Source organism: Somniosus microcephalus, chromosome 4 (assembly GCF_052327205.1).
Source record: "Somniosus microcephalus isolate GS21.2 chromosome 4, FLI_Smic_1.0, whole genome shotgun sequence".
Lineage (NCBI taxonomy): Eukaryota > Metazoa > Chordata > Chondrichthyes > Squaliformes > Somniosidae > Somniosus > Somniosus microcephalus.
In genome coordinates, this window is record NC_140990.1 from 311,955,875 (window position 1) to 312,027,963 (window position 72,089).

At 49.5% G+C, this 72,089-nt stretch overlaps 1 pseudogene; it reads right to left on the reverse strand.

Moving 5' to 3' along the window:
* Positions 1-22,058: 22,058 nt before the first annotated feature.
* On the reverse strand, positions 22,059-52,528 carry LOC147120600 (sterol 26-hydroxylase, mitochondrial-like; annotated as a pseudogene).
* Between the last annotated feature and the right edge of the window lie 19,561 nt (positions 52,529-72,089).

Sequence of the window (72,089 nt, forward strand, 5' to 3'; positions counted from 1 at the left end):
GTGTGATAGCCTGATCTGTGTTCACACTGCGGTGTGTGGGATAGTCTAATCTGTGTTCACACTGCGGTGTGTGGGATAGTCTGATCTGTGTTCACTGTGGTGTGTGTGATAGTTTGATCCGTGTTCACACTGCGGTGTGTGGGATAGTCTGATCTGTGTTCACTGCGGTGTGTGGTATAGTCTGATCTGTGTTCACACTGCGGTGTGTGGGATTGTCTGATCTGTGTTCACTGTGGTGTGTGGGATAGTCTGATCTGTGTTCACTGCGGTGTGTGGGATAGTCTGATCTATGTTCACACTGGGGTGTGTGGGATAGTCTGATCTGTGTTCACACTGGGATGTGTGGGATAATCTCATCTGTGTTCACTGCGGTGTGTGGGATAGTCTGATCTGTGTTCACACTGGGGTGTGTGGGATAATCTGATCTGTGTTCACACTGGGGTGTGTGGGATAGTCTGATCTGTGTTCACACTGCGGCGTGTGGGACAGTCTGATTTGTGTTCACTGTGGTCTGTGGGGTAGCCTGATCTGTGTTCACACTGCAGTTTGTGGGATCGTCTGATCTGTGTTCACTGCGGTGTGTGGGATAGTCTGATCTGATTTCACACTGCGGTGTTTGGGATCGTCTGATCTGTGTTCACACTGCGGTGTGTGGGATAGTCTGATATGTGTTCACACTGCAGTTTCTGGGATGGTCTGATTTGTGTTCACTGCGGTCTGTGCGGGATAGCCTGATCTGTGGTCACACTGCGATGTGTGTGATAGTCTGATCTGTGTTCACACTGCGGTGTGTGGGATAGTCTGATCTGTGTTCACACTGCGGTGTGGGATAGTCTGATCTGTGTTCACACTGCGGTGTTTAGGATAGTCTGATCTGTGCTCACACTGCGGTGTGTGGGATAATCTGACCTGTGTTCACACTGCGGTGTGTGGGATAGTCTGATCTGTGTTCACTGCGGTGTGTGGGATAGTCTGATCTGTGTTCACACTGCGGTGTTTAGGATAGTCTGATCTGTGCTCACACTGCGGTGTGTGGGATAATCTGACCTGTGTTCACACTGCGGTGTGTGGTATAGTCTGATCTGTGTTCACACTGCGGTGTGTGGGTTTGTCTGATCTGTGTTCACTGCGGTGTGTGGGATAGTCTGATCTGTGTTCACTGCGGTGTGTGGGATAGTCTGATCTGTGTTCACTGCGGTGTGTGGGATAGTCTGATCTGTGTTCACGCTGCGGTGTGTGGGATAGTCTGATCTGTGTTCACACTACAGTGTGTGGGATAGTCTGATCTGTGTTCACTGCGGTGTGTGGGATAGTCTGATCTGTGTTCACGCTGCGGTGTGTGGGTTTGTCTGATCTGTGTTCACTGCGGTGTGTGGGATAGTCTGATCTGTGTTCACGCTGTGTGGGATAGTCTGATCTGTGTTCACACTGCGGTGTGTGGGATTGTCTCATCTGTGTTCACTGCAGTGTGAGGGATAGTCTGATCTGTGCTCACTGCGGTGTGTGAGATAGTTTGATCTCTGTTCACACTGCGGTGTCTGGGATAATCTGATCTGTGTTCTCTGCGCTTTGTGGGCTAGTCTGATCTGTGTTCACACTGCGGTGTGTGGGCTAGTCTGATCTGTGTTCACACTGCGGTGTGTGGGATAGTCTGATCTGTGTTCACTGCAGTGTGTGGGATAGTCTGATTTGTGCTCACACTGCGGTGTGTGGGATAGTCTGATCTGTGTTCACACTGCGGTGTGTGGGATACTCTGATCTGTGTTCACACTGCGGTGTGTGGGATAGTCTGAACTGTGTTCACACTGCGGTGTGTGGGATAGTCTGATCTGTGTTCACACTGCGGTGTGTGGGATAGTTGATCTGTGTTCACTGCGGTGTGTGGGATAGTCTGATCTGTGTTCACACTGCAGTGTGTGGGATTATCTGATCTGTTTTCACTCTGCGGTGTGTGGGTTTGTCTGATTTGTGTTCACACTGCGGTGTGTGGGATAGTCTGATCTGTGTTCACACTGCGGTGTGTGGGATAGTCTGATCTGTGTTCACTGCGCTTTGTGGGATAGTGTGATCTGTGTTCACACTGCGGTGTGTGGGATAGTCTGATCTGTGTTCACACTGCGATGTGCGCGATAGCCTGATCTGTGGTCACACTGCGGTGTGTGGGATGGTCTGATTTGTGTTCACTGCGGTCTGTGCGGGATAGCCTGATCTGTGGTCACACTGCGCTTTGTGGGATAGTCTGATCTGTGTTCACACTGCGGTGTGTGTGATAGTCTGATCTGTGTTCACACTGCGGTGTGTGGGATAGTCTGATCTGTGTTCACACTGCGGTGTGTGGGATAGTCTGATCTGTGTTCACTGTGGTGTGTGTGATAGTCTGATCTGTGTTCACACTGCGGTGTGTGGGATAGTCTGATCTGTGTTCACTGTGGTCTGTGGGGTAGCCTGATCTGTGTTCACACTGCAGTTTGTGGGATAGCCTGATCTGTGTTCACTGCGGTGTGTGGGATAGTCTGATCTGTGTTCACTGCAGTGTGTGGGATAGTCTGATCTGTGTTCACTGCGGTGCGTGGGATAGTCTGATCTGTGTTCACTGCGGTGTGTGGGATAGTCTGATCTATGTTCACACTGGGGTGTGTGGGATAGTCTGATCTGTGTTCACACTGGGATGTGTGGGATAATCTCATCTGTGTTCACTGCGGTGTGTGGGATAGTCTGATCTGTGTTCACACTGGGGTGTGTGGGATAATCTCATCTGTGTTCACTGCAGTGTGAGGGATAGTCTGATCTGTGCTCACTGCGGTGTGTGTGATAGCCTGATCTGTGTTCACACTGCGGTGTGTGGGATAGTCTAATCTGTGTTCACACTGCGGTGTGTGGGATAGTCTGATCTGTGTTCACTGTGGTGTGTGTGATAGTTTGATCCGTGTTCACACTGCGGTGTGTGGGATAGTCTGATCTGTGTTCACTGCGGTGTGTGGTATAGTCTGATCTGTGTTCACACTGCGGTGTGTGGGATTGTCTGATCTGTGTTCACTGTGGTGTGTGGGATAGTCTGATCTGTGTTCACTGCGGTGTGTGGGATAGTCTGATCTATGTTCACACTGGGGTGTGTGGGATAGTCTGATCTGTGTTCACACTGGGATGTGTGGGATAATCTCATCTGTGTTCACTGCGGTGTGTGGGATAGTCTGATCTGTGTTCACACTGGGGTGTGTGGGATAATCTGATCTGTGTTCACACTGGGGTGTGTGGGATAGTCTGATCTGTGTTCACACTGTGATGTGTGGGATAGTCTGATCTGTGTTCACACTGCGGCGTGTGGGACAGTCTGATTTGTGTTCACTGTGGTCTGTGGGGTAGCCTGATCTGTGTTCACACTGCAGTTTGTGGGATCGTCTGATCTGTGTTCACTGCGGTGTGTGGGATAGTCTGATCTGATTTCACACTGCGGTGTTTGGGATCGTCTGATCTGTGTTCACACTGCGGTGTGTGGGATAGTCTGATATGTGTTCACACTGCAGTTTCTGGGATGGTCTGATTTGTGTTCACTGCGGTCTGTGCGGGATAGCCTGATCTGTGGTCACACTGCGATGTGTGTGATAGTCTGATCTGTGTTCACACTGCGGTGTGTGGGATAGTCTGATCTGTGTTCACACTGCGGTGTGGGATAGTCTGATCTGTGTTCACACTGCGGTGTTTAGGATAGTCTGATCTGTGCTCACACTGCGGTGTGTGGGATAATCTGACCTGTGTTCACACTGCGGTGTGTGGGATAGTCTGATCTGTGTTCACGCTGCGGTGTGTGGGTTTGTCTGATCTGTGTTCACTGCGGTGTGTGGGATAGTCTGATCTGTGTTCACACTGCGCTGTGTGGGATAGTCTGATCTGTGTTCACACTGCGGTGTGTGGGATTGTCTCATCTGTGTTCACTGCAGTGTGAGGGATAGTCTGATCTGTGCTCACTGCGGTGTGTGAGATAGTTTGATCTCTGTTCACACTGCGGTGTCTGGGATAATCTGATCTGTGTTCTCTGCGCTTTGTGGGCTAGTCTGATCTGTGTTCACACTGCGGTGTGTGGGCTAGTCTGATCTGTGTTCACACTGCGGTGTGTGGGATAGTCTGATCTGTGTTCACTGCAGTGTGTGGGATAGTCTGATCTGTGTTCACACTGCGGTGTGTGGGATAGTCTGATCTGTGTTCACACTGCGGTGTGTGGGATAGTCTGATCTGTGTTCACTGTGGTGTGTGTGATAGTCTGATCTGTGTTCACACTGCGTTGTGTGGGATAGTCTGATCTGTGTTCACTGTGGTCTGTGGGGTAGCCTGATCTGTGTTCACACTGCAGTTTGTGGGATAGCCTGATCTGTGTTCACTGCGGTGTGTGGGATAGTCTGATCTGTGTTCACTGCAGTGTGTGGGATAGTCTGATCTGTGTTCACTGCGGTGCGTGGGATAGTCTGATCTGTGTTCACTGCGGTGTGTGGGATAGTCTGATCTATGTTCACACTGGGGTGTGTGGGATAGTCTGATCTGTGTTCACACTGGGATGTGTGGGATAATCTCATCTGTGTTCACTGCGGTGTGTGGGATAGTCTGATCTGTGTTCACACTGGGGTGTGTGGGATAGTCTGATCTGTGTTCACACTGGGGTGTGTGGGATAGTCTGATCTGTGTTCACACTGTGGTGTGTGGGATAGTCTGATCTGTGTTCACACTGCGGTGTGTGGGATAGTCTGATCTGTGTTCACTGTGGTCTGTGGGGTAGCCTGATTTGTGTTCACACTGCAGTTTGTGGGATAGCCTGATCTGTGTTCACTGCGGTGTGTGGGATAGTCTGATCTGTGTTCACTGCAGTGTGTGGGATAGTCTGATCTGTGTTCACTGCGGTGCGTGGTATAGTCTGATCTGTGTTCACTGCGGTGTTTGGGATCGTCTGATCTGTGTTCACACTGCGCTGTGTGGGATAGTCTGATCTGTGTTCACACTGCGGTGTGGGATAGTCTGATCTGTGTTCACACTGCGGTGTTTAGGATAGTCTGATCTGTGCTCACACTGCGGTGTGTGGGATAATCTGACCTGTGTTCACACTGCGGTGTGTGGGATAGTCTGATCTGTGTTCACACTGCGGTGTGTGGTATAGTCTGATCTGTGTTCACGCTGCGGTGTGTGGGTTTGTCTGATCTGTGTTCACTGCGGTGTGTGGGATAGTCTGATCTGTGTTCACGCTGCGGTGTGTGGGTTTGTCTGATCTGTGTTCACTGCGGTGTGTGGGATAGTCTGATCTGTGTTCACACTGCGCTGTGTGGGATAGTCTGATCTGTGTTCACTGCGCCTTGTGGGATAGTGTGATCTGTGTTCACACTGCGGTGTGTGGGATAGTCTGATCTGTGTTCACACTGCTGTGTGTGGGATGGTCTGATTTGTGGTCACTGCGGCCTGTGCGGGATAGCCTGATCTGTGCTCACACTGCAGTGTGTGGGATAGTCTGATGTGTGCTCACTGCGGTGTGTTAGATAGTCTGATCTGTGTGTGATGAAATATTTCCATTCATCACTGCCTGTGACTGAGATCGGTTTCAGTGTCATTTCCCTTCCCCCAGACCTCATTGTATTGTGTACTGGAATGTGCTGTATTGTATACTGGAATGTGCTGTGTGTAGGGCTCCGCCCATACCTGGCCCCGTTTGTAAGCTAGCTTCAGTCTAGCCCCAATCTCCAGAAGGACGACATCTCTCTCGCCTACGTGTTTCGTTCTAAGTTAATAAAAGCCTTGTTTTGTTCTGCTACCTTCGAGTCTCGGAATTATTGAGGCACATCACTGTGCTCACACTGCGGTGTGTGGGATGGTCTGCTCTGTGTTCACACTGCGGTGTGTGGAAACGACTGATCTGTGCTCACTGCGGTGTGTGGGATAGTCTGATCTGTGTTCACTGCGGTGTGTGGGTTTGTCTGATCTGTGTTCACACTGCGGTGTCTGGGATAGTCTGATCTGTGTTCACACTGCGGTGTGTGGGATATTCTGACCTGTGTTTACACTGCGGTGTGTGGGATATTCTGACCTGTGTTCACACTGCGGTGTGTGGGATAGTCTGATCTGTGTTCACACTGCGGTGTATGGGATTGTCTGATCTGTGTTCACTGCGCTTTGTGGGATAGTGTGATCTGTGTTCACACTGCGGTGTGTGGGATAGTCTGATCTGTGTTCACACTGCGATGTGCGGGATAGCCTGATCTGTGGTCACACTGCGGTGTGTGGGATGGTCTGATTTGTGGTCACTGCAGTCTGTGCGGGATAGCCTGATCTGTGGTCACACTGCGGTGTGTGGGATAGTCTGATCTGTGTTCACACTGTGGAGTGTGGGATTGTCTGATCTGTGTTCACACTGCGGTGTATGGGATTGTCTGATCTGTGTTCACTGCGCTTTGTGGGATAGTGTGATCTGTGTTCACACTGCGGTGTGTGGGATATTCTGACCTGTGTTCACACTGCGGTGTGTGGGATTGTCTCATCTGTGTTCACTGCAGTGTGAGGGATAGTCTGATCTGTGCTCACTGCGGTGTGTGAGATAGTTTGATCTCTGTTCACACTGCGGTGTCTGGGATAATCTGATCTGTGTTCTCTGCGCTTTGTGGGCTAGTCTGATCTGTGTTCACACTGCGGTGTGTGGGCTAGTCTGATCTGTGTTCACACTGCGGTGTGTGGGATTGTCTCATCTGTGTTCACTGCAGTGTGAGGGATAGTCTGATCTGTGCTCACTGCGGTGTGTGTGATAGCCTGATCTGTGTTCACACTGCGGTGTGTGGGATAGTCTAATCTGTGTTCACACTGCGGTGTGTGGGATAGTCTGATCTGTGTTCACTGTGGTGTGTCTGATAGTTTGATCCGTGTTCACACTGCGGTGTGTGGGATAGTCTGATCTGTGTTCACTGCGGTGTGTGGTATAGTCTGATCTGTGTTCACACTGCGGTGTGTGGGATTGTCTGATCTGTGTTCACTGTGGTGTGTGGGATAGTCTGATCTGTGTTCACTGCGGTGTGTGGGATAGTCTGATCTATGTTCACACTGGGGTGTGTGGGATAGTCTGATCTGTGTTCACACTGGGATGTGTGGGATAATCTCATCTGTGTTCACTGCGGTGTGTGGGATAGTCTGACCTGTGTTCACACTGGGGTGTGTGGGATAATCTGATCTGTGTTCACACTGGGGTGTGTGGGATAGTCTGATCTGTGTTCACACTGTGATGTGTGGGATAGTCTGATCTGTGTTCACACTGCGGCGTGTGGGACAGTCTGATTTGTGTTCACTGTGGTCTGTGGGGTAGCCTGATCTGTGTTCACACTGCAGTTTGTGGGATCGTCTGATCTGTGTTCACTGCGGTGTGTGGGATAGTCTGATCTGATTTCACACTGCGGTGTTTGGGATCGTCTGATCTGTGTTCACACTGCGGTGTGTGGGATAGTCTGATATGTGTTCACACTGCAGTTTCTGGGATGGTCTGATTTGTGTTCACTGCGGTCTGTGTGGGATAGCCTGATCTGTGGTCACACTGCGATGTGTGTGATAGTCTGATCTGTGTTCACACTGCGGTGTGTGGGATAGTCTGATCTGTGTTCACACTGCGGTGTGGGATAGTCTGATCTGTGTTCACACTGCGGTGTTTAGGATAGTCTGATCTGTGCTCACACTGCGGTGTGTGGGATAATCTGACCTGTGTTCACACTGCGGTGTGTGGGATAGTCTGATCTGTGTTCACACTGCGGTGTGTGGGATAGTCTGATCTGTGTTCACGCTGCGGTGTGTGGGTTTGTCTGATCTGTGTTCACTGCGGTGTGTGGGATAGTCTGATCTGTGTTCACACTGCGCTGTGTGGGATAGTCTGATCTGTGTTCACACTGCGGTGTGTGGGATTGTCTCATCTGTGTTCACTGCAGTGTGAGGGATAGTCTGATCTGTGCTCACTGCGGTGTGTGAGATAGTTTGATCTCTGTTCACACTGCGGTGTCTGGGATAATCTGATCTGTGTTCTCTGCGCTTTGTGGGCTAGTCTGATCTGTGTTCACACTGCGGTGTGTGGGCTAGTCTGATCTGTGTTCACACTGCGGTGTGTGGGATAGTCTGATCTGTGTTCACTGCAGTGTGTGGGATAGTCTGATTTGTGCTCACACTGCGGTGTGTGGGATAGTCTGATCTGTGTTCACACTGCGGTGTGTGGGATACTCTGATCTGTGTTCACACTGCGGTGTGTGGGATAGTCTGAACTGTGTTCACACTGCGGTGTGTGGGATAGTCTGATCTGTGTTCACACTGCGGTGTGTGGGATAGTTGATCTGTGTTCACTGCGGTGTGTGGGATAGTCTGATCTGTGTTCACACTGCAGTGTGTGGGATAGTCTGATCTGTTTTCACTCTGCGGTGTGTGGGTTTGTCTGATTTGTGTTCACACTGCGGTGTGTGGGATAGTCTGATCTGTGTTCACACTGCGGTGTGTGGGATAGTCTGATCTGTGTTCACTGCGCTTTGTGGGATAGTGTGATCTGTGTTCACACTGCGGTGTGTGGGATAGTCTGATCTGTGTTCACACTGCGATGTGCGCGATAGCCTGATCTGTGGTCACACTGCGGTGTGTGGGATGGTCTGATTTGTGTTCACTGCCGTCTGTGCGGGATAGCCTGATCTGTGGTCACACTGCGCTTTGTGGGATAGTCTGATCTGTGTTCACACTGCGGTGTGTGTGATAGTCTGATCTGTGTTCACACTGCGGTGTGTGGGATAGTCTGATCTGTGTTCACACTGCGGTGTGTGGGATAGTCTGATCTGTGTTCACTGTGGTGTGTGTGATAGTCTGATCTGTGTTCACACTGCGGTGTGTGGGATAGTCTGATCTGTGTTCACTGCGGTGTGTGGGATAGTCTGATCTGTTTTCACTGCAGTGTGTGGGATAGTCTGATCTGTGTTCACTGCGGTGCGTGGGATAGTCTGATCTGTGTTCACTGCGGTGTGTGGGATAGTCTGATCTATGTTCACACTGGGGTGTGTGGGATAGTCTGATCTGTGTTCACACTGGGATGTGTGGGATAATCTCATCTGTGTTCACTGCGGTGTGTGGGATAGTCTGATCTGTGTTCACACTGGGGTGTGTGGGATAGTCTGATCTGTGTTCACACTGGGGTGTGTGGGATAGTCTGATCTGTGTTCACACTGTGGTGTGTGGGATAGTCTGATCTGTGTTCACACTGCGGTGTGTGGGATAGTCTGATCTGTGTTCACTGTGGTCTGTGGGGTAGCCTGATTTGTGTTCACACTGCAGTTTGTGGGATAGCCTGATCTGTGTTCACTGCGGTGTGTGGGATAGTCTGATCTGTGTTCACTGCAGTGTGTGGGATAGTCTGATCTGTGTTCACTGCGGTGCGTGGGATAGTCTGATCTGTGTTCACTGCGGTGTTTGGGATCGTCTGATCTGTGTTCACACTGCGGTGTGTGGGATAGTCTGATCTGTGTTCACACTGCGGTGTGGGATAGTCTGATCTGTGTTCACACTGCGGTGTTTAGGATAGTCTGATCTGTGCTCACACTGCGGTGTGTGGGATAATCTGACCTGTGTTCACACTGCGGTGTGTGGGATAGTCTGATCTGTGTTCACACTGCGGTGTGTGGTATAGTCTGATCTGTGTTCACGCTGCGGTGTGTGGGTTTGTCTGATCTGTGTTCACTGCGGTGTGTGGGATAGTCTGATCTGTGTTCACGCTGCGGTGTGTGGGTTTGTCTGATCTGTGTTCACTGCGGTGTGTGGGATAGTCTGATCTGTGTTCAAACTGCGCTGTGTGGGATAGTCTGATCTGTGTTCACTGCGCCTTGTGGGATAGTGTGATCTGTGTTCACACTGCGGTGTGTGGGATAGTCTGATCTGTGTTCACACTGCGGTGTGTGGGATGGTCTGATTTGTGGTCACTGCGGCCTGTGCGGGATAGCCTGATCTGTGCTCACACTGCAGTGTGTGGGATAGTCTGATGTGTGCTCACTGCGGTGTGTTAGATAGTCTGATCTGTGTGTGATGAAATATTTCCATTCATCACTGCCTGTGACTGAGATCGGTTTCAGTGTCATTTCCCTTCCCCCAGACCTCATTGTATTGTGTACTGGAATGTGCTGTATTGTATACTGGAATGTGCTGTGTGTAGGGCTCCGCCCATACCTGGCCCCGTTTGTAAGCTAGCTTCAGTCTAGCCCCAATCTCCAGAAGGACGACATCTCTCTCGCCTACGTGTTTCGTTCTAAGTTAATAAAAGCCTTGTTTTGTTCTGCTACCTTCGAGTCTCGGAATTATTGAGGCACATCACTGTGCTCACACTGCGGTGTGTGGGATGGTCTGCTCTGTGTTCACACTGCGGTGTGTGGAAACGACTGATCTGTGCTCACTGCGGTGTGTGGGATAGTCTGATCTGTGTTCACTGCGGTGTGTGGGTTTGTCTGATCTGTGTTCACACTGCGGTGTCTGGGATAGTCTGATCTGTGTTCACACTGCGGTGTGTGGGATATTCTGACCTGTGTTTACACTGCGGTGTGTGGGATATTCTGACCTGTGTTCACACTGCGGTGTGTGGGATAGTCTGATCTGTGTTCACACTGCGGTGTATGGGATTGTCTGATCTGTGTTCACTGCGCTTTGTGGGATAGTGTGATCTGTGTTCACACTGCGGTGTGTGGGATAGTCTGATCTGTGTTCACACTGCGATGTGCGGGATAGCCTGATCTGTGGTCACACTGCGGTGTGTGGGATGGTCTGATTTGTGGTCACTGCAGTCTGTGCGGGATAGCCTGATCTGTGGTCACACTGCGGTGTGTGGGATAGTCTGATCTGTGTTCACACTGCGGAGTGTGGGATTGTCTGAACTGTGTTCACACTGCGGTGTGTGGGATATTCTGACCTGTGTTCACACTGCGGTGTGTGGGATTGTCTCATCTGTGTTCACTGCAGTGTGAGGGATAGTCTGATCTGTGCTCACTGCGGTGTGTGAGATAGTTTGATCTCTGTTCACACTGCGGTGTCTGGGATAATCTGATCTGTGTTCTCTGCGCTTTGTGGGCTAGTCTGATCTGTGTTCACACTGCGGTGTGTGGGCTAGTCTGATCTGTGTTCACACTGCGGTGTGTGGGATAGTCTGATCTGTGTTCACTGCAGTGTGTGGGATAGTCTGATTTGTGCTCACTGCGGTGTGTGGGATAGTCTGATCTGTGTTCACACTGCGGTGTGTGGGATAGTCTGAACTGTGTTCACACTGCAGTGTGTGGGATAGTCTGATCTGTGTTCACACTGCGGTGTGTGGGATAGTCTGATCTGTGTTCACTGCGGTGTGTGGGATAGTCTGATCTGTGTTCACACTGCGGTGTGTGGGATAGTCTGATCTGTGTTCACTGCGCTTTGTGGGATAGTGTGATCTGTGTTCACACTGCGGTGTGTGGGATAGTCTGATCTGTGTTCACACTGCGATGTGCGCGATAGCCTGATCTGTGGTCACACTGCGGTGTGTGGGATGGTCTGATTTGTGTTCACTGCGGTCTGTGCGGGATAGCCTGATCTGTGGTCACACTGCGCTTTGTGGGATAGTCTGATCTGTGTTCACACTGCGGTGTGTGTGATAGTCTGATCTGTGTTCACACTGCGGTGTGTGGGATAGTCTGATCTGTGTTCACACTGCGGTGTGTGGGATAGTCTGATCTGTGTTCACTGTGGTGTGTGTGATAGTCTGATCTGTGTTCACACTGCGGTGTGTGGGATAGTCTGATCTGTGTTCACTGTGGTCTGTGGGGTCGCCTGATCTGTGTTCACACTGCAGTTTGTGGGATAGCCTGATCTGTGTTCACTGCGGTGTGTGGGATAGTCTGATCTGTGTTCACTGCAGTGTGTGGGATAGTCTGATCTGTGTTCACTGCGGTGCGTGGGATAGTCTGATCTGTGTTCACTGCGGTGTGTGGGATAGTCTGATCTATGTTCACACTGGGGTGTGTGGGATAGTCTGATCTGTGTTCACACTGGGATGTGTGGGATAATCTCATCTGTGTTCACTGCGGTGTGTGGGATAGTCTGATCTGTGTTCACACTGGGGTGTGTGGGATAGTCTGATCTGTGTTCACACTGGGGTGTGTGGGATAGTCTGATCTGTGTTCACACTGTGGTGTGTGGGATAGTCTGATCTGTGTTCACACTGCGGTGTGTGGGATAGTCTGATCTGTGTTCACTGTGGTCTGTGGGGTAGCCTGATTTGTGTTCACACTGCAGTTTGTGGGATAGCCTGATCTGTGTTCACTGCGGTGTGTGGGATAGTCTGATCTGTGTTCACTGCAGTGTGTGGGATAGTCTGATCTGTGTTCACTGCGGTGCGTGGGATAGTCTGAACTGTGTTCACTGCGGTGTTTGGGATCGTCTGATCTGTGTTCACACTGCGGTGTGTGGGATAGTCTGATCTGTGTTCACACTGCGGTGTGGGATAGTCTGATCTGTGTTCACACTGCGGTGTTTAGGATAGTCTGATCTGTGCTCACACTGCGGTGTGTGGGATAATCTGACCTGTGTTCACACTGCGGTGTGTGAGATAGTCTGATCTGTGTTCACACTGCGGTGTGTGGTATAGTCTGATCTGTGTTCACGCTGCGGTGTGTGGGTTTGTCTGATCTGTGTTCACGCTGCGGTGTGTGGGATAGTCTGATCTGTGTTCACGCTGCGGTGTGTGGGTTTGTCTGATCTGTGTTCACTGCGGTGTGTGGGATAGTCTGATCTGTGTTCACTGCGCCTTGTGGGATAGTGTGATCTGTGTTCACACTGCGGTGTGTGGGATAGTCTGATCTGTGTTCACACTGCGGTGTGTGGGATGGTCTGATTTGTGGTCACTGCGGCCTGTGCGGGATAGCCTGATCTGTGCTCACACTGCAGTGTGTGGGATAGTCTGATGTGTGCTCACTGCGGTGTGTTAGATAGTCTGATCTGTGTGTGATGAAATATTTCCATTCATCACTGCCTGTGACTGAGATCGGTTTCAGTGTCATTTCCCTTCCCCCAGACCTCATTGTATTGTGTACTGGAATGTGCTGTATTGTATACTGGAATGTGCTGTGTGTAGGGCTCCGCCCATACCTGGCCCCGTTTGTAAGCTAGCTTCAGTCTAGCCCCAATCTCCAGAAGGACGACATCTCTCTCGCCTACGTGTTTCGTTCTAAGTTAATAAAAGCCTTGTTTTGTTCTGCTACCTTCGAGTCTCGGAATTATTGAGGCACATCACTGTGCTCACACTGCGGTGTGTGGGATGGTCTGCTCTGTGTTCACACTGCGGTGTGTGGAAACGACTGATCTGTGCTCACTGCGGTGTGTGGGATAGTCTGATCTGTGTTCACTGCGGTGTGTGGGTTTGTCTGATCTGTGTTCACACTGCGGTGTCTGGGATAGTCTGATCTGTGTTCACACTGCGGTGTGTGGGATATTCTGACCTGTGTTTACACTGCGGTGTGTGGGATATTCTGACCTGTGTTCACACTGCGGTGTGTGGGATAGTCTGATCTGTGTTCACACTGCGGTGTATGGGATTGTCTGATCTGTGTTCACTGCGCTTTGTGGGATAGTGTGATCTGTGTTCACACTGCGGTGTGTGGGATAGTCTGATCTGTGTTCACACTGCGATGTGCGGGATAGCCTGATCTGTGGTCACACTGCGGTGTGTGGGATGGTCTGATTTGTGGTCACTGCAGTCTGTGCGGGATAGCCTGATCTGTGGTCACACTGCGGTGTGTGGGATAGTCTGATCTGTGTTCACACTGCGGAGTGTGGGATTGTCTGAACTGTGTTCACACTGCGGTGTGTGGGATATTCTGACCTGTGTTCACACTGCGGTGTGTGGGATTGTCTCATCTGTGTTCACTGCAGTGTGAGGGATAGTCTGATCTGTGCTCACTGCGGTGTGTGAGATAGTTTGATCTCTGTTCACACTGCGGTGTCTGGGATAATCTGATCTGTGTTCTCTGCGCTTTGTGGGCTAGTCTGATCTGTGTTCACACTGCGGTGTGTGGGCTAGTCTGATCTGTGTTCACACTGCGGTGTGTGGGATAGTCTGATCTGTGTTCACTGCAGTGTGTGGGATAGTCTGATTTGTGCTCACACTGCGGTGTGTGGGATAGTCTGATCTGTGTTCACACTGCGGTGTGTGGGATAGTCTGAACTGTGTTCACACTGCGGTGTGTGGGATAGTCTGATCTGTGTTCACACTGCGGTGTGTGGGATAGTCTGATCTGTGTTCACTGCGGTGTGTGGGATAGTCTGATCTGTGTTCACACTGCAGTGTGTGGGATAGTCTGATCTGTGTTCACTCTGCGGTGTGTGGATTTGTCTGATTTGTGTTCACACTGCGGTGTGTGGGATAGTCTGATCTGTGTTCACACTGCGGTGTGTGGGATAGTCTGATCTGTGTTCACTGCGCTTTGTGGGATAGTGTGATCTGTGTTCACACTGCGGTGTGTGGGATAGTCTGATCTGTGTTCACACTGCGATGTGCGCGATAGCCTGATCTGTGGTCACACTGCGGTGTGTGGGATGGTCTGATTTGTGTTCACTGCGGTCTGTGCGGGATAGCCTGATCTGTGGTCACACTGCGCTTTGTGGGATAGTCTGATCTGTGTTCACACTGCGGTGTGTGTGATAGTCTGATCTGTGTTCACACTGCGGTGTGTGGGATAGTCTGATCTGTGTTCACACTGCGGTGTGTGGGATAGTCTGATCTGTGTTCACTGTGGTGTGTGTGATAGTCTGATCTGTGTTCACACTGCGGTGTGTGGGATAGTCTGATCTGTGTTCACTGTGGTCTGTGGGGTCGCCTGATCTGTGTTCACACTGCAGTTTGTGGGATAGCCTGATCTGTGTTCACTGCGGTGTGTGGGATAGTCTGATCTGTGTTCACTGCAGTGTGTGGGATAGTCTGATCTGTGTTCACTGCGGTGTGTGGGATAGTCTGATCTGTGTTCACTGCGGTGTGTGGGATAGTCTGATCTATGTTCACACTTGGGTGTGTGGGATAGTCTGATCTGTGTTCACACTGGGATGTGTGGGATAATCTCATCTGTGTTCACTGCGGTGTGTGGGATAGTCTGATCTGTGTTCACACTGGGGTGTGTGGGATAGTCTGATCTGTGTTCACACTGGGGTGTGTGGGATAGTCTGATCTGTGTTCACACTGTGGTGTGTGGGATAGTCTGATCTGTGTTCACACTGCGGTGTGTGGGATAGTCTGATCTGTGTTCACTGTGGTCTGTGGGGTAGCCTGATCTGTGTTCACACTGCAGTTTGTGGGATAGCCTGATCTGTGTTCACTGCGGTGTGTGGGATAGTCTGATCTGTGTTCACTGCAGTGTGTGGGATAGTCTGATCTGTGTTCACTGCGGTGCGTGGGATAGTCTGATCTGTGTTCACTGCGGTGTTTGGGATCGTCTGATCTGTGTTCACACTGCGGTGTGTGGGATAGTCTGATATGTGTTCACACTGCAGTTTCTGGGATAGTCTGATCTGTGTTCACACTGCGATGTGCGGGATAGCCTGATCTGTGGTCACACTGCGGTGTGTGGGATGGTCCGATTTGTGTTCACTGCGGTCTGTGCGGGATAGCCTGATCTGTGGTCACACTGCGGTGTGTGTGACAGTCTGATCTGTGTTCACACTGCGGTGTGTGGGATAGTCTGATCTGTGTTCACACTGCGGTGTGGGACAGTCTGATCTGTGTTCACACTGCGGTGTTTAGGATAGTCTGATCTGTGCTCACACTGCGGTGTGTGGGATAATCTGACCTGTGTTCACACTGCGGTGTGTGGTATAGTCTGATCTGTGTTCACGCTGCGGTTATGTGGGTTTGTCTGATCTGTGTTCACTGCGCTTTGTGGGATAGTGTGATCTGTGTTCACACTGCGGTGTGTGGGATAGTCTGATCTGTGTTCACACTGCGATGTGCGGGATAGCCTGATCTGTGGTCACACAGCGGTGTGTGGGATGGTCTGATTTGTGGTCACTGCGGCCTGTGCGGGATAGCCTGATCTGTGGTCACACTGCGCTTTGTGGGATAGTCTGATCTGTGTTCACACTGCGGTGTGTGTGATAGTCTGATCTGTGTTCACACTGCGGTGTGTGGGATAGTCTGATCTGTGTTCACACTGCGGTGTGTGGGATAGTCTGATCTGTGTTCACTGTGGTGTGTGTGATCGTCTGATCCGTGTTCACACTGCGGTGTGTGGGATAGTCTGATCTGTGTTCACACTGGGGTCTGTGGGATAGTCTGATCTGTGTTCACACTGGGGTATGTGGGATAGTCTGATCTGTGTTCACTGCGGTGTGTGGGATAGTCTGATCTGTGTTCACAATGCGGTGTGTGGTATAGTCTGATCTGTGTTCACTCTGCGGTGTGTGGGTTTGTCTGATCTGTGTTCACTGCGGCGTGTGGGATAGTCTGATCTGTGTTCACACTGCGCTGTGTGGGATAGTCTGATCTGTGTTCACTGCGCTTTGTGGGATAGTGTGATCTGTGTTCACACTGCGGTGTGTGGGATAGTCTGATTTGTGGTCACTGCGGTCTGCGCGGGCTAGCCTGATCTGTGGTCACACTGCGCTTTGTGGGATTGTCTCATCTGTGTTCACTGCAGTGTGAGGGATAGTCTGATCTGTGCTCACTGCGGTGTGTGAGATAGTCTGATCTGTGTTCACACTGCGGTGTCTGGGATAATCTGATCTGTGTTCTCTGCGCTTTGTGGGCTAGTCTGATCTGTGTTCACACTGCGGTGTGTGGGCTAGTCTGATCTGTGTTCACACTGCGGTGTGTGGGATAGTCTGATCTGTGTTCACTGCAGTGTGTGGGATAGTCTGATTTGTGCTCACACTGCGGTGTGTGGGATAGTCTGATCTGTGTTCACACTGCGGTGTGTGGGATAGTCTGAACTGTGTTCACACTGCGGTGTGTGGGATAGTCTGATCTGTGTTCACACTGCGGTGTGTGGGATAGTCTGAACTGTGTTCACACTGCGGTGTGTGGGATAGTCTGATCTGTGTTCACACTGCGGTGTGTGGGATAGTCTGATCTGTGTTCACACTGCAGTGTGTGGGATAGTCTGATCTGTGTTCACTCTGCGGTGTGTGGGTTTGTCTGATCTGTGTTCACACTGCGGTGTGTGGGATAGTCTGATCTGTGTTCACTGCGCTTTGTGGGATAGTGTGATCTGTGTTCACACTGCGGTGTGTGGGATAGTCTGATCTGTGTTCACACTGCGATGTGCGGGATAGCCTGATCTGTGGTCACACTGCGGTGTGTGGGATGGTCTGATTTGTGTTCACTGCGGTCTGTGCGGGATAGCCTGATCTGTGGTCACACTGCGCTTTGTGGGATAGTCTGATCTGTGTTCACACTGCGGTGTGTGTGATAGTCTGATCTGTGTTCACACTGCGGTGTGTGGGATAGTCTGATCTGTGTTCACTGTGGTGTGTGTGATAGTTTGATCCGTGTTCACACTGCGGTGTGTGGGATAGTCTGATCTGTGTTCACTGCGGTGTGTGGGATAGTCTGATCTGTGTTCACACTGTGGTGTGTGGGATAGTCTGATCTGTGTTCACACTGCAGTTTGTGGGATAGCCTGATCTGTGTTCACTGCGGTGTGTGGGATAGTCTGATCTGTGTTCACTGCAGTGTGTGGGATAGTCTGATCTGTGTTCACTGCGGTGCGTGGGATAGTCTGATCTGTGTTCACTGCGGTGTTTGGGATCGTCTGATCTGTGTTCACACTGCGCTGTGTGGGATAGTCTGATATGTGTTCACACTGCAGTTTCTGGGATAGTCTGATCTGTGTTCACTGCGGTGTGTGGGATAGTCTGATCTGTGTTCACACTGCGATGTGCGGGATAGCCTGATCTGTGGTCACACTGCGGTGTGTGGGATGGTCCGATTTGTGTTCACTGCGGTCTGTGCGGGATAGCCTGATCTGTGGTCACACTGCGGTGTGTGTGACAGTCTGATCTGTGTTCACACTGCAGTGTGTGGGATAGTCTGATCTGTGTTCACACTGCGGCGTGTGGGATAGTCTGATCTGTGTTCACACTGCGGTGTTTAGGATAGTCTGATCTGTGCTCACACTGCGGTGTGTGGGATAATCTGACCTGTGTTCACACTGCGGTGTGTGGGATAGTCTGATCTGTGTTCACACTGCGGTGTGTGGGTTTGTCTGATCTGTGTTCACTGCGGTGTGTGGGATAGTCTGATCTGTGTTCACACTGCGCTGTGTGGGATAGTCTGATTTGTGGCCACTGCGGTCTGTGCGGGATAGCCTGATCTGTGGTCACACTGCGCTTTGTGGGATAGTCTGATCTGTGTTCACATTGCGGTGTGTGGGATATTCTGATCTGTGTTCACTGCAGTGTGAGGGATAGTGTGATCTGTGCTCACTGCGGTGTGTGAGATAGTCTGATCTCTGTTCACACTGCGGTGTCTGGGATAATTTGATCTGTGTTCTCTGCGCTTTGTGGGCTAGTCTGATCTCTGTTCACACTGCGGTGTGTCGGCTAGTCTGATCTGTGTTCACACTGCGGTGTGTGGGATAGTCTGATCTGTGTTCACTGCAGTGTGTGGGATAGTCTGATTTGTGCTCACACTGCGGTGTGTGGGATAGTCTGATCTGTGTTCACACTGCAGTGTGTGGGATACTCTGATCTGTGTTCACACTGCAGTGTGTGGGATAGTCTGATCTGTGTTCACTGCAGTGTGTGGGATAGTCTGACCTGTGTTCACACTGCGGTGTGTGGGATAGTCTGATCTGTGTTCACAGCGGTGTGTGGGATAGTCTGATCTGTGTTCACACTGCAGTGTGTGGGATAGTCTGATCTGTGTTCACTCTGCGGTGTGTGGGTTTGTCTGATCTGTGTTCACACTGCGGTGTGTGGGATAGTCTGATCTGTGTTCACTGCGCTTTGTGGGATAGTGTGATCTGTGTTCACACTGGGATGTGTGGGATAATCTCATCTGTGTTCACTGCGGTGTGTGGGATAGTCTGATCTGTGTTCACACTGGGGTGTGTGGGATAGTCTGATCTGTGTTCACACTGTGATGTGTGGGATAGTCTGATCGGTGTTCACACTGCAGCGTGTGGGATAGTCTGATTTGTGTTCACTGTGGTCTGTGGGGTAGCCTGATCTGTGTTCACACTGCAGTTTGTGGGATAGTCTGATCTGTGTTCACTGCGGTGTGTGGGATAGTCTGATCTGATTTCACACTGCGGTGTGTGGGATAGTCTGATATGTGTTCACACTGCAGTTTCTAGGATAGTCTGATCTGTGTTCACTGCGGTGTGTGGGATAGTCTGATCTGTGTTCACACTGCGATGTGCGGGATAGCCTGATCTGTGGTCACACTGCGGTGTGTGGGATGGTCTGATTTGTGTTCACTGCGGTCTGTGCGGGATAGCCTGATCTGTGGTCACACTGCGGTGTGTGTGATAGTCTGATCTGTGTTCACACTGCGGTGTGTGGGATAGTCTGATCTGTGTTCACACTGCGGTGTGGGATAATCTGACCTGTGTTCACACTGCGGTGTGTAGGATAGTCTGATCTGTGTTCACACTGCGGTGTGTGGTATAGTCTGATCTGTGTTCACGCTGCGGTGTGTGGGTTTGTCTGATCTGTGTTCACTGCGGTGTGTGGGATAGTCTGATCTGTGTTCACACTGCGCTGTGTGGGATAGTCTGATCTGTGTTCACTGCGCTTTGTGGGATCGTGTGATCTGTGTTCACACTGCGGTGTGTGGGATAGTCTGATCTGTGTTCACACTGCGATGTGCGGGATAGCCTGATCTGTGGTCACACTGCGGTGTGTGGGATGGTCTGATTTGTGGTCACTGCGGCCTGTGCGGGATAGCCTGATCTGTGGTCACACTGCGCTTTGTGGGATAGTCTGATCTGTGTTCACACTGCGGTGTGTGTGATAGTCTGATCTGTGTTCACACTGCGGTGTGTGGGATAGTCTGATCTGTGTTCACACTGCGGTGTGTGGGATAGTCTGATCTGTGTTCACTGTGGTGTGTGTGATAGTCTGATCCGTGTTCACACTGCGGTGTGTGGGATAGTCTGATCTGTGTTCACTGCGGTGTGTGGTATAGTCTGATCTGTGTTCACTCTGCGGTGTGTGGGATTGTCTTATCTGTGTTCACTGCGGTGTGTGGGATAGTCTGATCTGTGTTCACACTGCGGTGTGTGGGATAGTCTGATCTGCGTTCACTGTGGTGTGTGGGATAGTCTGATCCGTGTTCACAATGCGATGTGTGAAATAGTCTGATCTGTGTTCACTGCGGTGTGTGGTATAGTCTGATCTGTGTTCACTCTGCGGTGTGTGGGATTGTCTGATTTGTGTTCACTGCGGTGTGTGGGATAGTCTGATCTGTGTTCACACTGGGGTGTGTGGGATCGTCTGATCTGTGTTCACACTGCGGTGTGTGGAATAGTCTGTTCTGTGTTCACACTGTGGTGTGTGGGATAGTCTGATCTGTGTTCACACTGCGGTGTGTGGGATAGTCTGATCTGTGTTCACTGCGGTGTGTGGGATAGTCTGATCTGATTTCACACTGCGGTGTGTGGGATAGTCTGATCTGTGTTCACTGCGGTGTGTGGGATAGTCTGATCCGTGTTCACACTGCGGTGTGTGGGGTTGTCTGATCTGTGTTCACTGCGGTGTGTGGGATTATCTGATCTGTGTTCACACTGCAGTGTGTGGGATAGTCTGATCTGTGTTCACGCTGCGATGTGTGGGATCGTCTGATCCGTGTTCACACTGTGGTGTGTGGGATAGTCTGATCTGTGTTCACACTGCGGTGTGTGGGATAGTCTGATCTGTGTTCACACTGCGATGTGTGGGATAGTCTGATCTGTGTTCACTGCGGTCTGTGGGGTAGTCTGATATGTGTTCACACTGCAGTTTCTGGAATAGTCTGATCTGTGTTCACTGCGGTGTGTGGGATAGTCTGATCTGTGTTCACACTGCGGTGTGTGGGATAGTCTGATCTGTGTTCACACTGCGGTGTGTGGGATAGTCTGATCTGTGTTCACACTGCGATGTGCGGGATAGCCTGATCTGTGGTCACACTGCGGTGTGTGGGATGGTCTGATCTGTGTTCACTGCGGTCTGTGCGGTAGTCTGATCTGTGTTCACACTGCAGTTTGTGGGATAGTCTGATCTGTTTTCACACTGCGATGTACGGGATAGCCTGATCTGTGGTCACACTGCGGTGTGTGGGATAGTCTGATCTGTGTTCACACTGCGGTGTGTGGGATAATCTGACGTGAACGCAGTGTGAAAACAGATTAGACAATCCCACACAGTAATGAAGTGTTATGAAGTCTTTTCACTTTCCGATTGGCTGGGCTGGATGGACGTGTGAGGCGATCAATGGCGGTAGTTTGGGTGCGGGGCAATTGGAGCCAGAGGTCGTGTGATGAATCCACCAGGATTATATTCAACCGGAGTTGGCAACCTTAGGCTGCGGGGTAGGGGGTTAGGAAATGTCTGGTCCTGACATTCCAGGTGGGCAGGCTTGATGGACCAGCTGGTCTTTTCCTGCCAGTCATTTTTTGAGATGTTTGTGCCATTTTGCCAGGCGCTCTCAGACAGGAAATGACATAGAATCTTACAGCACAGAAGGAGGCCATTCAGCCTGTCACGCCTGTGCCGGAAATAATGACAGCAGGAAAATTATTCACACGGCGGGGCTCAAATCCCAGGGGACACACGGTTAGAAATTTGTATGTCAGGAAGGTGTTAAGTCCGGTTGTGAAACATGTTACTGAGGCAGACAGTGTGACTGAGCTAAAGGGACAACTTTTAAAAAATATTCGTTTATGGGATGTGGGCGTCGCTGGCAAGGCCAGCATTTATTGCCCATCCCTAGTTGCCCTTGAGAACTGGATGAATTACTGAGTGAAACGGAGCGAGGTGTGTGGTGAGAGGGTAGGTAGGTCGGGGATGGTCTGTGAGAGAGAGAGGGACTTGAGCCTGATCCTGAAAATTCACTGCTGGTCCAGAAACTGTAGATTCTCGGGAATAATAACAATCCTGGTCTTTGCCGGAACTTCCTTCATTCCAGGATCCAGCTTTAGTCGGAAATGTTTCAGCAGCTGCAATCAGAAAGAGGCATTTAACGGCATGAAGAAAAATGTCCAGAGTGGGCAGGCAGGCAGCGCCAGTGGTCAGTGCTTACACTGGCTGACGCCGGAGCTGGCCCTGGCTCACATCAGTACTTACTCTGGCTAGCGTCAATTGCAGCTCTAGCTCGGCGATCCGCAGCCCCGCACACTGCACACCAAACGACATTGGGCTAAACGGATGATGCTTGAGCCTTTCCGCTCCTCGGATCCAGCGTTCCGGTCCGAACAGGCGGGGACTGGGGAAGTTCTGCTCGTTCTGGGACATCGCATAGTGGCACAACAGCAGCTGTGTCTACGGAAAAGAGAAATGTGACGTCTGATCAGCTCACAACCAACACTGAACACTCATTACAAGTGGCTTTCAATCGAATTATGTTTCAATCTCATTGTGTCAGCCGTGGCTCTGTTTGGAGCGCTCTCTCGCCTCTGAGTCAAAAGGTTGTGGGTTCCAGTCCCACTCCAGAGACTTGAGCACAAAATCTAGGCTGACACTCCCAGTGCAGGACAAAAAATCAATCCAAATAGAAATCCCAATTAGCATTTGGCTCAAAATTTTCAAATCAGTAATTGAACCAATTGCACTCTATGGCAGTGAGGTGTGGGGACCGCTAACACAACAAGAATTTGCAAAATGGGACAAACACCCAATTGAGATCCTACATGCAGAATTCTGTAAAAGTATCCTCCGGACTCAAAGGAAAACCGTAAACAATGCATGCAGGGCAGAACTAGGCCAATATCCATTAATAATCACGATCCAAAAAAGAGCCACCAAATTTTGGAAACACCTAGAAATGAGCAACCCCCACTGCTATCATTACGAAGCCCTGAAATGCCAAGAGAGGACCATAAAGAAGAATACCCTCAGTCAACTAGTCCTGGGACTCAGTGAAGTAACTACTAACACTACTAACAATAACCAGCCCCAGGACAGTGACAGCGTAACACAAAGAATTCAACCCAACACAATCGTCGCTAAGCAAAAGGAAAAATATCTGTCATATTGGGCAGAAACAACAAAAACCCAAAACAAACTACTTGGCCCTAAACAGACAATACAACATGGCTGATTACCTGACCATGGTAAAGGATAGCAAACTGAGAAAAACCTTGACAATGTACAGACTTAGTGAACATAGCCTGGCGATCGAAAAAGGTAGACACAGGCAGACCCGGCTACCAAGAGAGGACAGGATATGCTCTCACTGCAGTCAGGGAGTGGTGGAGACAGAGATGCACTTCCTCACAGCTTGTAGAAAATATCAGGGCATAAGGGAGAATTTCTACCCAAAATTCACAAAAATATGCCCGGAATTCAGAAATTTGAATGACGACCAAAAACTCCCATACCTACTAGGGGAAGAGAGAAATTGTGTAACACTAGCGGCACACTATGTTACAGCTTGCCATAAACAGAGGGACAACCACTAAACATAAGAAAAGAGTATATATAAATTATATGAATGTATATTTATACACTCAGGGATATATCTGGTTATACACTGTATGGATAGATCTGTATTTTTGTGTACAAACATGAATGTTTTTCGATGCTTTGGCAACATAAGATGTAACTTGTCATGCCAATAAAGCAATTTGAATTGAATTGAATTGAATTGAGTGCTGCAGGGATATAGACAGGCTAAGTGAGTGGGCAAAAATCTGGCAGATGGAGTATAATGTGGGAAAATGCGAGGTTATCCACTTTGGTAGGAAAAATAAAAAAGCAAATTATTATTTAAATGGGGAGAGATTACAAAATGCTGAGGTACAGAGGGATCTGAGGGTCTTTGCACATGAATCACAAAAAGTTAGCATGCAGGTACAGCAAGTAATTAGGAAGGCAAATGGAATGTTGGCCTTTATTGCAAAGGGAATGGAGTATAAAAGTAGGGAAGTCCTGTTACAACTGTACAGGGTGTTGGTGAGACCACACCTGGAGTACTGCGTACAGTTTTGGTCTCCTTATTTAAGGAAGTATTTACTTGCATTGGAGGCAGTTCAGAGAAGGTTCACGAGGTTGATTCCGGAGATGAAGGGGTTGTCTTATGAAGAAAGGTTGAGCAGGTTGGGCCTATTCTCATTGGAGTTTAGAAGAATGAGAGGGGATCTTATTGAAACATATAAGATTCTGAAGGGGCTTGACAGGGTAGATGCAGAGAGGATGTTTCCCCTCGTGGGGGAATCTAGAACTGGGGGCATAATTTCAGAATAAGGGGGCACCCTTTTAAATTGGAAAAGAGGAGGAATTTCTTCTCTGAGGTTTGTGAATCTTTGGAATTCTCTTCCCCAGAGAACTGTGGAGGCTGGGTCATTGAATATATTTAAGGTGGAGATAGACAGATTTTTGAATGGTAAGGGAGTCAAGGGTTATGGGGAGCGGGCAGGGAAGTGGAGTTGAGGCCAAGATTAGATCAGCCACGATCTTATTGAATGGCGGAGCAGGCTCGAGGGGCCAAGTGACCGACTCCTGCTCCTACGTCTTATGTTCTTATGCTCACTGTCAGAGGTGGGTCTTTCGGATGAGTGAAAATAGCCTACAGATAAGAAGAAGGGATGAGAGCAAAGTCCAGAAAAAAATATAGAAAATAATAAGATAACTGATAAATATAACAACAGGAGTGATGAAAAACAAGGAGTGTGCTAAGCTCAAATATGTGAGAGAGGCCAAGTTCTAAACGCTATTGCACGTAGCACAAGGAATAAAGCTTCTTCAGCAGCACCTCCCAAACCCGCGACCTCTTCCACTTAGAAGGACAAGGGCAGCAGGCGCATGGGAACACCACCACCTCCCAAGTTCCCCTCTAAGTCACACACCATCCTGACTTGGAAATATATCGGCCATTCCTACATCGTCGCTGGGTCAAAATCCTGGAACTCCCTCCCTAACAGCACTGTGGGAGCACCTTCACCACACGGACTGCAGCGGTTCAAGAAGGCGGCTCACCACCACCTTCTCAAGGGCAACTAGGGATGGGCAATAAATGCCGGCCTTGCCAGCGACACCCACATCCCGTGAATGAATTTTTTAAAAACGAGTGAATTGGATGCACAAATTCAGCTTACAGGTTATGGCATGGTGGTCATCACTGAGACCTGTCTACAGGTTGGCATAACTGGGAGATAAATATACCAGGTCTTTAGAAAAGACAGGGTAGTTTGAAAAGGAGGAGGAGCAATATTGATAAAGGACACTATTAGAGCATTAGAAAGAGGGGATATCAGTAAGGATGAACGGGCAGTGGAAACTCTGGATAGAATTGAGGGATAGAAAAGGAAGCAAGACTTTAGTGGGTGTTGTCCACAGACCTGATAGCAGTGATAAAGTAGCGGGATGCATAAACACAAATCAGAGAAGCTTGTTGCAAAAACAAGGCTCTATCCTTCGCCCCCCCCCCATTCCTCATCTACATGCTGCCCCACGGTGACATCATTCGAAAACACAGATTCCACATGTACACCAATGACACCCTGTTCTACCTCGGCACCATCTCTCTCGACCTCTCCACTGCCTCTGATTAGTCAGACTGCTTGTCCGATATCCAGTCCTGGATGAGCCGCAATTTCCTCCAATTAAGTATTGGGAAGACCGAAGCCATTGGCCCTGAATTTGCAGCAGGCGGCGTAGCTAAGGAGTACGTCGTCGACATTGTTGGAAATCCGCACTTACCTGGTGCGAACCCCCCTTCGATGAACTTGCATTGTTTCGCTGCAGAGGTGTGCGCAGCGTAGTGACCCACACGTTGTGTGTAAGCGTACCTGGGATCACGTGGGGTGGTGCTCCTTTCACTTCCTGACTCTTAACCAATCAGGAAACAGAGGAGATTGCTATTGTTAGTGGTTGTAGCTGTTCCCAGTTTCTTGTGGAGCATTCACTTGTAACGACCCACTATGAAGAGGATGTTATTGGTATTTAAACATTTAACTTACACACAAAGAAAAAGCAGGGCGAAACTGGAAACTCTGAAAGGATAGTTAAAATAAAGCGACAGATTGGATTCATAATTTTATATCCCGATGAATATTTCAAATAATGTACAGCATTAGTATAATGGAAAATGTGTCCATTTAAAAAAATTGATAAAAGACGAAAGGAATGATAAGCGAACTTGCCAAGAGTAAAATCACACAGAGTCCGCATTGCGGCTTAATGTTTACACTAGTGGGTTTTGGAAAAAGAAGCAAGCTGAAGTGAGAAGGCATTGTTTATTTAATTTCAAGATAATTAATACCTACACAATTTTCCCACCCCCCATCTCCTTACGCTGTGCAAACAGGCTTCTGCGTCTGTTTGCACCAGCCGTAAAAATTTCCAGCATAATTAATGCGCAGTAGGTGGGCAATTAGTCCAACCTTTCGCCAGCATGTTGCAGAGTCAGAACTTTACAGATCACAAGTTTGAGATTTAGTGCATGCGAAAATCCCGAACATACTGTAAGGGGTGGTGTTTGGGTCAGCTTCACCTCTGACTTATGAGCGGTTCGAATCGCTCCCACTCCCTTGGTTCTAGACCTTGGACTTATTTGGGGGCTGTAATGAAATTGCAGCAGACAACTGAATTTTGGTGAAAGAACTTTGATCTTTATTTGAGAAAGAAAATACAACACAATAATCTTAACACTCTAAAAATGGGGAACACTTCGGTACATCCGAGGGAAAATTACAGTAGACAAATACTTAACCCCTCCCAATCCCACTTTACTAGCTAAGTTGGGCTCCAAAGGACCAGGGATAATGCTCACCAAACGAATCCTTGACCGTTGAGCTGGTTCGCGGTTTCGGGGTTCGCTGGATGTGTTGGTTGGTGCCTGCTGTACCCCAGACGTGGTAGAGGACTTCGACTGCGTGTCTGGTGATGTTCTGGATCGCTGACACTGTTGAGAACTTCTGTGGAGAACTGGTGCTTCCAGAAAGAGAGACTGTGAACTGTTGCTTCCAGAGAGAGAACTCCTGTGTCGAACTCGAGAGCGAACTGTGTAGAGAGAGAGAGAGCTGCCTTTCTGAACTGACTGCTGAACTCTGTAGAGAGAGAGAACTGCTTGAACTGCTTCTTGATGATTTCCTTGATGAACTCCCCTCGATGAACTAACTGCTTTCTTGTCAAAACAGGCCTCCAATTATACTAAACGAGGCCTGCTAATCTACGCGCCAAATCAGTCCTGGCTTATTGTTAGATTTTGGGCGGGCTCATTAATATTGATCTGTCCAATTGTTTAATTGGTTTCGGGATGGTTCCATCGCTTGCTTAAGTTGTTAAAGAACGTGTGAAGTGGTTTCGGGATGGTCCCATCGATTGTTTAAACTCTTGTTTAATTGTCAGTTTTGTCCTTAGTCTTTGAGTTTCCTGTGGAGCCTTGAGATTCTTTGTTGGTTGGTGGCATGTTTTGTATTATGCATGTTTTTGGATGGTTCTGTAATTTGGGCGGGAACTGCTCTTCCGGAGGTCTATTGTCAGTATGTAAAATTGTCTGAGTGACTGAGACAGTTTAGATAGTCCCCAGACAGCTTGGTTAATCCCAATACCCCAAACTGTCCGTTTACAGAGGCCAATCCCAATTCCTTTGTTGCAGCCTTTTTTCCATCCACAGGCTCGAACATGCCTTTTTAAAATACCAATTCTTGGGGTTTTGACTTTGAATCTCTCTCTTTAGGCCCAATATTCTTTTATCATCCTGTGATAGTTTAGAATAGTCCAAAATCCCTTCCTTAGGGTAATTCACCGAGTTTTGGGGGATCTGTGAGATTTTGAGAATCTTACAATACGGTCAATTTCAAAGGCGGTATGACAGCCTACTGTTAGAGTAAGCCATCATACCAACTGCAAACTCAGGGCCATTGCCTTTTGTCCCCGCCACAAATTCTGTTCCCTAGCCACCGACTCCATTCCTCTCTCTGGATACTGTCTGAGGCTGAACCAGACCATTCACAACCTCGCAATATTTGACCCCGAGATGAGCTTCTGACCCCATATTCTCTCCATCACTAAGACCAACGATTTCCACCTCCATACCGTCGCCCGACTCGGCCCCTGCCTCAGTCCCGCTGAACCCCTCATCCATGCTTTTGTTACCTCCAGACCCGACTATTCCAACGCTCTCCTGGCCGACCTCCCACCTTCCACCCTCCATAAACTTGAGGTCATCTAAAACTCTGCTGCCCGTGTCCTGTCCAAGTCCCGTTCACCCATCACCATGTGCTCGCTGACCTACATTGGCTCCCGGTCCAGCAACACCTCAATTTTAAAATTCTCATCCTTTTGTTTAAATCCCTCCATGACCTCGCCCCTCCCTATCTGTGTAACTTCCTCCAGCCCTCTGAGATCTCTGTGCTGTTCCGCCGTTCCAATTCTGGTACCCTTGCACATCTCTGATTTTAATCGCTTCAACATTGGCGGCCGTGCCTTCAACTGCCAAGGCCCGAAGCTCTGGAATTCCCTCCCTAAACCTCTCCGCCTCTCTCTCCTCCTTTAAGACCCTCCTTAAAAAAGGTCACCCCTCCTAATATCTCCTTCCTTGACTGTGTAACACATTGACCCTCCCTGTGTTACAACCTCTCTGCTCATTGCTCTTTCACCTGAATGTCTCTTTGATGATGGCCCTCAGCAGTGGCATTCTGCCGAGGTCCTGGGCTGTCAGAATCTGCTCTGCTGGACTGACGCTGCACATCTCCTCGAAGATGGACTATTGAAGTTCTGGGTCCCTGGCCAAGCAGCACAGGGCCCAGGAAAAGGTGTTCATGGTCTGCAATGTAAAACGCTTTAATTCAGTTACTCCCAGCTAACGCACATCGCAGGACTCTGAGAGGCGTCAGTGAGGGAATGAAAAATAAGCATGAAGTAACCAATTCCCATAACAGCAACTTGCATTTATATAGTGCCTTTAGCATAGTAAAACATGCCAACGAACTTCACAGGAGCAATTATCAAACAAGATTTCACACCTAGCCACATAAGGAGACATTAGGACAGATGACAAAGAGGTAGGTTTTAAAGAGCGTCTTAAAGGAGGATGGAGAGGTGGAGAGGTTTAGGGAGGAATTCCAGAGCTTGGGGCCCAGGCAGCTGAAGGCACGGCCGCCAATGGTGGAGCGATGAAAATCGGTGATGCGCAAGAGACCAGAATTGGAGAAGCGCAGAGATCTCGTGGGGTTGTGGGGCTGGAGGAGGTTACAGAGATAGGGAGGGGTGAGGCCATGGAGGGATTTGAACACAAAGATGAGAATTTTAAAATCGAGGTGATGCCGGACCAGGCGATTCTCTTCGGCATCACCAACGCTGGGTGCTCATACTCGAAGAGATTTTTCGTGCTAAAGTCGAGCATGTTGTCCCAGGCTTCCAAAATAGCAGCCAACTCCACGACCACCTGGGAAGAATGTCACAGAAGACCAACGCGCGGAACATGGCGGTGACGGAATAGATGAATTTCTGCGTTTCCTCCGGAATCTTCCGCTCCAGGCAGCCCAGCCGGATGTCGAACAGGGTGGCAGCGATGGCTGTGAAACAAGGAAGGGCTTCATCATTAGCAGTCATGAGCAGCGAGCCACTGCCTCATCGAACGAGCGAGCAGAGTGAATCACTGCCCTGCGCTGAGTGGGGGAGGGGTGAGGAAGAGAAGTTTACTTTATTTTCCTCCAATGATCTGTTCCTTATGATTCTAAAGGGAACATAGAAACAGGAGTGGGCCATTCTGGAGTTTTTTGAGGATGTAACTGGTAGAATAGATAAGGGAGAACCAGTGGATATGGTGTATATGGATTTTCAGAAGGTCTTTGATAAAGTCCCACATAAGAGGTTAGTGTGCAAAATTAAAGCACATGTGATTGGTGGTAATATACTGGCATGGATTGAAAATTGGTTAACAGACAGGAAACCGAGAGTAGGAATAAATGGGTCTTTTTCGGGGTGGCAGGCGGTGACTAGTGGGGTACCGCAGGGATCAGTGCTTGGGCCCCAGCTATTCACAATATATATCAATGATTTGGATGAGGGAACCAAATGTAATATTTCCAAGTTTGCTGACGACACAAAACTAGGTGGGATTGTGAGTTGTGAGGAGGCTTCAAGGCGATTTAGACAAGTTGAGTGAGTGGGCAATTACATGGCAGATGCAGTATAACGTGGATAAATGTGAAGTTATCCACTTCGGTAGGAAAAACAGAAAGGTAGAGTATTATTTAAATGGTGATAGATTGGGAAATGTTGATGTACAAAGGGACCTGGGTGTCCTTGTACACCAGTCACTGTGAAAGCAAACATGCAGGTGCAGCAAGCAGTTAGGAAGGCAAATGGTATGTTGGCCTTCATTGCAAGAGGATTTGAGTACAGGAGCAAGGATGTCTTACTACAGTTATACAGGGCCTTGGTGAGACCGCACCTGGAGTACTGTGTGCAGTTTTGGTCTCCTTACCTAAGAAAGGATATACTTGCCATAGAGGGAGTGCAGCGAAGATTCACCAGACTGATTCCTGGGATGGCAGGACTGCCGTATGATGAGAGATTTAAAAAAAATATTTTTTTTATTCGTTTGTGGGATGTGGGCATCGCTGGCAAGGCCAGCATTTATTGCCCATCCCTAATTGCCCTCGAGAAGGTGGTGGTGAGCCGCCTTCTTGAACCGCTGCAGTCCGTGTGGTGAAGGTATTCTCACAGTGCTGTTAGGTAGGGAGTTCTAGGATTTTGACCCAGCGATGATGAAGGATCGGCGATATACTTCTAAATCAGGATGGTGTGTGACTTGGAGGGGAACTTGGAGGTGGTGCTGTTCCCATGCGCCTGCTGCCCTTGTCCTTCTAGGTGGAAGAGGTCGCGGGTTTGGAAGGTGCTGCCGAAGAAGCCTTGGTGAGTTGCTGCAGTGCATTTTGTAGATGGTACACACTGCAGCCACGGTGCGCCGGCGGTGGAGGGAGTGAATGTTTAAGGTGGTGGATGGGATGCCAATGAAGCGGGCTGCGTTGTCCTGGATGGTGTCGAGTTTCTTGAATATTGTTGGAGCTGCACTCATCCAGGAAAGTGGAGAGTATTCCATCACACTCCTTAATTGTGCCTTGTAGATGGTGGAAAGGCTTTGGGGAGTCAGGAGGTGAGACACTCGCACCAGAATACCTAGCTTCTGACCACCTCTTGTTGCCACAGTATTTATGTGGCTGGTCCAGTTAAGTTTCTGGTTAATGGTGACCCCCAGGATGTTGATAGTGGGGGACTCGGCGATGGTAATGCCATTGAATGTCAAGGGGTGGTGGTTAGACTCTCGCTTGTTGGAGATAGAGTCATTGCCTGGCACTTGTGTGGCGCGAATGTTACCTGCCACTTATCTGCCCAAGCCTTAACGTTGTCCAGGTCTTGTTGCATGCGGGCATGGACTGCTTCATTATCTGAGGAGTTGTGAATGGCGCTGAACACTATGCAGTCATCAGCAAACATCCCCATTTCTGACCTTATGTTGGAGGGAAAATTGGGTCGACTAGGCCTGTATTCACTAGAGTTTAGAAGAATGAGAGGGGATCTCATTGAAACGTATAACATTCTGACAGGACTAGACAAACTGGTTGCAGGGAGGTTGTTTCCCCTGGCTGGTGAGTCTAGAATGAGGGGTCACAGTCTCAGGATATGGGGTAGGACATTTAGGACTGAGATGAGGAGAAATTTCTTCACTCAGAGGGTGGTAAACCTGTGGCAAAGTCACTGAATATATTTAAAAAGAAGATAGATAGATTTCTAGACACAAAAGGCATCAAGGGGTATGGGGAGAGAGTGGGAATATGGTATTGGGATAGAGGATCAGCCATGATCATATTGAATGGCGGAGCAGGCTCGAAGGGCGGAATGGCCTACTCCAGCTTACATTTTTCTATGTTTCTATTCAGCCCCTCGTTCAGATCCCAGCACCTCAACTCCATTGACCCACCTTTGCTCCATATCCCTTGATCGCCTTAACCAACAGAAATCTATTAGCCACAGGCTTGTACATTTCAATTGACCCACAGCCTTTTTTGGGGAGAGAGTTCCAGATTTCCACTACCCTTTGTGTGAAGAAGTGCTTCCTGACATCACCCGTGAACGGCCTGGTCTATGCAACCTGTCCTCAGAGGGTCGGAGGGGAGGGGAGTGTTGGGGTTAAGCAACATGTTTCTTTGAAACTTAATTTCCATTTTGGTGGAAAGCCCCTCCCCTCGCTGGAAAAAGCCCCTCCTCCACCCAATGCTATGGGTCAATAGCTTTGAATTACTTTCACCTTCGAAGGTGTACCTCTGTGGTGCGACGGTGATGTTGTGCACTGTGACCCCAGCTCCATTCGCCGAGCACAGTCACTGGATTCGGTAGATGAAATCCGTCGCCAGCTCGTTGATGGCACCCTGGTACAGTGCAGCGCCTTGCGGTTTCAGCGTCCTCTGGTTTAGCAGGTCACGCAGTCGGTACCATTCCTCGCCATCTCTGGGTGATGGAAGCACCGTGGGTGCAGCAAACTAGATCCCAGCTCCCTGGCCATGCCCACCTTCCCAGCCATGCCCACCTCGCTCCTGCCCGATACCCGGTTGACTTATGCAGTGATGGCACCGTTTGCCAATCCCCGTTCGGTGCGGTACTCTTTCCAAATATTCACAGTTGATCTCATGGGATACTTTCACTTGTGGCGTAAAACCTGTTCTATTAAGCTGCTGTCCGCCACATTCACCATCTCCCCCGTCCTCCATACTGGCCCAAACGCACTCCGTTCTATTATCTGGGAAAACAAATGTTGACAATTAGCTTCTCAAACAGAACCTTGGCCCCTTACATTCTTCTCAACTTCACGTTACGTTGCTCAGCTGCAAGGGTAGACTTGGGTGCGCTATTAAATTGAAACCCTAATCCCCCCCACCTGCCCCAGGTGAGTCTCCAATCCCCCCCACCTGCCCCAGGTGAGTCTCCAATCCCCCACCTGCCCCAGGTGAGACTCCAATCCCCCCCACCTGCCCCAGGTGAGTCTTCAATCCCCCACCTGCCCCAGGTGAGTCTCCAATCCACCCCACCTGCCCCGGGTGAGTCTCCAAACCCCCTCCTGCCCCAGGTGAGTCTCCAATCCCCCCACCTGCCCCAGGTGAGTCTCCAATCCCCCTCCTGCCCCAGGTGAGTCTCCAATCCCCCCCACCTGCCCCAGGTGAGTCTCCAATCCCCCACCTGCCCCAGGTGAGACTCCAATCCCCCCCACCTGCCCCAGGTGAGTCTTCAATCCCCCACCTGCCCCAGGTGAGTCTTCAATCCCCCACCTGCCCCAGGTGAGTCTCCAATCCACCCCACCTGCCCCGGGTGAGTCTCCAAACCCCCTCCTGCCCCAGGTGAGTCTCCAATCCCCCCACCTGCCCCAGGTGAGTCTCCAATCCCCCTCCTGCCCCAGGTGAGTCTCCAATCCCCCTCCTGCCCCAGGTGAGTCTCCAATCCCCCTCCTGCCCCAGGTGAGTCTCCAATCCTCCACCTACCCCAGGTGAGTCTCCAATCCCCCTCCACCTGCCCCAGGTGAGTCTCCAATCCCCCCACCTGCCCCAGGTGAGTCTCCAATACCCCTCCACCTGCCCCAGGTGAGTCTCCAATCCCCCCACCTGCCCCAGGTGAGTCTCCAATACCCCTCCACCTGCCCCAGGTGAGTCTCCAATCCCCCCACCTGCCCCAGGTGAGTCTCCAATCCCCCCACCTGCCCCAGGTGAGTCGCCAATCCCCCTCCACCTGCCCCAGGTGAGTCTCCAATCCCACTCCACCTGCCCCAGGTGAGTCTCCAATCCCCCTCCACCTGCCCCAGGTGAGTCTCCAATCTCCCTCCACCTGCCCCAGGTGAGTCTCCAATCCCCCTCCACCTGCCCCAGGTGAGTCTCCAATCCCCCCACCTGCCCCAGGTGAGTCTCCAATACCCCTCCACCTGCCCCAGGTGAGTCTCCAATACCCCTCCACCTGCCCCAGGTGAGTCTCCAATCCCCCTCCTGCCCCGGGTGAGTCTCCAATCCTCCACCTGCCCCAGGTGAGTCTCCAATCCCCCTCCACCTGCCCCAGGTGAGTCTCCAATCCCCCCACCTGCCCCAGGTGAGTCTCCAATACCCCTCCACCTGCCCCAGGTGAGTCTCCAATCCCCCCACCTGCCCCAGGTGAGTCGCCAATCCCCCTCCACCTGCCCCAGGTGAGTCTCCAATCCCACTCCACCTGCCCCAGGTGAGTCTCCAATCCCCCTCCACCTGCCCCAGGTGAGTCTCCAATCTCCCTCCACCTGCCCCAGGTGAGTCTCCAATCCCCCTCCTGCCCCAGGTGAGTCTCCAATACCCCCTCCTGCCCCAGGTGAGTGTCCAATACCCCCTCCTGCCCCAGGTGAGTCTCCAATCCCCCTCCACCTGCCCCAGGTGAGTCTCCAATACACCCTCCTGCCCCAAGTGAGTCTCCAATCCCCCTCCACCTGCCCCAGGTGAGTCTCCAATCCCCCTCCTGCCCCAGGTGAGTCTCCAACCCCCCCCCACCTGCCCCAGGTGAGTCTGCAATCCCCCCACCTGCCCCAGGTGAGTCTCCAATCCCCCCACCTGCCCCAGATGAGTCTCCAATCCCCCACCTGCCCCAGGTGAGTCTCCAATCCCCCTTCACCTGCCCCAGGTGAGTCTCCAATCCCCCCACCTGCCCCAGGTGAGTCGCCAATGCCCCTCCACCTGCCCCCGGTGAGTCTCCAATACCCCCACCTGCCCCAGGTGAGTCTCCAATCCCCCTCCACCTGCCCCAGGTGAGTCTCCAATCCCCCTCCACCTGCCCCAGGTGAGTCTCCAATCCCCCACCTGCCCCAGGTGAGTCTCCAATACCCCCACCTGCCCCAGGTGAGTCTCCAATCCCCCACCTGCCCCAGGTGAGTCTCCAATCCCCCACCTGCCCCAGGTGAGTCTCCAATCCCCCACCTGCCCCAGGTGAGTCTCCAATACCCCCACCTGCCCCAGGTGAGTCTCCAATACCCCCACCTGCCCCAGGTGAGTCTCCAATACCCCCTCCTGCCCCAGGTGAGTCTCCAATCCCCCTCCTGCCCCAGGTGAGTCTCCAATACCCCCTCCTGCCCCAGGTGAGTCTCCAATACCCCCTCCTGCCCCAGGTGAGTCTCCAATACCCCCTCCTGCCCCAGGTGAGTCTCCAATCCCCCTCCTGCCCCAGGTGAGTCTCCAATCCCCGTTTACCTGGAACAGATGTAACTGGTGGAAATAGCCCTTTATGAAGAGTCAGCAGATGGTGGACCAGACCTTGCGTCCTGGCATCGCCTGCAGGGGTTTGTATCAGACGGGTGAGCTGTCTGCGGGCACAGGTGTGTTTGAGGAGAACCTGGTGTCAGGGTGACAAAAGATTGCAAGATGACAGCCCATTCCACCGGTATATTCCTTCCTAAGTCTAAAGTTAAAGCACATGGGATTGGGGGTAAGGTACTGACTTGGATAGAGAACTGGTTGGCAGACAGGAAGCAATGAGTTGGAATAAACGGGTCATTCTCCAAGTGGCAGGCAGTGACTAGTGGGGTACCGCAGGGATCGGTGCTAGGACCCCAGCTATTCACAATATATATTAATGATCTAGACGAGGGAACTAGATGTAATATCTCCAAGTTTGCAGATGACACAAAGCTGGGTGGGCGTGTGTGTTGTGAGGAGGATGCCGAGAAACTCCAGTATGATTTGGACAGGTTGGGTGATTGGGCAGATGCATGGTAGATGCAGTATAATGTGGATGAATGCGAGGTTATCCACTTTGGTGGCAAAAACAGGAAGGCAGATTATTATCTGAACGGCAATAGATTGGGAGAAGGGGAAGTGCAACAAGACCTGGGTGTCCTTGTGCACCAGTCGCTGAAGGTAAGCATGCTGGTGCAGCAGGCGGTTAAGAAGGCAAATGGTATGTTGGCCTTTGTAGTGAGAGGATTTGAGTACAGGAGCAAGGATGTCTTGCTGCAGTTGTACAGGGCCTTGGTGAGACCACAGCTTGAGTATTGAGTGCAGTTTTGGTCGCCTTATCTGAGGAAGGATGTTCTTGCCATGGAGGGAGTGCAGCGAAGATTCACCAGACTGATACCTGGGATGGCAGGAATGACGTATGGGGAGCGATTGGGTCAATTAGGCTTATATTCACTAGAGTTTAGAAGAATGAGAGAGGATCTCATTGAAACTTATAAAATTCTAACAGGACTAGACAGACTAGATGCAGAAAGGATGTTCCCGATGGCGGGGGAGTCCAGTACCAGGGGTCGCAGTCTAAGGATAAGGGGTAAGCCATTTAGGACTGAGATGAGGAGGAATTTCTTCACCCAGAGAGTGGTGAACCTGTGGAATTCTCTACCACACAAGGCCGTTGAGGCCAATTCATTAAATATATTCAAGGAGGAGTTCGATATATTTCTTAAGGCTAAAGGGATCAAGGGATATAGGGAGAAAGCAGGGACAGGGTACTGAATTTGGATGATCAGCCATGATCTCATTAAATGGCGGAGCAGGCTCGAGGGGCCGAATGGCCTACTCCTGCTCCTATCTTCTATGTTTCTAACCAGGAACCCCCTCGTCAGAGACCCGGCATTAGAGATCGCATCACGGAAAACATTTCCCAGCTTTGAAGAAAATCAATTAAATGCTGAACCTTTCACGTGACACAGACATGAACCTGATCCGCACACAGTGTCTGCCCCAGGGTCCTAGAGTTCATAAGTTATGCGGTTATTTAGGATGAAGATCTGCCACATACACCAACCTTTCTCCTACTAACCCCCTCACCCCCCCCAATATTCTCCTATCCTCCCTGAGGGTGTCAGCCATGGCTCAGTGGGTAGCACTCTCGCCTCTGAGTCAGAAGCCTACTCCAGAGACTAGAGAACAAAAAGTAGTGCAACAACAAGTATATATATAGCGCCTTTAACGTAGTAAAACGTTCCAAGGTACTTCACAGGAGTATTATAAGACAAAAAAAATTTGACACGAGCCACATAAATTATGAGAAATGGTAAAAAGACAAAGTTAAAAGCTCTATATCTGAATGCACGCAGCATTCGTAACATGAGTTGACGGCACAAATAGATACAAATGGGTATGATCTGATCGCCATTACAGAGACGTGGTTGCAAGGTGACCAGGGCTGCGAACTGAATATTCCAGGTTATTTGACAATTCGGAAGGATAGACAGAAAGGAAAGGGAGCTGGGGTGGCTCTGTTGGTAAAGGATGGGATCAGTGCAGTGGTGAGAAGTGATATTGGCTCAGAAGATCAAGATGTAGAATCGGTTTGGGTGGAGATAAAAATTAATAAAGGGAAAAGTCTCTGGTGGGCGTAGTCTACAGGCCCCCGAACAGTAGCGATACTGTTGGACAGAATATAAATCAACAAATAATAGAGGCCTGTAAAAAGGTACGGTAATAATCATGGGTGATTTTAATCCCATATTGATATTCAGCGGCTGGACCTGGGTGAGAGCAGCGAGGAGCGGCGGCAGCGAACGAGGCCCGACCACAGCGGCTGGACCTGGGTGAGAGCAGCGAGGAGCGGCGGCAGTTTAAAAGCGGCGGCAGCGAGGCGAGGCCCAACCACAGCGGCTGGACCTGGGTGAGAGCAGCGAGGAGCGGCGGCAGTTTAAAAGCGGTGGATTCAGCGAGGCCTGACCAGAGCGACGGACCTGGGTGAGAGCAGCGAGGAGCGGCGGCAGTTTAAAAGCGGTGGATTCAGCGAGGCCCGGCCAGAGCGACGGACCTGGGTGAGAGCAGTGAGGAGCGGCGGCAGTTTAAAAGCGGCGGATTCAGCGAGACATACCAATTCAGCAGCGGAGGAGAGAGGTAAAAAGTAATCAAAGTGTGACGTCACCAGGAAGCAGGTAAGTGATTGGTTGGTGAGTATTTCTCTCTTTTTTAAACTTTAACTCTGGTTTATAGTTTCTAAGGTCTCTCTGGCGTAGCGGGGACTGTTGGTAAACCATTTAACTGTAGTGTAATTAGTGGGATTGATTGATTTAATTTAAATTCAATTAATTAAAGGGTAAGTCATGGCAAGACAGCCCGGCCACGTGATATGCTCCTCTTGTGATATGTGGGAACTCAGGGACACTTCCTGTGTCCCTGACAACTACATGTGCAGGAAGTGCATCCAGCTGCAGCTACTGACAGACCGCATTGCGGCACTGGAGCTGTGATTGGATGCATACTGAAGCGTTTGCGATGCTCAGGACATCGTGAATAGCACGTTTACGGAGTTGGACACACCGCAGGTAGAGGTTGGACAGGAAGAAAGGGAATGGGTGACCAACAGGCAGAGTACTAGGCGCAGGCAGGTAGTGCAGGGGTCCCCTGTGGCCATCCCCCTCTCCAACAGATACACCACTTTGAGTACTGTTGGGGGGGATGGCTTATCAGAGGAAGGCAGCAGCAGCCAACTTCCTGGCACCAGGGGTGGCTCTGCTGCACAGAATGGGAGGAAAATGAGGGGTAGAGCTATAGTAATAGGGGATTCTATTGTAAGGGGAATAGATAGGCGTTTCTGCGGCCGCAAACAAGACTCCAGGATAGTGTGTTGCCTCCCTGGTGCAAGGGTCAAGGATGTCTCCGAGCGGCTGCAGAACATCTTGGAAGGGGAGGGTGAACAGCCAGTTGTCATGGTGCATATAGGCACCAACGATATAGGTAAAAAGCGGGATGAGGTCCTAAAAGCGGAATATAGGGAGTTAGGAGGTAATTTAAAAGACAGGACCTCAAAGGTAGTAATCTCAGGATTGCTACCAGTGCCACGTGCTAGTCAGAGTAGAAATAGAAGGATACTTCAGATGAATACGTGGCTAGAGGAATGGTGCCAGGGGGAGGGATTCAAGTTCCTGGGACATTGGAACCGGTTCTGGGGGAGGTGGGACCAGTTCAAACCTGACGGTTTGCACCTGGGCAGGGCTGGAACCGATGTCCTAGGGGGAGTGTTTGCTAGTGCTGTGGGGGAGGGTTTAAACTAAAATGGCAGGGGGTTGGTGTAGTGTCCGCGTATCAATAATACACGGACTGCAGGAGAACAATAATAACAGGTATTTACTGAACAGAGGGTAAGCTTAAACTGAAAGTACAGAAGCCTGCTATGGCTTTATATACAGGTGTGGTCACTGCCGGTACTACAGTATAGAGTCAGTTCTCTCTTAAAGGTACATACACAACAATTCCTCCCCTTTTAGATAAACAGTACATAACATTCTTTTAACAATTAAATAATAACTAATTACAATTACAATTTTCTCTGTACTATATACATCAACTGAAATAATCATTTATAAGTTCAGTTTTTGAGGAGGCTTCCTGATCTTGACTGGATAGCGCCTTTCTCGAGTATCCTGTTCTTGCGGCGGAGTCGATTCTGGCTCATTGTCATTGGTTGGTTCGTCAACTTCCAATACCACTGCTTCTGAGGTACACGCAATCTGTACTTCGGGTTCATTACCAGGTGCACATGCTCGTGGTATGGGATTGGCTTGCTCCTGTGACTCTAGAATCTGATCAGCATGGCATCTCACGATGCTCTCTCCAACGTCCACTGTGTACATTAGTGGTCCCTGCTGTGTGCATATCGTTCCTGGCTGCCATTTTTCTGTTCGGTAGTCGCGGGCCAAGACTGGTTGCCCTATCTTGAAGCTCCTGGTTGGCTTCTCATTGATGTGCTGGAATTGCTTATCCTCAACATCTCGTCTTATGTTTGGTTTGAGCAAATCCAGGCGACATCTTAGCCTTCGGTTGAAGAACATCATGGCTGGAGCTTGGTTGGTGACTGCATGTGTCGCATTCCGGTAAGCAAACAAGAAATTATCCAGCTTGTGTTGTCGTGGTATGTCGTCGTTATACATCGCCTTTATTGCCTTTTTAAAGGTCTGAACAAACCTCTCAGCCAATCCATTTGTGGCTGGATGATATGGGGCAGATGTGTAATGTTTCACCCCATTATTCCTCAGAAACCTCCGGAAATCCTCGGACACAAACTGTGGCCCATTGTCGGAGCAAATCTGTTCTGGCAAGCCATTCCTGGCGAAGATGGTCCGTAGGACTGCAATAGTTTTCTCCGTGGTGGTGGAGGAAATTTTGATGACCTCTGGCCATTTCGAATGGGCATCCACGGCGATTAGAAACATTAATTGAGTCCATAAATGGACCAGCAAAATCAATGTGTACCCGTTGCCATGGAGATGAGGGCCACTCTCATGGGTGTAGCGGGGCCTGTGGTGGAGCGTTTTGGACCTTCTGGCATCCTGTGCATCTCTTGGTCATATCCTTGATTTCTTTATCGATTCCCGGCCACCACACAAACGCCCTGGCTAGGCTCTTCATTTTTACCCCTCCCAGATGACCCTCATGAAGCTCATTGAGCACTCTATCTCTCAACTTGGGTGGAATTACCACTCGGGACCCACACACCAAGGTCCCCCGGCACACTGACAGCTGTTCTCTCCTTGGCGAGAATGCTGGCAACAGTGAGTCGCCATGTGCTGGCCATCCCTTCACCGTCAAATCATAGACCCGAGAGAGTGTCGGGTCATTTCGGGTTTCCTTCTCTATACTTGAGTTTGTAACAGGTAGACATTCGACTATGGTCGCATGGAATATCTCAACAGGGTTCACTGCAGGTGCTTCCTCCACCGTAGGCAACGGTAGGTGCGACAGCCCATCAGCGTTTCCATGCTGTTTCGTACCCTTGTACTCTATGTCGTACTGATGTGCCCCTAGAAAAAGTGACCATCTTTGCAGCCGTTGCGCCATCATCACCGGAACGCCCTTCTTTGGGTTAAAAATGGAGAAAAGAGGCTGATGATCAGTCAGTAGGGTGAATTTCTGCCCGTGCAGATAGTGATTGAACTTCTTCACCCCCCACACCAGGCTGAGGGCCTCCCTGTCAATCTGGGCGTAGTTACGCTCGGCTGAGGTTAATGAGCACGACACAAAGGCTATTGGCCTCTCTGAACCATCAAGGAATTTGTGTGACAGCACCGCTCCGATGCCGTAGGGAGATGCATCACATGCCAACCGAATCGGTAGTGTTGGATTGTAGTGGGCCAATACTTCTTTTGAAGTGATTAGGCATTTACATTTCTGAAAGGCACGCTTACACTCATCACTCCATTTCCATGTTACTCCAGTTTGCAGCAGGGCGTTCAGTGGGTGCAGAATTGTAGATAAATTCGGCAAGAACTTATGGTAGTAGTTTACCAACCCGAGGAATGACCTCAGTTGCGACACATTTTCCGGTGCTGGAGCCTTGACTACTGCCTCAATCTTGTCTGGGGACTTATGCAACCCTTCCTCATCAATCATGTGGCCACAATATGAGATTTGTCTCCTGAAGAACTCGCATTTGGGGCGGTTGGCTTGTAGCCCATATTCTTGTAATCTAGTGAGCACCTGCTCCAGGTTGGCAAGGTGTTCACTGTCATTTTCGCCCATAACCAGGATGTCGTCCAAATAACACTGTGTCCCCGGGATCCCTTGCAGGACTTGTTCCATCGCCCTCTGCCAAATAGCCGGGGCTGATGCTACCCCGAATACCAGTCGGTTGTACTGGTAAAGACCTTTGTGAGTGTTTATCGTGAGGTATTTCCTAGATGCTTCTTCCACCTCCATTTGTAGATATGCTTGGGCCAGATCAATCTTCGTAAAGCGTTTCCCTCCAGATAGTGAGGTGAAAATATCTTCTATCCGTGGAAGTGGATATTGTACTGTCTGCAGGACTGAGTTCACAGTTACCTTGAAGTCCCCACTGATGCGAACCTTCTTCGGCTCCCCAGGCGTGCTGCTCAATGATTTCTTCATTACAGGAACGATGGGTGTGGCCCACTCGCTCCAGCCCACCTTGGACAGCACACCCGAACGCTCCAGACTCTCCAGTTCTGCTTCAACGGCTGGGCGGATCGCGTACGGTACCGGTCTGGCCTTAAAAAATTTTGGGTTTGCGTTATCTTCAATTTTTATCATTGCCGTTACTCCTTTTAGAGTCCCAAGTCCTTGTTGGAACACCTCTTTTGCGTCAGTTAGAATTTTTGACAGTCGTCCAGGTGTGACGTCGTCATCCTTTTTGTCAGTCACAGTTAGTGCCTGAATGGAATGCCAATCCAATTGTATTTTTCGGATCCATTCACGTCCCAATAATGGTGGTCCTCCATCTTGTAGTATATATAGATACAGTTTCTGTGTTTCCTTGCCATTGTATTTAACTGGCACCCTTATTTTTCCTCTGGGGTAGACTTTTTGCCCCGTGTATGTCTTCAATACAATGGATGTGTCCTTCAAGGGTATGTGTGAGAATAGCCGCTCATCGATTCATGACAGTTAGGGCTGATCCTGTGTCCAATTCCATCTTTACTTGGGACCCTGCTATCATGAGGGTGACCCAAATGGTTCAGTGATCCTCCTTTGCGATCACGTTGTGTAACTTTAGACAACTTAGTCTCCTGCTCCCAGAGTCATTATCACTCTCCTGACCTTCTGAACTACTGTCTGTCATTTTTTTTACTTTCTTGTACTTTTCCTTAATAGTTCTTTTAGCGTTGGTTTTCTTTCCCGACCTGCAGACTCTTGCTATGTGTCCCATTTTCCCACATTGCCTGCATACTTTGTCCTTAAACCAGCAGTCCTTCTGATCATGGGTCGTTCTGCCGCAGCGATAGCACTTTTCTGCTCCATACGCCATTTCGTTAGCGCTGTATTCTTGTGGTTTCTGTTGTATTTCTGCAGCTCCCCGTGCTGCTGCTTCGTAGGATACTGCCACGCTGAAAGCCTGTTCTAGCATCAGGTCCTTTTCCGAAAGTAGTCGTTTCTGGGTTCCTTCACTCTGGAGCCCGCAGACAAACTTATCCCTTAAGGTGTCTGCCAGTCCTGCTTCGAACTGGCAGTGCTTCGATAACTTGCGTAGTTCCGTAAGATAGTCAGCATTGCTCTCATCTTTGTGCTGGTTTCTTTTATGGAACTTGAATCTTTCTGCTATCAGCAGCGGTGCAGGGTTTAGGTGTTCCTGTAAGATATTAACAATCTCTTCAAAACTTTTCTCCATTGGTTTAGCTGGGGTAATTAAATTCCGCAATAGGCCGCACGTTCTCGCGCCCATCAAATTTAATAATACCGACGCCTTCTTTCCATCGGCCACCTCATTTGCCTTGCAGTACACTTCAATTCTTTCCACATACGTGGTCCAGTCTTCTACCTTGTTGTCGAAAGCAGTGATACTGCCACTCTTTGGCATCTTGGGTGGTTTAAAATGGTGCCTCCTGTGCTTTTTCTTCTTCCCCGATGGATTAAAATGGCGCCTCCCACGCTTTTCCTTCTTCCCCAATGGTATAAAATGGCGCCTCCCGCGCTTTTCCTTCTTCCCCTTGCTGCCACGCTGCTCCTAGCGTTCTACAGGGTAATGGCGGCGACCCACGGCTTCGGCGCGTCTCACTTTTCCTTCCCCTCGTTTTATTTTCTCAACGCTGCCCGGTTCTTGAGCACCGACCGCGCCCTGTGCGCTCCACCCTCTCTCTCTCTCTTTTCCTCCCGACGATGCTGCACGGGCCCTTTGCAGAGCCGCTCGATCGAGCTCGAGCCCGCCGCAGTCCGGAAGGGTCAGCGCACTACCTGCTACCAGCACGATTTGCTGGAACACCTTGACTGGGGAGCCAAGCCCAGCTCTCCACAGCCTCCCCTGCAATTCTCCGAACTCTGATGGATCCCTGGGCGGTTGCCCGCGGTCGACGCCCGTTGCTCTGACTTCGACCTCCAAGAAGCTTCTTTCCAGGGAAAGATCCCCGTGAGGTGATGCAGGTGAGTTCGAATCTGCTCGTCGCCAGTGTAGTGTCCGCGTATCAATAATACACGGACTGCAGGAGAACAATAATAACAGGTATTTACTGAACAGAGGGTAAGCTTAAACTGAAAGTACAGAAGACTGCTATGGCTTTATATACAGGTGTGGTCACTGCCGGTACTGCAGTATAAAGTCAGTTCTCTCTTAAAGGTACATACACAACAGTTGGGAACCTGAGCAGGGAGACAGAGGAAAGGGAAACAAGGATAAAAGCAAATGATAGGAAGGAGAGAAACAAAAGTGGCAGTCAGAGAAATCAATGGTTTAAATCAAACGTGGCCACAATAAATGATAATTCTAATAGGTCTAAGAGCGTTAAAATACAAGCCTGAAGGCTTTGTGTCTTAATGCGAGGAGCATTTGTAATAAGGTGGATGAATTGGCTGCGCAAATAGATGTAAACGAATATGATTTGGTTGGGATTACGGAAACGTGGCTCAAGGATGGCCAAGACTGGGAACTCAACATCCAGGGGTATTCGATATTCAGGAAAGATAGGCAAAAAGGAAAGGGAGGTGGGGTAGCATTACAGGTTAAAAAAGGGATTAACACAATTGTAATGAAGGATATTAGCTCTGATGAGGTGGAATCTGTATGGGTAGAATTGAGAAATACTAAGGGGAAAAAAATGTTAGTGGGAGTGGTATATAGACCTCCAAACAGTAAGGCGGAGGTTGGGGATGGCATTAAAAGGGAAATTAAAGAAGCATGTAATAAGGGCACAGCAGTCATCATGGGTGACTTTAATCTACATATAGATTGGGCTAACCAAATTAGTGACAATACTGTGGAGGAGGAATTCCTGGAGTGTTTACGGGATGGTTTCCTGGACCAATATGTCGAGGAACCAACCAGAGATCAGGCCATCTTAGACTGGGTATTATGTAACGAGAAAGGATTAATTAGCAATCTTGTTGTACGAGGCCCCTTGGGTCGGAGCGATCATAATATGATCGAATTCTTCATTAAGATGGAGAATGAAGTAGTTGACTCAGAGGCTAGGGTCCTCAATTTAAATAAAGGAAACTACGATGGTCTGAGGAGCAAGTTGGGTAGGATTGATTGGGGAATGGCACTCAAAGGGTTGACGGTGGATAGGCAATGGCAAACATTCAAAGACCGAATGGATGAGCTACAGAATTTGTTCATCCCAGTTTGGCATAAAAATAAAACAAAAAAGGTGACTCAACCGTGGCTAACAAGGGAAATTAGGGATAGCATAAGATCTAAGGAGAGGATATATAAATTGGCCAGAAAAAGCAATAATCCTGAGGATTGGGAGCAGTTTAGGATTCAACAAAGAAGGACAAAGGGATTAATTAAGAAAGGGAACATAGCTTGCAGGGAACATAAAAACTGACTGTAAAAGCTTTTATAGATATGTGAAGAGAAAACGATTGGTGAAGTCAAGCATAGGTCCCTTGCAGTCAGAATCAGGGGAACTTATAATGGGGAACAAAGAAATGGCAGAACAACTAAATACATATTTTGGTTCTGTCTTCACAAAGGAGGACACAAATAACCTCCCAGAGATGCTGGGGAACATAGGGTCTGATGAAAGGGTGGAACTGAAAGAAATCATTATTTGTAGGGAAATGGTGTTAGGAAAATTGATGGGACTGAAGGCCGATAAATCCCCAGGGCCTGATAATCTACATCCCAGGGTACTTAAGGAAGTGGCCTGAGAAATAATAGATGCATTGCTGGTCATCTTCCAGAACTCGATAGACTCTGGAACAGTACCCATGGATTGGAGGGTAGCTAATGTTACCCCACTATTCAAAAAAGGTGGTAGAGAAAAAGCGGGGAATTATAGACCGGTAAGCCTGACATCGGTATTGGGGAAAATGCTAAAGTCCATTATAAAAGATGTAATAGCAGAGCACTTGGAAAGCAGTGACAGGATCGGACAAAGTCAACATGGATTTACAAAAGGTAAATCATGCTTGACTAATTACTGGAATTTTTTGAGGATGTAACTGGTAAAATAGATAAGGGAGAACCAGTGGATGTGGTGTATTTGGACTTTCAGAAGGCTTTCGATAATGTCCCGCATAAGAGATTAGCGTGCAAAATTGGGAGAAGGGGAAGTGCAAAGAGACCTGGGTGTTCTTGTGCACCAGTCGCTGAAGGTAAGCATGCAAGTGCAGCAGGCGGTTAAGAAGGCAAATGGTGTGTTGGTCTTCGTAGCAAGAGGGTTCGAGTACAAGAACAAGGATGTCTTGCTGCAGTTGTACAGGGCCTTGGTGAGACCACACCTTGAGTATTGTGTGCAGTTTTGGTCGCCTTACCTGAGGAAGGACGTTCTTGCCATGGAAGGAGTGCAGCGAAGATTCACCAGGCTGATACCTGGGATGGCAGGAATGACGTATGAGGAGAGATTGTGTCGATTGGGCTTATACTCACTGGAGTTTAGAAGATTGAGAGGGGATCTCATCGAAACCTATAAAATTCTGTCAGGCCTGGACAGACTAGATGCAGGAAGGATGTTTCTGATGGTCGGGGAGTCCAGAACCAGGGGTCATAGTCTAAGGATAAGGGGTAAGCCATTTAGGACTGAAATGAGGAGGAATTTCTTCACCCAGAGAGTGGTGAACCTGTGGAATTCTCTGTCACAGAGGGCGGTGGAGGCCAGTTCATTAAGTGTATTCAAGAAAGAGTTGGATATATTTCTTAAGGCTAAAGGGATCAAGGGATATGGGGAGAAGGCAGGGACAGGGTACTGAATTTGGATGATCAGCCATGATCTCATTGAATGGTGGTGCAGGCTCGAAGGGCCGAATAGCCTACTCCTGCTCCTATCTTCTATGTTTCTATGTTTACGGCATATGGGATTGGGGGCAAGGTATTGACTTGGATAGAGAACTGGTTGGCGGACAGAAAGTAAAGAGTTGGAATAAACGGGTTGTTTTCCGAGTGGCAGGCAGTGACTAGTGGGGTACCGCAAGGATCAGTCCTAGGACCTCAGCTGTTCACAATATATATTAATGATCTGGACGAGGGAATTGGATGTAATATCTCCAAATTTGCAGACGACACAAAGCTGGGTGGGAGGGTATGCTGTGAGGAGGATGTCATGAAACTCCAGTACGATTTGGACAGGTTGGGTGATTGGGCAGAAACATGGCAAATGCAGTATAATGTGGATAAATGTGAGGTTATCCACTTTGGTGGCAAAAACAGGAAGGCAGATTATTATTTGAATGGCAATAGATTGGGAGAAGGGGAAGTGCAAAGAGACCTGGGTGTTCTTGTGCACCAGTGGCTGAAGGTAAGCATGCAGGTGCAGCAGGCGGTTAAGAAGGCAAATGGTATGTTGGCCTTCGTAGCAAGAGGGTTCGAGTACAGGAACAAGGATGTCTTGCTACAGTTGTACAGGGCCTTGGTGAGACCGCACCTTGAGTATTGTGTGCAGTTTTGGTCGCCTTATCTGAGGAAGGATATTCTTGCCATGGAAGGAGTGCAGCGAAGATTCACCAGGCTGATACCTGGGATGGCAGGAATGACGTATGAGGAGAGATTGTGTCGATTGGGCTTATACTCACTGGAGTTTAGAAGATTGAGAGGGGATCTCATCGAAACCTATAAAATTCTGTCAGGCCTGGACAGACTAGATGCAGGAAGGATGTTTCTGATGGCCGGGGAGTCCAGAACCAGGGGTCATAGTCTAAGGATAAGGGGTAAGCCATTTAGGACTGAAATGATGAGGAATTTCTTTACCCAGAGAGTGGTGAACCTGTGGAATTCTCTGCCACAGAGGGCGGTGGAGGCCAGTTCATTAAATATATTCAAGAAAGAGTTGGATATGTTTCTTAAGGCTAAAGGGATCAAGGGATATGGGGAGAAGGCAGGGACAGGGTACTGAATTTGGATAATCAGCCATGATCTCATTGAATGGCGGAGCAGGCTCGAAGGGCCAAATGGCCTACTCCTGCTCCTATCTTCTATGTTTCAATGACAAATCAAATTGGACATGGTAGCCTTGAGGAGGAGTTCATAGAATGCATCCGGGATGGTTTCCTGTAATGGAACCGACCAGGGAGCAGACTATGTTGGATCTGGTACTGTGCAATGAGACACAATTAATAAATGATCTCATAGTAAAGGATCCTCTCGGAAAGAGTGATCATAACATGGTTGAATTTCAAATTCAGTTGGAGGGTGAGAAAGTTGTATCTCAAACCAGTGTCCTGATCTTAAACAAAGGCAATTACAATGGCATGAGGGCAGAACTGGCTAAAGTGGACTGGAAAAATAAATTAAAGGGTAAGACCGTTGAAATGCAGTGGCAGACATTTAAGGAGATATTTCATAACTCTCAACAAAAATATATTCCAGTGAGAAAGAAAGATTTTAAGAGAAGGGAGCACCAAAATGAAGGCATACAATGTTGCCAAGATTAGTGGGAGACCAGAGGATTGGGAAATTTTTAAAAACCAGCAAAGGATGACTAAAAAAATAATAAAGAGAGAGAATATCAATTATGAGAGTAAACTGGCAAGAAACATTAAAACATAGTAAGAGCTTCTACAGGTATATAAACAGGAAGAGGGTAGCTAAAGTAAACGTTGGTCCCTTAGAGGATGAGACTGGGAATTAATAATGGGGAATGGGGAAATGGCAGAGACTCTGAACAAATATTTTGTATCTGTTTTCACGGTAGAAGACTCTAACAACATCCCAATAATGGATAATCAAGGGGCCACAGGGAGGGGGGAACTAAAGACAATCACTATCACTAAGGAAATAGTACTTGGTAAAATAATGGGACCAGATGGCCTGCATCCCAAGGTCTTAAAAGAAGTGGCTGCAGAGATAGTGGATGCATTGGTTGCAATATACCAAAATTCCCTACACTCTGGAGCGGTCCCAGCGGATTGGAAAACTGCAAATGTAACACCCCTATTTAAGAAAAGAGGGAGACAGAAAGCAGGAAACTATAGAGCAGTTAGCCTAACATCTGTCGTTGGGAAAATGCCGGAGTCCTTCATTAAGGAAGCAGTAGCAGGGCATTTGGAAAATCATAATGCAGTCAAGCAGAGTCAGCATGGTTTTATGAAAGGGAAATCATGTTTAACAAACTTGCTGGAGTTCTTTGAGGAGGTAACGAGCAGGGTGGACAAAGGCGAACCAGTGGATGTGGTATTTGGATTTCCAGAAGGTATTTGATAAAGTGCCACATAAAAGGTTACTGCATAAGATTAGAGCTCACGGAATTGGGGGTAATATATTAGCATGGATAGAGAATTGGCTAACTAACAGAAAGCAGAGAGTCGGGATAAATGGGTCATTTTCCGGTTGGCAAAAGGTAACTAGTGGGGTGCCACAGGGATCAGTGCTCGGGCCTCAACTATTTACAATCTACATTAATGACGAGTGTAATGTAGCCAAGTTTGCAGATGATACAAAGATGGGTGGGAAAGCAAATTGTGTGGAGGACTCAAAAGGGATGTAAACAGGCTAAGTGAGTGGGCAAACATTTGACAGATGGAGTATGATGTGGGAAAGTGCGAGGTTATACACTTTGGCAGCAAAAATACAAAAGCAAATTATTATATAAATGGAGATTACAAAATGCTACAGTTCAGAGGGACCTGGGGGTCCTTGTGCATGAAACACAAAAAGTTAGCATGCAGGTACAGCAAGTAATCAAAAAGGCAAATGGAATGTTGGCCTTTATTTCAAAGCGGTTGGAGTATAAAAGCAGGGAAGTCCTGCTACAACTGTACAGGGTATTGGTAAGACCACACCTTGAGTACTGCGTACAGTTTTGGTCTCCTTATTTAAGGAAGGATATACTTGCATTGGAAGCAGTTCAGAGACGATTCACTAAGTTAATTTCAGGGATGAAGGGTGTTGACTTATGAGGAAAGATTGAGCAGGCTGGGCCTATACTCATTGGAATTTAGAAGAATGAGAGGTGATCTTATTGAAACATATAAGATACTGAGGGGATTCGACAAGGTAGATGCAGAGAGGATGTTTCCCCTCGTGGGGAAATCTAGAACGTGGGGGCACAGTTTTAGAATAAAGGGTCGCCCTTTTAGAACTGAGATGAGGAGGAATTTCTTCTCTGAGGGTCGTAAATCTGTGGAATTCTCTGCCCCAGAGAGCCGTGGAGGCTGGGTCATTAAATACATTTAAGGTGGAGATAAACAGATTTCTGCAAGATAAGGGAGTGAAGGGTTATGGGGAGCAGGCGGGGAAGTGGCTTTGAGCCCAAGATCAGCCATGATCTTATTGAATGGCGGAGCAGGCTCGAGGGGCCAAGTGGCCTATTCCTGCTCCTATTTCTTATGTTCTTATAAGGAGATATTAGAGCAGGTGACCAAAAGCTTGGTCAAAGAGGTAGGTTTTAAGGAGCGTCTTAAAGGAGGAAAGAGAGGTAGAGAGGCAGAGAGGTTCAGGAAGGGAATTCCAGAGCTTAGGACCTAGGCAACAGAAGGCACGGCCGCCAATGGTTGAGCGATTATAATCAGGGATGCTCAAGAGGGCAGAATTAGAGAAGTGCAGATATCTCGGGGCGGGGGTTGTGGGGCTGAAGGAGATTACAGAGATAAGGAGGGGGCGAGGCCATGGAGGGATTTGAAAACAAAGCTGAGAATTTTGAAATCGAGGCTTTGCTTAACCGGGAGCCAATGTAGGCCAGCGAGCACAGGGGTGATGGGCGAACGGGACTTGGTGCGAGTTAGGACACGGGCAGCCGAGTTTTGGATCACCTCAAGTTTACACAGGGTAGAATGTGGGAGGCTAGCCAGGAGTGCAGTCGAATAGTCAAGTCTAGAGGTAACAAAGGCATGGATGAGGGTTTCAGCAGCGGATGAGATGAGGCAGGGGCGGAGATGGGCGATGTTACGGAGGTGGAAATACTGAGCGAGTGCAGTACTGAGGGAGTGCTGCACTGTCAGAGGTGTCCTGGACCAATATTCATCCCTCAACCATGATCACTAAAAAAAACTTTCTGGTCATTCTCTACCACAGGAGGCAGTTGAGGCCAATTCATTAAATATATTCAAGAAGGAGTTAGATATATTTCTTAAGGCTAAAGGGATCAAGGGATATGGGGAGAAGGCAGGGACAGGGTACTGAATTTGGATGATCAGCTATGGTCTCACTGAATGGCGGAGCAGGCTCGAGGGCCGAATGGCCTACTCCTGCTCCTATCTTCTATGTTTCTATTATCACATTGCTGTTTGTGGGAGCTTGTTGTGCGCTTTTGGCTGCCACATTTACTACATTACACTTCAAAAAGTATTTCATTCCCTGTTCCTGGGACTAGGGACAGGGTCACTGGCAAGGCTTGAGAAGCTAAACAGAGCCAGGCCTGGTTAGTACCTGGAGGGGTGACCATCAGGGAAGACCAGGTGCAGAAGGTCACGGAAGGAGCCCCGCGGAGGGGCGGTTGGTGAGAAGGTCACGGAAGGAGGAGCAGCTGGTGAGCAGGCCCGGGCATTGGGCTGAAGATTGTCGGATAGGAGGAATGGTGGAAAATGGAATGGCGGCGCGCACCGACGCAGCGGCTTTGCTTCTCCCAGTCATGGGAGCTTGCAAGATCACATTTCGTTGTTCATGTACTTGTGCAATGACAATAAAGTTGAATTATTATTATTATTTAAAGCACTTTGGGACATCCTGAGGTTGTGAAAGGTGCTATAGAAATGCAAGCTCTGTCTTGCTTTTAAGGGCTGCCTGGCTCGGACGTTGCGCCCCCCCGGCACTGTGTGACAACGGACCATGCTCTCTGGGCCTACGTTTCATGCGACGATAGCTGATAAAAATGATGGGGTGGGGGAGGAGGGCGGAAAGATCCCTGCGACCCCCCTCCCCTCCCCTCCCCCTCGCGCTGTGGGCCCATTTGCTTTCCCCCATCCAGTACTATTGGACGGCAAACGCCTTGGTTGTGGGATTTCTCATCCGCTTGGAGCAGCAGTCGGACTGACTCTGACAGATTGTAAGGAAACTCGGCTCCACTCTGCTTTTTCTCTCCTTTTTTTAAAGCAGTCAAATATGCCGATTAAACAAAATCCTTGCTGCTTGCCCTCTTCCCCCTTGTTCCCTGAACCGGTTTCGAAGGATATCAAAAGAGCCTCTGAGCTCCTCCTGACGAGAAATGTGTTGGCGCCACATTAAAGAGACGGAGAGTTAAATGCCATCTTTTGAACGTTCGCCGACCTGAGCGGGGGGAGGTCAGCTTTCTTGCCAGTTAAGATTAAGGGCAGTGCTCCTTTAACAAAGGCGATGCCAAGCTGGTTTACCGGCTGAGACAAGGCTCCTTTTGTCTGCTCGTGTACACGAGTGCCAAAGTGAGATCGCTGAGGATCGGAGACTGACGTGGGACGTGTTTCTGCTTTTGTTTCTCAATCTGCATCTCCAGTGAAAAGGCAGCAGTGACTTCAGCGAGTGGAATTAAGTTCAAAGGGACTGGCTGGTGCTGAGATAGGGGCTCAGCATTTAGGGGGAAATAGTGCAAGTAATCAACGAGTGCTTCTGCATAACCCTGGTGCTGATCCTGGGAAAGTCTCATTAATAGGATGGTGGAAGTTAAGCTGCTTTCTTGGCATTGGTTGAGGTGAGAATGGACTCTGCCGAACTAGGGTTGTGTTCCCTGGAATTTAGAAGGTTAAGGGGTGATTTGATCAAAGTTTTCAAGATATGTCCTGGGGCCAATATTTATCCTTCAGTCAACATCACTAAAAACAGATTATCTGGTCATTATCACACTGCTGTTTGTGGGAGCTTGCTGTGCACAAATTGGCTGCCACGTTTCCTACATTACAACAGTGACTACACTTCAAGAAGTACTTCATTGGCTGTAAAGCGCTTTGGGTCGTCCTGAGGTTGTGAAAGGTGTTTCTATAAATGCAAGTTCCTTCTGCAGGTGATTAGATGATGCCGTTGGCCTGTTAAAGGCTTGTCGATTACAGGAGGAAAGTCTGAGGGAGGGCAGGGGTTCCAAAGATTCCCACCGACACCACAGGCCAGCTTCCTTTAAGACCTGGCGCAGTTGTGGCTTGTGTGCGTGAAGCTTTGAGCCCCTGAACTTGCAGTCTATCTTCGTCCAAGGACTTGCTGTGGGAGTGACACAAAGCCTGTTCCTGGGACGCTTCCTCCCCAGTGCGTGACGGCCTGTCCATTTGTACCTGGACGAACTGCGTTCAGGAGGTGGGCAGTCGGATATTGCTGATCATTTTATTTCCTTTTGCTTCAGGCTGAAGAAATTGAATACTCCTGCGAGAAGTGCAATGGCAAAAGTGCAGTTGTGACCCACAAGTTCAGCAGGCTGCCCAGGTCAGTACCCGAGTGGGTGGGGAGGTATGTGTAGGGGGTTTCTCTTGCTTGTTCTGGTCTCCTACCAGGCTTCGTGCAATAATTACCCTTGAGTGGTTCGACCCACTCTTCCCTACGGTTCTAGACCTTGGACTTAGGTGCAGGGAACTGTAGTGCAGAGAAAAACTCAATAGACCAGGTTGAATAACACGAAATGGAGGCTTTTATTATTAAACAGTTTGCAGCATTGTAAAATACATGTCATAAGCACAGATCAAAATAACTACAATCATGCACATATCTATAAACTTAACTCTATAGAAATGGGGAACACACGGCACGTCGTAAAAGGGGAAACACATTACGACTTCCCTTAACCCCCTCCCCTAGACCTAAACTAAGTTTCGACTTGAGGAACTCGGAATCATGCTCACCACTTTTAGATTCGCAAAAGGGGGGTACGCAGCCTTTTGGCACAGCTTTCCGTTGTCACGTGGATTTGGAAACTTCTGGCGCAGTTTGTTTTTCTCTCCGGCGATGGAGCAGCAGATACAGTCTCGATGGTTGAATCCGTTACCGAAGTGCCTTTTAAGAACTGGATGCCCATGGGAGACTCAGTCACCGATGTAATATTGTAGAACTGCACATGGGAAGTTCCTGGTCGAATGGTATGTTGAGGCCCTGGAGGGCTAGGCCCGGAGTGTCCTTTTATTTCTCCCTCCGGCCTGGCTCGTCGGTTTTCCTGAGGGTGTCTTCTCCTTCGGCCTGGGTCGTCGATGATCTCCCGACAAAAGTACCCGGGCCACCCTCGTCGTCTTCCCGTCGTCGCCGAGCCTTGCCTTGGCCGATCACCGACCACGCTGCCTTAACCGAAGAGTCCGTCCCGAAACGTGAATCTGAAGCGAAGCTGAAGTCAAGCCCCAGCGACCCTGATGGACTTTTCAATCCACAGTTATACCTTTTTGGGACAGTCTTATCTCCCGCCAAATCATAGTCCTGTCTTTGTAATATTTTTGGCGGGCAGAAATCTCTGCAGGGGCGCTTTGTCTTACAACGGGAGCCGGTGATAGCTTAACTGGCCTTCCTGGCCGATAATGTCTTTTACTTTGTCACCGTAACTCGGTTCGTATATTGATCGGTCTGGAGATTGCCCTTGATGGCTGTTAAACGGTTTTTCCTTTGTACAGTAAATGGGTTTAAGTGTTCATTCAAATGTCCGCCCATTCCTTGATGGGCCCCATCCTGTTACCTGAAACTGTCTTGTACTTAGAATCCAATTAATATGTATGCTCAGTTCCCTGAGTTTCGTTTTCCCGATACTGGCTTTCGCGGGCTTACTGTCCTTAATCCACAAGCCTGTCTGGCTTGCAGTAACAGAAATCAAATGGTTCCGGAAACTGATCACGAGGTCCGGTGGCCATTTTGTATGCCCCTTTTATCAAAGGTTTTTCTGTACAAGCTTCTTTTGGTCAATAAAACTGTTTTATTAACCCTGTTTTCTTGCGTGATTAAATTACTGAAAATTTCGAATCTTACAGTCCCCCCGTGATACTGATAGCTTGCTTAAAGTATCAATAATCCTTGGTGAGCAAATTTTCCCTGATTCCTCACATCCAAACATTCCTGGTAATTAACTATCTATGGCCCTCACGACACATGCAGTTCCCATTTCAGAAAAATTACCTTGTGTAAACTGTTGGACAATCATAGGCAGTATTATCTTACACTATAACACATTCATCTTTCAGATGTGAAGGGGGCCAATGCCCCTTGCGCCACCTGCATACACCTTTTATTAATCAAACAAAACAAAAACTTACCAACGGATATAACACAACAGTATTCACACACTTAAATCATGCAGTGGCTGAAACCCAGAAATGGAGGGACGCTTTAACTTTTAATACTAGCTGCTTACACTGGGGTGTCCTCTTCCCCCACTTGTATGTAGCGTTCTCTCCATTCTCCTGTGTTCTCGTGCCTCTCGAGGCGTTTGCCTCTCTTGCAATGCACGAACAATAAAAATATTACAATTAAAACCTGACACACTACTAGGATGTGGGATGCTATTCTAATCCAGGCCGGGATCTCTATATTGGTGAACAGGTCCCACCATGGTGGGGTGACTATGTCCAATATGTCTTTCCCTATCTCTAATGTCTTCTGCTCCAGTGTGTAGAAATGCTTCTGTGAAACTATAACGGCTTTTAAAATCTTGGTGAGGTGTTCGGGGAGAGGGGGAATGACATAATCAAAATGCGCAATGAATCGCTGCAAGTCCGTGAAATTCTCTTTTACAGTGAGGTGAACGGTGGAGGGTGCAGGAATGGGGACAATCCGTTGTTGTGCCACTTGAACTTCAGCCCTGGGTTTAAAACAGAAACTGCTGTCACTGACCGGACACCACACGTGCTGTCCGTGGCGGTAGTGAGGTGCTGCAGTGGTGACACAGTATGTCCCACCTCCGATATATGCTACCTGCGGAGGCACATGGTCCTTTGCCATTGCCTCCATGGTGCAATGTATCGGCTTCGCGCTAGCGGCTCTGAACCCGCACTGTGGTTTCAAAAAGGCATTCAAGTGCTGGGGACACAGGATGATGTGTGCTCCCCGGCTACGGCACCCCGAGAGGTCGGTGCCTGTCATCGTACGCTCCCATCTGATGATGTAAGGCGGGACCACTGCGTAACGAATGTGCGCACCCCCCTGGATGACTCCAATGTTCTCCACCCTGTATACCGGGGCGGGCTTTGCTGCGGGACCCAACACCGGCATCCTTACCACTATTCCCATAATAGTGTGGTTTGAGCGTCCGCAGTCCACTGGGACTGGGTACGCCTCTGCAGCTAGTCTGAGCTGGCCCGGGCTTAATGCGTTCTCAAACGGGTGGAGCTCTTGCAAGTGCTTGCTGCTGATCCAGGACGGGACCAAACCTTGTTTTAAATCCTCCAGATTACTGCGGCCCTCACCCAGTAACCACGCCCCGTATAGCACACAGGCCTCGTTCTGCGCAGCCTGATCGGACGCATTCCGATCCTCCTTAATGAGCGCATTTACCGTTCTAGCATGTTTCTCCAGCTCAGCAATTATTTCTTTTAAGTGTAGTGTCATGGCTTGGTCCTCATGTAGCTCAGAACCCACTACCTTATTCTCGCTTGTCAGTATGTTCCTTAACTGGTCTTTTAAACCATTGATCTGTGTCTGCAGCTCCACGTTGTCTAGAGCGTTGACAACAGACGTTCCGGTGTTAAAAGCAGTGAAAATGTCATTTACAGTACCCCTTCTTTGCCTCCCTACCCGATCCAAAACTTCCTGTGGTGTGGTGTACGATTTGGCCTTGTCGATGTCGGCAAAGTCAAACTCGTAAAATTGTCTGAACATTCGGGTTAACAGGACCTGGTACAATTGTTCTGTTTCCCTGGGACACCACTCCGGCAATCGGACCTCAGTGAGGTTTAAAATCACTGAGGCCACCGCGTAGTGTACCCCTTGGTACAGCACCTGATCGGTGGGTACCAATACTAAACCGTTCCCGGGTCCCTTTGTGGTGGTGGGGCACCCTTCCTTCTGGGCCAGCGCTACCGGAATCGTGGGCAGGGGCTTGCGTGGCGGGTGATGAGTTCAGTGGCGTTTACTGGAATCGGGGAGTATGGGGCTCCGCACGCCCGAGTGCTGACATCCCATCTCATCCCCTTTCCTTCATCCTGCCACTGCCTCTGGAAAAAGATGGATACACCCTTGGGGCAAACGCGTTTTGAACCCCACATACAGACATATATGCCTTCATCTGGTTCCCACCATTTGTCCCAACATACGTAATTGTCCGTGAGTCCCCGTAATTGTCCGATGGGTATTGTTACCCAGTCGTCCCCACTCGATAGTAGAGTTCTTCATGTCCTTTCCCAGCTTTCGTAACCACCACCATCTACTTAACGGTACGTTCCCATTACACACCAAACAGATCCTCTTTCCCACGGTAACGCTGACTCTGGGTGCAAGGATCCTCACCCGAGGGCACATTAACGAAGTCTCTTGGTAGGCGAAACCGAAATTGCTGGAGTATTCCGTAGAATTCGTCCCCAGCCATCCTGGCCATCTTCCCTGGTGGAAATAGGTGGCGGTTTCCTCAACCTCTCGCTTCCCCGTCCCATCTGTCGCGATGGGGGCTGTGTCCCCGGAACATCCGAACACGATGACGTCCTTGGTGCGGCCCCGGTAGGCCAGCCCGCACCCGATCGCCGCGAGTATCACGAGAATCCTCTCCATTGTATTCCTGGTTTCTGTAACCGATAAGATGATGTAGCCAGGCTCCCAATAGGTGCTGGCTTAATTAAACGGACGCGCGGGTCCTCTGACCCCGCTTCCAAACAACCACACATTCTGGGCAGACTCCGAAAACTACCTTTTAAACATCCCCATTGTCTTAAACTTTACACACCTTAACCTATCATTACAATTACCTAACTTAACTCATCATTACATAAACCTATGTACAGCGCCGCCCTCCTCCGGGCGGCCTACTTAATTCCTGTGAGGGCTGCAGCGTGCCGTTCCCTGTGGCGGGGCTGCACTGACCTTCGGCTTTGATCCCCCGCAGCCTGTCGCTGCTGAACGGGAATCGTGCCTTTCTTGGGCTGCTCTGGACCGAGGTTGGGGAAGATAGGGAGAATTTGGCCATTGCTTTCTGGGCTGGGGCGTTCGAGTCGACCTACGAGGGGCTGCCTTGGGTGAGGCTCCCAGGGCTGACGGACCGGGGGTTGGGACTTTCACCGTCACAGCCTGTGGTTCCACCACAGCTGCCGGCTCCGGCTCCCTTCCCTCAGGCTCCGCCTCCCCGGGGCCGGGATTTGTGGCATCCGACTCCACCTCACCTGTCCCTGCAGGCAGTGAGTCTCCGCCCCCAATCCCTACCTCCCCTAAGCTTGAGTCGAGGGCGGGATCTTCGTCCTCTGACTCTTCCTCCTCCGTGATCGGGTCAAGGGCAGGGTCGAGCTGTTCGGGCTCTTCCTCGTCCGGATCCCAAATCAGAGGGGAGACCTCCCACTCCAATGGGATGACTCCTTCCTTCACGCAGGCCACTGTTCCAGCCTGTGTGGTCTGTGACCCTGTCGCAGGCTGAGGATTTTTGTCCTCGGACCTGGCCACTGTTGTCGGCCCTTGTGCACCCGATTTAAACAGTTTGCACTGGTTAATGTGAAACCATTTAGTACGTCGGGGCACCTTCACTGCATACACCATGGGGCTGGCCTTGTCTACAATGTTATAAGGCCCCATGTACAGTGGTTCAAAGCTCCCCAGCCGGGCATAGTTCCTAACCATGACCTGGTCTCCGACTTCCCATTCTTGTTGCTTACGAGGTTCCAGTAACAGTCGATTCCCCTAATGCTGTCTCCCCATGTTCCCAGCCGCTTGCCCATAAATCTGTTTCAGGCGCTCCAAAAGGGTTTGGACAAACTTGTCTCGCTTCACCTCTTGGAGCTGGCCCTCAGTGAGCACCGGGGCTAGTACATGGGTGGGTGTTCGCATGATCCTTCCAGTCATTAATTCGTGCGGGGAGTACCCCGTACTTTTGGACTGGCTGGCCCGGATCCCCATGAGGACTAGAGGCAGGACCTCCGCCCATTTCTGGGCGAGCCCATTGTCTCTTTCCTCAGCTTTTCCTTGAGGGTCCGGTTCATGCGTTCAACAATCCCGGATGACTGGGGATTGTACGTTACGTGCCACTTCCCTTCAATGCCCAAGAGCATGAGGGTGTTCTGCATCACTTGACCGGTGAACTGACTCCCTTGGTCGGACGCAACAAAACGGGGGAGTCCCCACCGTGAGAACACTTCCCGGATCAAGATCTTGGCAGTACCCAGCGCCGTAGCTGTACTGCACGGGAAAGCTTCTACCCATTTGGTGAACACATCCACCAGGACAAGGCAATACTTATAGCCTCCATGGGCGGTGGGCAGGGGCCCTATGTAGTCAACCTGAATCGATTGCCATGGTCCCTCTACCCTCCTGATGTGCCCCACGGGCGCCTTCCTTTTCTGGGGGTCTGGGTTGTTCGCAGCGCACACGAGACAGCTTGCACAGAACTCGCGGACATCGTCTCTAAGTCCCGGCCACCATCCCGCCTGCTCTACCCGTTGCCAGGTAACCTCAGGCCCGGGGTGTCCTGCCCCTGGACCCTCATGGGCCAGTTGAAGGAATTCCCTCCGGTGCTGCTGCGGCACAACCCACTGTTCCTCTCGGAACAGCATGCCTTCCTTGACTGAGAGGGCTGCCGTACTGTATGGACCCTCTACCTGCTTGCCCTCAGTAATGGCTTTTAGGACTGTTTTTAGGGCGGGATCCAGGGTTTGGACGATCTTTAGGTCGGGGGGCGGTGTCGCCCCTGTGTTCCCTGGAGTTCCCTCCCTGTCTCGGATCGCTGCCACGGGTCCGGGTCCATAGGGGTCCCAGAGAATGCCATTGCGGGCACCCTCCCTGGCTAGCGCATCTGCCTGCTGGTTGCCCTGGCTGCGGGGTTCTGTGGTGGAATGAGCCTTCACCTTGTGGATGAACACCTCCCCTTCCTCCCCCACAGCTGCCAGGATCTTTTCCAGCAAGGGCTTAACTGTTAAAGGTCGTCCGTCTGCGGAGGTGTATCCGCGGCGGGACCAGATGGCGAGGTACTCCGTACACGAATTGCACGTGAACATGCTGTCCGAGCAAATCGTGCATGGGGTTGGGAAGATCTCAGGGTGGGTAACCACGTACGCCACCGCGGCCAGTTCAGCTTGCTGTGCGCTCATAGTGCTGGGGAGCTTAATTGCCAGGGCAATGTCTGCCGTAGGGTCATAAACTCCACACCCTGTGAGTCGTTCGCCAGCAGATACCGTGCTGGAACCGTCTACATAGATCTCGCGGCCCGTGGGGTGTATCGCGGCCCGTGGGGTGTATCCCGGCCCGCAAACCTATGTCGACCTCCCATACCCCTTCTACGGAACACCGATGGGCTGTTCCAGGATATACCATGTTGGCTGCGAGCTTTGGCTCGCAGAGACCTTTAACTTTGAGATCCATCTGGGAAAGGAGGAGGGTCCAACGCGCAATCCGAGCGCTGCTTACGGTCCCATCCTTAATCCTTCCATCCAGAAGCATCTTTGTGGGGGTGTGATGGGTGAGGAGAGTGATGGGAGAGGTTCCTGTGAAGATCACTGATCTGTTCACAGCCCAATGCGTGGCCAGGAGATGCCGTTCGCAATTGGAAAAACTCCTCTCCACATTCGTAAGTACCCTGGAGGAATAGACTACTGGTCTCAGCTTGCCGTGTCGCTCCTGGAGCAGCACGGCGCTCAGGCCGTCTCCACTAGCAGCTACTTCCAGGAAAAACTCCTCCCCCCCCCATCTATGGCCCCTAGGGCTGGCGCGGTCTGCAGATCCCTTTTCAATTTCTCGAATGCTGCCTGACAACCCTCGTCCCAAGACCACTCGACTCCCTTGTGTAAGAGTCGGAGTAGCGGGGCTGCTGTGGCTGCTGTGGCTGCATAGTCCTCGATGAAATCCCTGCAGTGCCCGGTCAATCCCAAAAAGGACCTTACACCCGTTACTGTGTTAGGGATCGGTAGATCTTGCACCGATTCCCGTCTAGCCTTATCTATGGCTCTTTCCACGGCGCGGATGGCCAGACCCAGGAATTTCACCTCCTGCTGGCCGATCTGTGCTTTCTTTGGGTTTACTTTGAAACCCTTCCTTTCCAGCAGCTCCAATAATTCGGCTAATAGTGGGCTGTGCTCCTCCCTTGAGTCCGTGAACAGGAGTAAGTCGTCCACATACTGCACTATCTGATTGGGCTGGCTAAATTCTTTTAAACTTCCCGCCATGCATTGATGGAAAATGCTGGGGCTGTTGTGAAAACCCTGTGGCAAGCAGTTCCAGGTGTACTGTTGCCCTTTAAAGGTAAAGGCAAACTTGTACTGATCCTCCCGCCGCAGCGGAATGGACCAGAAACCGTTCGAGATATCCAGCACCGTGAACGTGGTCGCGGATGCTGGAATACTCCCTATTAGGTCGGCAACTGCTGCTACCGTGGGCGCGCAGGCTGGGATGTTACTGTTGAGGACTCTATAGTCCACCGTGGCCCTCCACGAATTGTCCGGCTTCTTTACTGGCCATAATGGGGAGTTCACGTGAGTGGCTATTGGTCTCAACACGCCCTGCTGCACCAAGGAAGATATTGCTGTCTCCATGTCGGGTTCTGCCTCCTTGGGGAAGTTATACTGTTTTTGGGGTCGGATCATGGGGTCCCCGTCTACGCTGACCTCAAACCCGGTGACTCTCCCACAGTCGTGCTTGTGGGTGGCAAACGCGGTCAGGTTTTCCGACACACACGCTTGTAAGTCCGTTGGGACGTCCGCGACCAGAAGCTCGAGGTCGTAACCCCCTGACGGCTTCATGGTGCACAGGGTCCCCTTTTCTCCCCTTCCTGGGATTACAACTACCTTGCCCAACCCATTCTCGGCTCCCCAGAGACAGTGATTTCTAAGGTCCACGAGGATCCCGTGTTCCACCAAGAAATCAGCCCTGAGGATGCCTTTCCCACCCCCCTCATTCCACTTCAATAGGATGCACGTCCATGTGGTGTGGAGTGCTCCCAAATGAATGGAGAGCGGGATGGAGTACGCGCCAGCCTGTTCTCTGCCTGTGAAACCCGCTACTGAGAATGGAGCCTGGGTAGATAGAGATCAGGCAAAAGGCTTAGCTGTGTGGATCACGGTGCATGATGCTCCTGTATCCAACAGGTAACTACCCTTTTCCTTCTCCACCTCCATCTCCACAACGGGTCTTCTCCAAGCGTCATAGCGGAGCGGACACAGGTAGACGGGCTGCGCGGGCATCAGTCATTTGAGCGCTGCGGTTGGGGTTGGGGAAGCAACAGGGCTGTTGACGACTGCCACGTTCCCCTGCGAGGTCATTAGAGACCGCATTGCCTCTAAAACCGACTCGATCGTATCGGGATGGATCGACACATCGGCTCCCTTCTCCCGGACGGGCGCTTGGGCTGGGACTGGGGATGTTTTTCCCTTTAAATCCTTCCAGGGATTTTTACAGTCCCGGTGCCAATGACCCTCCTTCCCACACCCGTAACAACTGCTCTTGGCTTGGGGAGGGCGATTCCCCTCCTGATGCCATTCCTTTTTAGCAGGAGCTGCTGGCCTTGCCTCATGCACCTTTCCCTTTGAGGAAGGCACATCCCTACTCTTGTTGTTCCTGTAACTTATTGTGAGCTGATCAAGTACTACGTCCTCCGTGGAGCGGGGGTTAGTGGGGTCAAACCATGCTTTTGCCTGCTCCCTCACCTGTGGCAAGCAATTGACGACCAGACACCGGAGCCAATGAGCCCTTTGGTCATTATTTAGCGCGTTCCGGTCCGGTCCTCCCGGGCAGCTGTGCCGATACACTGGCCACAACCTTCCGGCGAAAACCCGTGGGGGTTCTCCCTCTAGCTGTACCGTCCTTTCCAATCGGAGGAACGGAGTTCCGTCACCCTCCCCTATAATCTCCAGGATCTCGTCCCGTACCTCCTCATATGTCTTGCGCCCTCTCTTGCTCTCGTCAGGGAGACACTGGAGGAGCGAGCTGTCCAGGGAGAACAGGAGCATTTTGGACAGTTCGGCCCCGTCGCAGTCATTAACTGCTGCGGTTTGCTCCACGTCCCTAAAATGCACGGAGGGATCTCCTGACTCGGAGAGTTTTGGGATGTTACTGATCATTTCCCTTAGCTGTCGTGCGCTATGGGGCATTATGATCTGATTCACGAGGGGTCCGTCATCGCCATTCGCTTGGTCCGGACCGAGCCTTCGGTGTCGAGCGGGACACATCGGTGCCGGCTTCAACTCGACTACCTGGGGTTGCTCTACCTCAGGAATCTCTTCGTCTAACTCTACCGTTTCCTCCCCCGGAGTCCAAGACTCAGTATAGGCGGGAGGTGCTCAGGGCTCGGGGGTTGGTACCCTAACTGCCTCCTGTGGAATTGGTCTTTTTGATTCCTTGGCTAACAGTAACTGGCTCGCTGGCGGGTTTATGAGACACACCAATCCGGTTGCCTTTGCTAGGGCCGTTCTCAGGTCCTCTAGCTCCCTGTGGCAAGCGCTATGATCGGTGTTCTCAGACCTATCCTCCATGGCCATCTTATATGTTGCCCTAGCCCCCAAAATTCTTTCCTCCTGTGTCGCTATCTGTTTAGCTAGGCGGAAACACCTCTCTTTCATTCTACCTTCACTGGCCTTGGCCTCAATGACCTGACATTCCAAATACTCTATCCGGGTCTCATGGCGGTGAGTTGCGGATTGGCGTTCCTGATTCAGCGCGTTAAGCGATTGAATCAGTTTCTGACCTCCCACAACCTTTTCCTCTACTTCTGTAAGTAGCCCTTTGATCTGGGCTGTCTGTGCTACAACGACCTGGTCCAAAAGCTGGACTTGCTTCTTGTAACACATCAGCCAGACCGCCTTTTCTACCGATTTCTTATGCTCTTTACTTTCTGTCCACTTGATGGCTGCGTCTAGCGGGCGCCTATCTCTTAATAGGTCAGATATCCACTGTTTTGTAAGGTTTACCTTCCCAAAAACATAATCCGCTATTCTCTCATCCATCACATTTCGTTTATTCAGACCTTGATCTAACACACTACATTCCTGCTGCCAAGGTCCTGCCGCAGTCGCCATCTCTGTGGGGGGTTTCTCTTGCTTGTTCTGGTCTCCTCCCAGGCTTCGTGCAATAATTACCCTTGAGTGGTTCGACCCACTCTTCCCTACGGTTCTAGACCTTGGACTTAGGTGCAGGGAACTGTAGTGCAGAGAAAAACTCAATAGACCAGGTTGAATAACACGAAATGGAGGCTTTTATTATTAAACAGTTTGCAGCATTGTAAAATACATGTCATAAGCACAGATCAAAATAACTACAATCATGCACATATCTATAAACTTAACTCTATAGAAATGGGGAACACACGGCACGTCGTAAAAGGGGAAACACATTACGATTTCCCTTAACCCCCTCCCCTAGACCTAAACTAAGTTTCGACTTGAGGAACTCGGAATCATGCTCACCACTTTTAGATTCGCAAAAGGGGGGTACGCAGCCTTTTGGCACAGCTTTCCGTTGTCACGTGGATTTGGACACTTCTGGCGCAGTTTGTTTTTCTCTCGGGCGATGGAGCAGCAGATACAGTCTCGATGAGCGCTCGTCATGGCTGAATCCATTACCAAAGTGCCTTTTAAGAACTGGATGCCCATGGGAGACTCAGTCACCGATGTAATATTGTAGAACTGCACATGGGAAGTTCCTGGTCGAATGGTATGTTGAGGCCCTGGAGGGTTAGGCCCGGAGTGTCCTTTTATTTCTCCCTCCGGCCTGGCTCGTCGGTTTTCCTGAGGGTGTCTTCTCCTTCGGCCTGGGTCGTCGATGATCTCCCGACAAAAGTACCCGGGCCACCCTCGTCGTCTTCCCGTCGTCGCCGAGCCTTGCCTGGCCGAACACCGACCACGCTGCCTTAACCGAAGAGTCCGTCCCGAAACGTGAATCTGAAGCGAAGCTGAAGTCAAGCCCCAGCGACCCCGATGGACTTTTCAATCCACAGTTATACCTTTTTGGGACAGTCTTATCTCCCGCCAAATCATAGTCCTGTCTTTGTAATATTTTTGGCGGGCAGAAATCTCTTCAGGGGCGCTTTGTCTTACAACGGGAGCCGGTGATAGCTTAACTGGCCTTCCTGGCCGATAATGTCTTTTACTTTGTCACCGTAACTCGGTTCGTATATTGATCGGTCTGGAGATTGCCCTTGATGGCTGTTAAACGGTTTTTCCTTTGTACAGTAAATGGGTTTAAGTGTTCATTCAAAAGTCCGCCCATTCCTTGATGGGCCCCATCCTGTTACCTGAAACTGTCTTGTACTTAGAATCCAATTAATATGTATGCTCAGTTCCCTGAGTTTCATTTTCCCGATACTGGCTTTCGCGGGCTTACTGTCCTCAATCCACAAGCCTGTCTGGCTTGCAGTAACAGAAATCAAATGGTTCCGGAAACTGATCACGAGGTCTGGCGGCCATTTTGTATGCCCCTTTTATCAAAGGTTTTTCTGTACAAGCTTCTTTTGGTCAATAAAACTGTTTTATTAACCCTGTTTTCTTGCGTGATTAAATTACTGAAAATTTCGAATCTTACATATGGATGGGGTGGGGCAGAAGGCAGGGCCAACCTTCGCACCCTAATGAACCCGGGGTTAAACCCAGTGCAGAAATGGGAGGTGAATTCTCTCTCTCATGCATGCAATTCAAATAAATTTGGGTCCAGATTGCGTTCTGAGTGGGGGTAGGTCCACAAGGCAAAAGTCTGAGGCGCAGCAGTAGATGTCTGGGAGGTGCCACAGAGGTGCAGTCGGATGCGCTGCAAACATTGTGGCTTTGTTCTGTATTCGTCCCATGCTGTACTTGCCCTGGGAGTGTTTGATAGGACAGCCTAGAGGGAGCTTTACTCTGTATCTAACCCGCGCTGTACCTGCCCTGGGAGTGTTTGATGGGACAGTGTAGAGGGAGCTTTACTCTGTATCTAACCCGTGCTGTACTTGCCCTGGGAGTGTTTGATGGGACAATGTAGAGGGAGCTTTACTCTGTATCTAACCTGTGCTGTACCTGAAATAACAACAGAAAATGCTGGAAAAACTCAGCAGGTCAGGCAACATCCGTGGAGAGAAATTTGAGTTGACGTTTCAGGTCGAACCCTTCTTCAAAACTGGAAAGAAAAGAAACTAGATCGAAGGCAGGGCTGCGATCGGACAAAAGAATAAAAGAAACAAAAGAAGTAAAAGAGATTAGAAGCTAGACGAGATGGTAATAGGCTGAGATTAGGTGTAAAGTGTACTGGCAGGGCAAAAGATAGCTGCCAGGTGTGAGAGAGAAACAAAAGGAAAGGGGGGGGGTGGAAAGGAGTGGAACAATTACAAGAGAAAATGAAATGGGGGCCGAGCTTATGATCTGAAATTGTTGAACTCGATATTGAGTCCGGAAGGCTGCAGAGTGCCTAATCGGAAGATGAGGTGCTGTTCCTCGAGTTTACGTTGAGCTTCCGTGGAACAATACAAGAGGCCAAGGACGGTGAGGTCCAAGTGGGAATGGAGCGGTGAATTAAAATGACAGGTGACCGGAAGCTCGGGGTCACCCTTACGGACTGAACGGAGGTGTTCCGCAAAGCGGCCACCCAATCTGCGTTTCGGATTTCCAACATCTGCAGTATTTTGCTATCGTACTGTGCTGTACCTGCCCTGGGAGTGTTTGGTGGGACAGTGTAGAGGGAGCTTTACTCTGTATCTAACCCGTGCTGTACCTGCCCTGGGAATGTTCGATGGGACAGTGTAGAGTGAGCTTTACTCTGTATCTAACCCATGCTGTACCTGCCCTGGGAGTGTTTGATGGGACAGTGTAGAGGGAGCTTTACTCTGTATCTAACCCGTGCTGTACCTGCCCTGGGAGAGAGTCTGTGACACCAGGTGCAAAAATCGGAATTATAAATCTGTGCACTACCCCCTGCCTCCTACGTACTGTCGGAGCTGCTCTACTTGTAATGACTGACTGACTTCTTCCAGGGTTCTGATACTCCATTTGAAACGTTACAGTTTTAACGTGCAGCTGTCTCTGAATAACAAGCTTGGTCAGCAGGTGATCATCTTGAAGTACCTGACCCTCTCGGCCCACTGCATGGACAGTACGCGGCAGCCCCTCACACTAGCCTTCGACACACAGGTTGCAATGTAAGTGAAAGAAGGATGCTGTATAAGATGAGGGGTGACCGCACTGGAGGGGGGACTGTTGGAATGGAGGGGGTGGGGGGAGGCGGAGGAAGGGAGGGGGCGCGGTGATAGGGGGACGTGTAGTTCCGGATTCGTATCCATGTAAGGATGTGGCTGGAATAGCCGTGATGTTGAAGTACAGGTGTGTCTTGTACATCTTGAAGTGACGTAATAGTCTGGAAGATCTCAATCTTCCCAGTGGTTTGCTGGTAACCTTATTTACAGGCTAGCAGTTAAATTCCTAGGTTTCAGCCGTGGGTAGTACTCTTGTCTCTGAGTCAGAAGGTTGTGGGTTCAAGTCCCACTCCAGAGACATGGGCACATAATCTAGGCTGACACTCCCAGTGCAGTGCAAGTCTTTCTTTCTCTTTTTATTGAGGGGAACAGAGAGGGTAGATAGAGAGAAACTATTTCCGCTGCTTGGGGAGTCTAGGACTAGGGGACATAGTCTAAAAATTAGAGCCAGACCTTTCAGGAGTGAAGTTAGGAAACACTTCTCCACGCCAAGGGTGGTAGAAGTTTGGAACTCTCTTCCGCAAAGGGCAATTGATGCTGGGTCAATTGTTCATTTTAAATCTGAGATTGATAAATTTCTGTTACCCAAAGGTATTAAGGGATATGCGGCAAAGGCAAGTATATGGAGTTAGATCACACATCATCCATGATCTCAATTAATCCCTCCATGGCCCTCCTTATCTCTGTAATTTCCTCCAACACTATAATCCCCCAAGATCTCTGCGCTCTGCTTATTCTGGACTTTTGAACATTCCCGATTTTCATCGTTCCACCATTGGCAGCCGTGCTTTCAGCTGCCAAGGTCCTAAGCTCTGGAATTCCCTCCCTAAACCTCTCCGCTTCACCACTTCTCTTGCTTCATTTAAGATGCTCCTTAAAACTTACCTCTTTGACCAAGCTTTTGGTCATCTGGCCTAACATCTCCTTATATTTTTTTATATTCGTTCCTGGGATGTGGGTGTTGCTGGCAAGGCCAGCATTTCATAGAATCATAGAAAGTTACAGCACGGCAGGAGGCCATTTCGGCCCATCGTGTCCGCGCCGGCCAACAAAGAGCTATCCAGCCTAATCTCACTTCCCAACTCTTGGTCCGTAGCCCTGCAGGTTAGAGCATCCCAAGTGCACATCAAGTACTTTTTAAATGTGGTTAGGGTTCCTGCCTCTACCACCCTTTCAGGCAGTGAGTTCCAGACCCCACAACCCTCTGGGTGAAGAAATTTCCCCTCAAATCCCCTCTAAACCTTCCCCCAATTACTTTAAATCTGTGCCCCCTGGTTTTTGACCCCTCTGCTAAGAGAAATAGGTCCTTTCTATCCACTTTATGCCCCTCATAATTTTATACACCTCAACAAGGTCTCCCCTCAGCCTCCTCTGTTCCAAGGACAACAGACCCAGCCTATCCAGTCTTTCCTCACAGCTAAGATTCTCTACTCCCAGCAACATCCTTGTAAATCTCCTCTGTACCCTCTCTAGTGCAATCACATCTTTCCTGTAATGTGGTGACCAGAACTGCACGCAGTACTCTAGCTGAGGCCTAACTAGTGTTTTATACAGTTGAAGCATAACCCCCCTGCTCTTGTATTCTATGCCACGCTAATAAAGGCAAGCATTCCTTGAGTATTGTGTGCAGTTTTGGTCACCTTATCTGAGGAAGGATGTTCTTGCCATGGAGGGAGTGCAGCGAAGATTCACCAGACTGATACCTGGGATGGCAGGAATGACGTATGAAGAGAGATTGGGTCGATTAGGCTTATATTCGCTAGAGTTTAGAAGAATGAGAGGGGATCTCATTGAAACTTATAAAATTCTAACAGGACTGGACAGACTAGATGCAGGAAGGATGTTCCTGATGGCGGGGAAGTTCAGAACCAGGGGTCACAGTCTAAGGATAAGGGGTAAGCCATTTAGGACAGAGATGAGGAGGAATTTCTTCACCCAGAGAGTGGTGAACTTGTGGAATTCTCTACCATAGAAGACAGTTGAGGCCAATTCATTAAATATATTCAAGAAGAAGTTAGATATATTTTTTAAGGTTAAGGGGATCAAGGGATATGGGGAGAAAGCAGGGACAGGGTACTGAATTTGGATGATCAGCCATGATCACATTGAATGGCGGAGCAGGCTCGAGGGGCCAAATGGCCTACTCCTGCTCCTATCTTCTATGTTTCTATGTATGCCTTCTTAACCACCTTATCTACCTGGCCTGCTACCTTCAGGGATCTGTGGACATGCACTCCAAGTTCCCTTTGTTCCTCTACACTACTCAGTGTCCTACCATTTAATGTGTATTCGCTTTCCTTGTTAGCCCTCCCCAAATGCATTACCTCACACTTCTCCGGATTGGATTCCATTTGCTACTGTTCTGCCCACCTGACCAATTTATTGATATCTTCCTGCAGTCTACAGCTTCCTTCTTCAGTATCAACCACACAGCCGATTTTTCGTATCATCTGCAAACTTCTTAATCATACCCCCTATATTCAAGTCTAGATCATTGATATATACCACAAAAAGCAAGGGACCTAGTACTGAGCCCTGCGGAACCCCACTGGAAACAGCCTTCCAGTCACAAAAACACCCATCAACCATTACCCTCTGCTTCCTGTCTCCGAGCCAGTTTTGAATCCAACTTGACACTTTGCCCTGGATCCCATGGGCTTTTAACTTCGTGACCAGCCTACCTTGTGGGACCTTATCAAAAGCCTTGCTAAAGTCCATATAAACTACATCAAATGCACTACCCTCATCTACCCTCCTTGTTACCTCCTCAAAAAATTCAATCAAGTTTGTCAGACATGACCTTCCCTTAACAAATCCGTGCTGACTGTCCTTGATTAATCCGTGTCTTTCTAAATAAAGATTTATCCTGTCCTTCAGAATTCTTTCCAATAATTTTCCCAAACCGAGGTTAGGCTGACTGGCCTGTAATTAATCGGTCTATCCTTTTCTCCCTTTTTAAACAAGGGTACCACATCAGCAGTGCTCCAGTCCTCCGGCACCACACCTGAAGCCAGAGAGGATTGAAAAATAATGGTCAGGGCCTCTGTTATTTCCTCTTTTTCTTTGCTTAACAGCCTGGGATACATTTCATCAGAGCCTGGGGATTTATCCACTTTTAAAGCTGCCAAACCCCTTAATACTTCCTCTCTCACTATGTTTATTTCATCTAATATTTCACACTCCTCCCCCGTGATAGCAATGTCTGCTTCGCCCCTCTCCTTTGTGAAAACAGACGCAAAGTATTCATTAAGAACCCTACCGACATCTCCCGCCTCCACACACACATTACCCTCATGATCTCCAATAGGCCCTACCCTTTCTTTAGTTATCCTCTTACTCTTAATATATTTATAAAACATCTTTGGGTTTTCCTTGATTTTACTTGCCAAGAATTTTTCATGCTCTCTCTTTGCTTTCCTAATATTTTTAATTGCACCCCTGCACTTTCTGCACTCCTCTAAAGATTCTGGAGTATTTAGCCCTCGGTATCTGTCATACGCCTCCCTTTTTTTCTTTATCCTACCCTGTATGTCCCTAGACATCCAGAGGGCTCTAGATTTGTTAGTCCCACCTTTTTTCTTTAAGGGCACATGTTTGGTCTGAACCCTCCGGATCTCGTCCTTGAATGCCTCTCACTGCTCTGACACTGATTTACCATCAAGTAGCTGTTTCCAGTCCACTATGGCTAAATCCCCTCTGAGCTTAGCAAAATTTGCTTTTCCCCAATTTAGAATTTTTATTCCTGGTCTACCCTTGTCCTTTTCCACAACTACCTTAAATCTAACAGAATTATGGTCACTAGCACCAAAATGCTCCCCCACTGATATGCCTTCTACCTGCCCAGCTTCATTCCCTAAAACTAAGTCCAGAACCGCCCCCTCCCTTGTTGGGCTTGCTACATACTGGCTAAAAACGTTCTCCTGGATGCATTTTAGGAATTCCGCACCCTTCACACTAATTTTATCCCAGTTAATATTGGGATAGTTGAAATCCCCTACTATTACTGCCCTATAGTTTCTGCACTTCGCAGAAATTTGTCTACATATTTGTTCTTCTATCTGCCTCTCACTGTTTGGGGGTCTGTAGTACACTCCCAGCAGTGTGATCGCCCCTTTATTGTTTTTCAATTCGACCCATATGGCCTTGTTTGATGATCCCTCCAACATATCATCCCTCCTCACAGCTGTAATAGTTTCTTTAATCAATACCGTGACACCCACCCTCCCTTTTGACCACCCTCTCTATCCCGTCTGAAAATCCTGTAACCAGGAATGTTGAGTTGCCATACCTGCCCCTATTTCAGCCATGTCTCTGTAATAGCTATAATATCATAGTCCCAAGTATCTACCTGTGCCCTCAGCTCATCTGCCTTGTTCGCTATACTCCTTGCATTGAAGTATATACCATTTAGTACAGGCAAACCTCCTTGTTGACTACTATCTAGCCCTTGATTCCTCTGTCCTTCCAATTTACTTTCTATGTTTTTGTTTTCCAATTCCAGTTTTTCTTTCCTCCCTATTGACTCTATACTTCGGTTCCCATCCCCCTACCAAGCTAGTTTAAACCCTCCCCAACAGCACCAGCAAACCCTCCCGCGAGGATCCCGTTCCCGTTGAGGTGCAACCCATCTGGCTTGTAGAGGTCCCAACTCCCCCAGAAACGGTTCCAATTCCTCAGGAATCTAAAGCCCTCCCTCCTGCACCATCTCTCCAGCCACGCATTCATCTGCTCTATCTTCCTGTTTCTGTACTCACTAGCATGTGGCACTGGTAGTAATCCGGAGATTACTACCTTTGAGGTCCTGCTTTTTAACCTCTTTCCTAGCTCCCTAAACTCCGCCTGAATGTCATCCAGATCTTGTTGCTTTCGGGCATGGACTGCTTCATTATCTGAGGAGTTGTGAATGAAACTGAACACTGTGAAATCATCAGTGAACATCCCCACTTCTGATTTTATGATGGAGGGAAGGTCATTGATGAAGCAG